The 60592-nt window shown below is 53.2% G+C and overlaps 2 protein-coding genes across 8 annotated transcripts in view; one reads left to right on the top strand and one right to left on the bottom strand.

Moving 5' to 3' along the window:
* Positions 1 to 2793: 2793 nt before the first annotated feature.
* KCNT1 (potassium sodium-activated channel subfamily T member 1) lies at positions 2794 to 58269 on the top strand. 7 transcript variants are annotated; one of them, XM_042830544.1, is made up of 31 exons: positions 2794 to 2821; positions 12800 to 12979; positions 40300 to 40379; positions 40939 to 41038; positions 41920 to 41976; positions 42409 to 42457; positions 42613 to 42672; positions 42979 to 43053; positions 43232 to 43315; positions 43520 to 43614; positions 44053 to 44233; positions 44375 to 44539; positions 44762 to 44898; positions 45041 to 45104; positions 45185 to 45293; positions 45532 to 45640; positions 46225 to 46374; positions 46470 to 46708; positions 47549 to 47765; positions 47878 to 47983; positions 48061 to 48233; positions 48395 to 48466; positions 48761 to 48895; positions 49181 to 49292; positions 49848 to 49949; positions 50021 to 50104; positions 50446 to 50574; positions 50800 to 50820; positions 51398 to 51701; positions 55053 to 55137; positions 55250 to 58269. In XM_042830544.1, the coding sequence occupies exons 2-31, from the start codon at positions 12885 to 12887 to the stop codon at positions 55368 to 55370; spliced, it is 3510 nt and encodes a 1169-aa protein (XP_042686478.1). In that variant the 5' UTR covers positions 2794 to 2821; positions 12800 to 12884; the 3' UTR covers positions 55371 to 58269. The 7 variants fall into 7 exon arrangements, with proteins under 7 accessions (XP_042686478.1, XP_042686479.1, XP_042686481.1 ...); XM_042830545.1 differs by lacking the exon at positions 2794 to 2821 and adding an exon at positions 4750 to 4817 and having other exon boundaries at positions 47555 to 47765; XM_042830547.1 differs by lacking the exon at positions 2794 to 2821 and adding an exon at positions 4750 to 4817 and having other exon boundaries at positions 51422 to 51701.
* Positions 58270 to 60172: 1903 nt separating this feature from the next.
* Positions 60173 to 60592, bottom strand: part of CAMSAP1 (calmodulin regulated spectrin associated protein 1) — a 24210-nt gene continuing 23790 nt past the window's right edge. Inside the window, exon 18 of the mRNA XM_042830542.1 lies at positions 60173 to 60592. This exon is cut by the window's right edge and continues 2464 nt beyond it. The gene's annotated coding sequence lies outside the window, so the exon portion shown is untranslated.

Below are 60592 nucleotides of genomic sequence, written 5' to 3'. Positions count from 1 at the left end.
CAGTGCTGGAGCCCTTCCTTCTGCTCAGCGTTGTGGTGGCAGGGCTTGATTCAAACAGCCACGTGTGCACCCGAAATATATGCAGATCTCTGTTTTCCAACCAAAGCTGCTCCTTATGGCTAAACTGATGAGATTTATCTGTGTTAGGAGAAACCTCACTCCTCACGAGGTTCAATAGCCTCTGGAAAAGGGAATTCCACGTCCTTGAGGGGCTGAGCTCAGGTCTGGGCACCTCCCTATGTGCAGAGAGCACCAGGGACTGCAGAGGGGCTCCTCTGGATCTTAATAACAGCATCGATGGTGATAAATAGAGGAAGACAACAGTTTTGGTCTTAGTCACCTAATAGAGATGTTTTTGCTGACAGTTATGATTCAGCTCCTGCAAGCGGTTCTTCACCCTGAATTCTCCGCAAAGCTGGGGAGGTGATGGGGGAGATGGTTTCACAGAGCTTAATAGCGTTTATTTCATTTGGGTTTTGATATTTAATGTTCCTCAGGATGTTAAATGAAGGTGGAGAACTTACAAACAAGCCAGCAAAGCGGAGTGCTGACAAATAGCTCAGCCCCTCTGCATCCCAGGAAGGGCATCTTTTTCCTCTTTCATGGCTCACTTGACTCATTTGACTACACTGAAAATATGTTCTGTAGCCAAGCTCCCGGCATTCATTCTTTCTTTGCATACATCAGGCTTGGAATTACAGAGCTCTATCTTTCTCTATGTGTGTGTTTGATTATTGCTTCTTGAGTTCAATGACAGCTTTGACAACCATCTCCCGCTGTGTTTCTCGATACAGACAGCTCAAACCCTCTGTGTGTTCTCTCAGCATTATGTTCAGCATCAGAAACGCAGAGCTAAATATCAGCTGAATGGAGAGAGCATTAATGGTTGCAAAACGTTGAGCTCAGGCACAGCCACGGTCCTTGCTTGGCTCCAGAGCATGGAGATGTGCTGGACTTTGCTCTTTTGTTCCTCCCCATATGACTCTCTGCCTCTGACTCATCCACACCATCGCCTCCCACAGATGTATTTATTGCTCCTCCAGACACAAAGATCCGGAGCTGCCCCCCACCCTGGGCTGTGCCCCCTGTGCTCCCACAGTGAGGCTGCACAGGCCCCACGATGACTCAAGGTTGCATTAAACTGCAGCTGCTGGGAAAGATGCACGGGGCATTGCTGGCTGGAGCTGGAATGGCTTTCCGAAGAGAAGTGAACATTCCTAGCAAAGCACTGGAGGAGGGGAAGGGCAGCATCTCTGGGCAGTGCCGGCGCTGATTGAGAGGCACTCTGCTCTCATGGGGAGAAAATGCAGGATGGAAGCCCTGCTGTGGGCTGGGAAGGGGCAGGGAGCATGGGGAGGAGCAGCCGGCACCGCTTTGGCACAGACACTGTGTGGGACGTCGTGCCAGCTGTCATTGAGGTGTACACACGGCGTGGGGCAACCTTCAGGCTGAAGGCAATGAGTGCTCACACGGTCCTATTGGCTCTATTTAACCCTATCTGTGCAGTGCAGCCACACGCTCCCGGCTCAGGTCCCTGTGCACGAGGATTCTTTCCCCTTCTGGCTCTTTCTCTTCCATTTTTCACATCTTTTTCCTACCCATCCCCATCGTAATTTTAAGTAATTCCTCCCCCAGACTGTGCTCACCCCGCGTGTCACCGCGCCGCCGCCCCCTCTCCTCGCAGAGCTGCGCATTAACATTTTGCACCCGCTAATGGGAGGCAATTAGTGAATGAAGAATAACTTCTCCTTCTTAAAAGCACGTTGGGTCAGGAAGCGTCACATGGATGGATGGCACAGGCGGCACGGATCGCTTTTCTCTCAAACGACTCCGAGTGTAGGAGAGCCCATATGGAGAGGGAGGAGGAGGAAGGGATGCTGCGAGAGAAACACAAAGTCTGCTCATGGGAAGCGGCGTAAACCCGGAGAGCGTTTGGGGAGGGAGCGGAGCTGCGGCACCGCGGTGGCACCGCGCGGGGCATCGCGCTCCGGGGCCGCTCCGTCACCCGTTTCCAGGGGGCAGCGGCCGCTCCCAGCCCGGGCGGGGCCGCGTTAAGGCAGCGGTGCCCCCCCGGGAGATCAGTACCGGCCGCGCAGCAAGGCCTGGGCCCGGCGCCCGGCACAAATATTGACGCGACCCTATCCAAAATAAAACAAACAGAAAGCCATCCCTCGCACCGGGGGAGGCGACGGGGCGGCCGGCAGGTGGCAGCGCGGGGCAGCGGCCGTGCCGTGCCGTGCCGGGACCGCAGCGGGCACCGGCAGAGGGAGCAGCGCCGTGGCGGCACCCCCACCGTGCCGTGCCGTGCCATGCCGTGCCGTGCCGTGCCGTGCCGTGCCACAGCATCCCCCGGGCGGCAGCACGGCGGGAGCCGAGCCGAGCCGAGCCGTGTCGGTGTGCGTTGAGGGCACACCGCTCCCGCCCCCGTTCCGCCTCCCAACTTCCCGGCACCTGTTGCTACCGCCGTCTCTCCCAGCATGCGGAGCGCCCGGCCGACCCGCGGGCTGCTGCGGGGCGCGCCGTGATGGGCGGCCGCCACCGGGAGCGGCACCGGTACCGGGAGCGCGCCGCCGCCCGCGCCCGCCGGGGGCAGCGCCCGGCCGGAGGCTCCGGCAGCGCGGGGCGCCGATGCTCTGCTCCGCTTCGCCCCTCCGGGCGCCCGCGCCGCTGCGCTGATGCCGTTCTCGGGCGAGGAGCGGAGCCTGCAGGGGATCTACAAACCCGCGGCGCCGGCCGAGGGCAGGGCGGGCGGCGGGGCCGCCGTCTGCGCCGAGTGTTACACCAACCGCACCTTCGTCTACGACGATGGCAGCGCCCACAGGTACGGCTAAGGGGTCGGGGGGGCACCGGGCACATCCGGAGGGGAAGGGAAGGGAAGAACCGAGGCGGCCGTATCGGGACCCCTGGTGTACCGAGAGACCTCGTCCCTGCCCGCGGCACGAAGTTTCTGCGAGAAATTCGGTCCCCGAGCTCAGAAGCAGTCGTGAATCCCGAGGACCACGCAATGCACACTCGGGAGAAGCTCAAACGCTGCCGAGCGTGGCACGTCCCAGCCTGGGCTATGTGTTGGGTGGGTTCTGTGCCGAAGTTACGATGGTTGGGGCTGCGGGCAGAGCTGCTCCGTGGGGTCACAGCAGACGATGCCATCTTTGCGTGCCCAGTGCCCATCTAACGGAGGATGCGTTGCTGCTGGAGAGCCCCGGCTTTTCCTGGCAGCTCTGTAACGCGATCATTGGCTTTCGTGTTCGTCAGGTATTAACAGAACAAATGAAGTGGGTGCATCAGTTTGCTGTTGGTCGATAAGGACTCGGGTTTGTGCCCAGAGTTGGATGACTGCGGTGTTGTTTTTATGTCGACATCTCACTGTGATTTAGGGACACCATCTCTTGTTCCTAAGAGACTAGACAGGAAGACGAGCAGCAGTGTAGCCGATGAACTCTATCACTTTCAAAGCATTGCTGCTGGCCGGGTAACATGCAGTTGTTGAACATTGGTTCCTGTGGTTGGAACTCCTGTCACCACCTCCTGCTGTCCTCTGCCAGAGGCACAATGTCCCATGCAAAGGAGGGACTGCAGTGCCTCAGGGACTGGGACAGCATCACCCCTGTGTGCATATGCTGTCTGTCTGCCTGTACGCCTGTCTGTCCCCCTGTCTAGGCTTTGTGGGTATTCCAGGGTGGTGGTGAAGCTCTAGAGCACCCCTGGAACCACTTTGCTCATTGCACACCTGTGTGTGGTGTGTTTCAGACCCTGTCCTTGATGAGGTTATGGAGTACAGCTGTGTGTGTGAGCAGGTTTGAGCTGGGGATGCAGCTGGTGGGGGACTGGGGCTGTAACAACACAGGAAAATGACAAGCTGAGACTGCAGCTATTGCTCCTTTTTATTTATTCTACAGTACTGCCCAGTGTAATTTATCCTCATGTAACACGCGACAACACTCGTCCAAAGGTCTTCTCCTCTGTCTTTTCCAATATGTAGAGAAGAGCCTGGGTTTTAATTATGATTACACAGCTCAGTGTGTTTGTAACCCCCTCCAGCTCTGTGGAGGCCGCAGTGCCGTCACATTCTATCTCTGTGTGCCTGCCCAGCACCAGCACAGTGCCTGCAGGGCTGCTCTGGCCCCTGGCTCCGACCTGGTGCAGCTGCAGCTCTGCTGTGTGCAGAAGGCACTGAAGGTTTGTGTTCAGAGGTCTTTGGCAGCAATGCTGGCCCCTCTGAGATAAGTGATGTTTCTGTTGTCCCTTCACTCTTCAAATCTAGGGATGGTTCAAAACAGTTTCCATCTTCTCTGTCACCACCATCTGTATGTGTAGATGTCTTTGTGCTTTCCCCCCATCCTTTATAAGTGGGTGAGTATCCCCAAAGCTCCTCGCAGTCAGGAAGAAAAGGGTTAACAGCAAAAGCACTTAGAAGTATGTTTGGAGAGCAAATACTCAGAGGGTACAAAGAACCTAAATTTTGCTTCCCTACATCATGGGAAATCTGGATAAATGTTTACACAGGGAGCTGTCATTTAGGGAATAGAGGATTTCCTCCGGGCCAGAGCTGCGCTCCCCCTGCCTTGCCCATGTAAGGGCACGGGTGCGGAGCAGTGATGGATGGGGGCCATGTGGAAGGGCTCACACAAACACACCCTGTGCGAGTCGGGAGCCGGAGGGAGAGGAGCGGTGCGCAGGGGATGCGGCTGCGCCACCCGCTGCCTCCCGTGGGTTATTTGAGAAGGAAGAGGTGAAATGGGATGGTGTGCACCGTGACACCTGCAGGAGGAGCTCAGGAACATCGCGTCTTTGTCTTTGACGGATGTGGCTTTTCTCAGGTCGGTTTTTAAAGCCTCTTCCAGGGATGGCAGAGTCTGCCTGTCCCAGCGCGGGGCTGGGAGCGGCTGGGTGAGCATGGGGAGGGCCGGCAGTGGGGCTGGGGGGAACCTCGTGCTCCTGGTTCCGTGCATTGAGTCTGCCTGTGACCCATCCCTGTGCTGTGGGAGTGCAGTCCTGGAGCCGACAGCTGCCTCTTCTTCCACTTCCAGAAATGAATGGGGAGATGCCTCTTGGATGGAAGCTCGCAGTGAGCTGGGCTCTGCAGCTAGTTAGCAACAGTTCTGCTGGGCTGGGTGATGGGCTCAGGCATTTATTGCCTTTCCAGAAGTCACCGGTGTGGGTTGCAACAGCTGTGGGGCACCTCAGCCTTCCTGCTCCACAAGGAATTGCAACAGGGAGCCAAGGGCCACACACCACGTATTCTTGATGTTTATGTAGTAGAGATAAGAAGGATTTCTGCTCTTGTTTTGCTCAGCTGATGAGGAAAGGGCAGCGAGTGGCTCTGAATGAGGCTTGACATTCTGGGCTGGGCACCCAGGGGATGCTGTACAACTGCTGTGGGAGAGCACCTTGTGGCATATGTGGGAATATGGAAGGGTTCTTGGGATGGCCTTCCCCAGTGAGGGACCCCTGAGTGCTGTGTCCTCACTGCAGCACGTTCCTGGTGCTGGCACCCCTCACTGGAGTACGTGAGGAGTTGGGAGCCCCTTCTTCCCCTCCTCTTTGTCTAGTGAAGATGTATCAAGCTGTAGCCCAACATGCAGTATGAACCAGTATGGCACCAAGGCAGAACGCCGCCCTTGCTCAAGGCTTTTTCTGCTTTGCAAAAATATTTGCAGCCTCTCTCTGGACGTTCCCCATCCTCCATTGGTGACCTCGTCCCGACCTTCGCTCACAATTCCCAAGTGCTGCACTCCATTTAGTTTGGAGCCTCTTTGTGTTTCTCTTGCATCCCCGCCAAACTGCGCTGGCGTGTGGAATCTCTCATTCATTCTTCTCTTGAATAAAAGCAGGCAGAGGGCTGCATGAGGCTGAGTGCAGTGCCTGTACCTCCCCCAGGCACCACCCCCATGCAGATGTGGGGCTGGGGGCTCAGCGCTCACAGGTGGGTGGTCACATCTTTCCATCTCATCTCCCTTTCATCTCTTCTCATTCCGGGCTAAAGTCTCCTATTGATCTATCTTGTCTCTGTTGGTACAAAGTGCTTCTCATCCCCACGGCCATCCCTCTGCCCTCTGGGGAGGGGAACCAGAACTGCTGTGTATTTCCCTGTGGTGTCACAGCCGCTCCCAATGTTCTGTTTGTTTTTCTGACCACCACTGGCAGTCAGCTGCTGGCTCTGTGCAGTTATCTGCGGTGTCTTTGTCTCTTTTCTGACTGCTAAATAAGCAGCCCTTCTGCCTGTGCAGGACAGTGATTTTTTTTTTTTTTTCTCTCCCTTCTGTATTAGCCGACATTTACTGATGCTAATTTTCACCTGGCATTTAATCATCAGATCACACGGATCCTCCATCACCTTTTCACAGTCACATTTTGGCCTGACCACGCTGTGTAATTTGGAGTCGTCACCACTGCTCCTGAACTCAGAGCAGCGATGAGCCCTTTGGGGCCCCAGGAACAACGTTTACCTCTGCGTTGCCCTTCTGTTTGCTCCCTGTCTGCTGCCAACAGCCTTCCCCCCACCTCAGCCCACGGCTGTGTCTGGCAGGTGGGCTGACAGCCCGCCTCATGGGGCTCATTTCTGCAGTCTTTGTATCCCGACTGTGAAAAGACTCTTCCTCCTCCCACGCCTCCCTATTATTTTCTGCTCTAATAGAAGAGATCGTGCTGCAGGGGTCTGGAGCTCCGAGAAGTTTCTTCTCCCTTTTTGTTCCTGATGCTTGTAGCAGGTTGGGGCTGTGCAGGGGGGAGAATTTTACCCAGCAGATAGTTATCAAGAATTAGCAGTGCCCTGATTTTACGCACTTTTTAATTTGTGTTGTGAGTCTGCAAAGTGTTGGGCATCATTGAGTTTGGTGGAGCAACACAACGGCTGGGTGGGGGATGCTGTGCTGGGGACCCCAGAGGAACCCTCGGCTGATGGGAATTGTGGTTCTGGTGGTTTCTCAGCTCAGAAATCCCAGCGGGACCAGTGCGGCCTTGTGGCACAGCAGCTCCTTCCTTCCTGCAGTGCCCATCCTTGTTACTGGACCTCTTGAGTTTTGGGGAGGATTCTGCTTTTAGGGGAACTTGCGCGGGCTTCCAGGGCACCTTGCAAAGTGCTGAGGACAAAAGGCCACGTCCTTGCTGGGAAGAGCCAAACTCGGGGATCCCCAGCTCGGAGCTCACATGGGGAAGATGCTGCTTAATGGTATAATTAATCCATAAATAGCTCCAGGGATTGCTGGGTCAGTGGTTTCCCAGCAGGGTCAGTGGCCTCGGCCCTCAAAATGGCTGCATTTCGGATAATTCCCCCCTCAGGAGCCGTTCCCAGCAGGGAGGGTCGGGCTGAATGGCAGCACTGGGTCTGGGCTCCGCCTGTTCTCCCTTCATCTTTAGATAGATTCGGCCCCTGGAGCACAGGAAGGTGTTGGAAGGGGTCCTGGGCTCTGCGGGGGCCGTAGGGAAATGGGGCCATGTGCTGCCCTGGGAGCGAACACCCAGCTCATTTGCATTCTATTTGCATATTTGTACAACGAACCAAACTGGCTGCAAATGAACCGCTGTGCCTCGTTGCCTGGCTGTGCTCTGCCAGGTTTGGCTGCCGTTGGCTTTGCTGTGGGGTGCTGCTCTGGGGGGACTCAGCAGCGTTTTGGCTGTCTGCTCCCAGATCCCTTCTCTGCCCTGGGTGCTGCTCCTCTCCTCATCCCCTCTTTGCAATTCCTCTCTGTTCTCTTGTTTCTGACTTTGCCCAGTAGTGCCCCGTGCCCGGCCCAGCAGGGACCTGTGGGTGCCATGTGTGGTGCTCACAAAAAAACAAAAATCCCCAGAGTTTAGGGGTGCCTTGAAGCTGCAGGGCCAGGGAGCAGGAGCCTTGTTCCCTACACCAGGCACTGCAAACACTGCTTTTGGTTTTGCTATCGGCATTGCTTAATATTGCCAAGCAAAGACGAGGACGTCTCAAAGAGCTCTTTGCCAGAGGCCAGCAGTCAGGAGATGGTTTTGAGTTGTAGCAGGTCTGCAAGGCATCTTAGCTGAAGGATGGGCTCTGAGCCCTTGGCACCTGCCTCCCCCTGTTCTTCACCTGCCCACCTGCTTCCTTCTGCCTCCTCTGGGCAGTTGGGTGTCCCACTCTGTCACGGCTGAAGGATGGGATGTGCAGTGCCAGAAGCAAAACACCAAGACTTGCTGTGCAGGTGTGTCCTGTTCATCCCCTCTCCAGCACAGTGCGTGCTGCCCTGTGGCAGTGAAGGGAACGGGAGCAGAGTGGTCAGGAGGGCTCCTGGGATCCATCACTGCTGGATGCACAACAGGAGATGAGAGATGCATCCATTCCTCGGTCTCGCTTCGGTGGTGTGGCAGCCAGGAAGGAGGGAGCACGGCTCAACTGCCAGCAGCAGAGCTGGGTGGTGCAGGATCAGATCCTCCCCCCCAAAATTGTTTAAGGATTTGCAGCCTCTTGAGGGGGGGGGGCGGATGGGCATCAGCCTGAACTGTTTATGTGCATCTTTGCTGGGAGCTCTTGCTCTCTGGGAAAAAAAAGGAATGAAAAGCCTTCATAGTGGGTTTGGGCTTCAGGGAGCTTTGTCCTGCGCACACTGTGTGCATGCATCAGAGCAGAAGGGAATGGGGTATGTGGCTCTGAATTGCTAATATGGGGTTGTCTAATAGGAAAAATGACTCTGGACCTGGAAGGTACAATTTATACTTTTGTCTTCTAGAAAATAGCATTGCCAGCAGGGAGGATGCTGATGGAGTTGTGCACTGACTCACGCTTCCTGTTAGTTTGCAAAGTGCAGTACACAAAAAGCTAAATTTTCTGCAAGGCCTGTGGAGCTAAATTGCCTCCGCATGCCGAAAGCGAAGCAATAGAGGGATTTGTCAGAGGTCTGAGCAGTTCTACATGGATGTTCTGGGCAATTGACGGGGATTTGTGAGATGCAAATGTGGATGCAAGAGCTTAATCAGGGCGATTGAGCACCTCACGCACAAACTTGTTAGTTCATCACTGCTGGTCTGTGGGACTGCCCCCAATAACTGCTGATTTTGAATGTTTTAGCACAAGGGAGAGGGCAGGCTGTGCTCATGCATCCTGCAGCATTTTTGTTTCTCATTGATTACTTGTAAGGTTGGCACCATTCTCACTGCAGTGACTTACGGCTTGGTTCAGAGCCCCGCACTTAGAGGCGACGTTTGAGATGTTGAATGTAGGGGGGGGGAAGCCCTGCCAAGCTGCTGCCTGTTCCCTTCCCTGGCAAAAGGCTCCTGGCTCAGAGATGTTGCCCACGCACTCCTGGTGCATTCAGGCCATGCAGAGACCCCACAGCGATGTCACTCAGATGGAAGGAAAAAAGAGAGGGGGTATGACAACTGTAACCCAGTAACTGTGAAAGGTGTAGGAGGAGAAGCAAATAAATGATGGTTATATGTATTTTATTAAATATGGAAAGTGAAAGGTCAGAATTTCCTGTGTGGCTGCGTTCATTGGCAGCAGCTGAGCTCACCTTCACAAGAGCTCCAAGCTGGCAGCTTGGTGACCCCCATGGCAGCTGTGGGATCTCACTCTTCTTGAAGGGAGTGGGGGGAGGTGGGGATGGGCCCCTTCTAAAGGGAGAATTGAGGCCCAGTGGGTTCCCATGTGAAAGTCTTTGGCTGCAGGGCCGAGGATGGTTGCTCTGAGGTAGAGGTGTTGCTGGGAGATTGGAGCTCCTGATGGTGGTCCCTGTAGGACATGGGCGCTGTGGGATGGGCAGCATGCGGGGCTGTGGGATCTGCCTACAGCCCTGGGCTGTTTGCTGGTTGTTCATGGTCCAATACAGGAAGCTGCTCTGTAGTTTCTGTCTTGCATAGCATGCATGGGAGCATGAGAGGAACCTGAGTTGTGTTCTCCCTCGTTGTTGACATCTTGCTGAGTCAAAAGCAGCAAGAAAATCCTAAAACGCACTGTGATCAGCTGCCGGCCCTGAGGTGCTCTCTGAGGCTGAGCTTCCCCTGGTGCCTGTGCATCCCAGCAGTTTGTTGGGCAGCTGTGGGGCTCTCGCTGCTCTTCTGCATATGCTTTCAATCCCTGGGGAGCGTGCTGCTGGCAGAAGAGCTTTCCTGGGAACGCAGCAAGGGATGAAGGGGACGGCGAGCAGCCCGTGCATACAGCACTGATGGAGGAAAACCACAGCTGGCAGCGCGGAGACTCCTGGTGGAGCGTGCTGCTGTGGGCGGTTGTGTTTGCTGGAGCAGTGCTGTGATCGTGCTGGGCTACAGGTGAATGATAGGGGGATCAGGGGGGAGGTCTTGTGTAGGTCACACTGTGCGATCCCAGTCTCTGTGTTCCCAGCAGCTGGGTGTCCCCTATGGTGCTGATTGCTGTGGTGAGCGGCCAAAGGGGGGGGGAGAGAGACTGGCAACAGAGATGGAGCACAGCAGTGCTGAGCTTTCTGTGTGTCTGTAGTTGTAGATGGCTCTGGAGGAAGGGAAGGATGGCAAGATAAAAATAAAGCTGCTGTCCTGTATTTAGCTGTAAGCCACGTTGGGATTCTTTTTTTTTTTTTCTGGTAGTATTTGAAGACTATGCAATAAGAAATCTTGTTCATGAATTTTTAATTTTGTACCACTACTGCTTGAAAGAACAGTCTGTGTTGCTGTGGCACTTCTGTAGCTCAGAATCCCTGTGTCTGGGCAGGGGGGATGGATCTCTGTGCCGATGTGAGGAAATGAGTGCAGTGCAGATAGCACTTCTTCTTGAGGTGCGGATGTGCGACGTGTCTTACAGTCACTGTGTGAGAAAGGCATCTTCATCCAACAGGTGCACACAACATTTGTCTTGCTCAGCCTTCATCTGAAGCCAGAAGAAATAGATGTGCCAAATTTTAAAAATTCTGAATGATTTTCATATGTGAGACTAAGAAAGAATGTGTTCAAAATGTAGCTGTGGCTGTGGATGAGAGGAAAACTCGGATGCAAATACGGAGCAGCAACGATGCTTCTGGGATTTGTGATACCACTGGGTCTTATGGAGTTTTCTTAGCACTAATAAAGGATATTGGCAGAGGGAGTTCTTGAGTTGGCAGCAGTTTGTCCCGATTTCTCTGTAAGACCAAATTTTGGATCAATTTTTCTTAGAATAATCTCTCTGAATCCTGAGGCCCTGCACAGATGCGTTACTCAGCACTGGGCCTTGGCTGCAGTGTGCATATGGTAGCTAAAAGGGCTTGGAAAGCTCTGGGGGTACAGAATTAAGTGGCAAAAAAACATCAGTGAAAATGATCTGAAGCGTTGGGAAAGCTGTGCTGCCTTCTGGGGTTGTGTTCAGCAGAAATTTTGCATGCTGGTTGCTCTTCCAGAAACTCACCAACTGCAGCTCATTGGGGCACTGGAACCTGTTCAGCTGGGAATTTATGTACAGGGCTTCCAGTTGTTAAAGGGAGAAGAGAATCCAAGGAGCCTGTGATCACATCTCTGAGCCTGCAGCAGAAAGTTAACTGTCTGCTTTTTGCTCGTTTAGTGTTAAACTACTGGAAGCTTTTCCTTCTTTCTTCCTTCTGTGCATAGCTTGTACACCACATACAAGAGATGTGGAGGTGGGTCTTGGAGAGGCTTTGGGTGAGACCCTGGGAAATGCCCTGGGCAGCAGCTGGACCCTTTCAGCTATTTGTCTGCCTCACACTTCAAGCTTACAAGTGAGGGGCAAACGATCAGCGTGCTGCAGAGGTGCCACATTTCCTCTTTTATGTTCTCCCTCTCTGTCCCACTTTACACAAAGGGCATATGAAGTTGGAGTTATTCTCGTGGCACAGATTAATTTGAAATTGAAGCCAGGACCCAAAGGATCAGGACCAGTGATTTTTGCCTTGTGTGCCTCGTATGCTGGCTTTACAGCACTGCCTTGATTTGTTGCCTTGTGAAATCAGCATAACTCTCATCAGCTGTAATTAGCAGCTCTAGCTGACATGGGGAGCAGTATATTAGCTATGTTCTTGTTGACAAATGTGGTTTGGAGAGCGAAGACAAGCTCTCAGCAATTGATGGCTTGAGAGTCGGCTGAGTTCCATCTCCTTTCTGCGTGGCCAGGCAGACTGAGTGTAGATGACCACACACTGCCCTCTGTGTTTGAACCATCACTTTGGATCTCTCCCAGGCATTGTGATCTCCTGCACCTTCGATCAGAGGCATCAACAACCAAAGGATGGATGATAAATCCGCCCGGCCGTGACGCTTGGTGGCTGGATGGGTAACTGACTCATCAGCATTCACGGTTTCTCATTTAATATGGGACTGTCCAGATGATTTAAGTGCCAGCAGCCTGGTGAGGAGGCAGTGCCTCTGCCTCCAGTAGTGTTGTGGATCCGTCTCCCTGCCTCTCCACCACCCGTACTTTTCTTTGTGGGGGGAGTGGAGGGGGAGGAGGGATGGATCTGGCTTTGCTTGTCAGCTGTAGCTCTTCCCTACGAGCGGTTTTATTTCCTCCTGACGACTAGGGTTTTCCATTGGCTCCCCTTGCTCTCCGTTGTTTCTGTGCCGAGGAGCGAATGTCCTGTGTTCAGCGCTGCCCTGTGCAGCGAGCTGTGCCCTTCGCTGCGCTCCGCCCGCCCGCCTGAGGACGGCAGAGCCCCGGGGCGCCCCGCGCCACCCATGCCCCCGGGAGGACCGCTCTGCCGGGGGGGCCCGGCCGCCTGTCCCGCAATGTAATTGCAGCAGCCGGGCGGCGAGCTGCTCTCGGCGCGGGGCCGCGGTTCGGGGCTGAGCGGGGCCGGCCCCGGAGGAGGTGCCGGGTCGGGGGCGGGCTGAGGGGGTGGGCAGGGCAGGGCACAGCACCCCTCTCATTGCCGCTGCCCCCTCTCTCTCTCAGGCTCTCGTCGCCCGGCGGCTGCGGCGGCGGGGACGGCGAGGGGAGCCGCAAGAGCGGGGTCATTCTGGACATCGCCTCCCTGAAGATGACGGAGCTGGAGTCCGAGGTGCTGCCCTTGCCTCCCCGATACCGCTTCCGTGACTTACTGCTGGGAGATCAGACCTTCCAGAGCGACGACAGGTTGGGGGGCAGCGCGAGGGGCACGGGAGCGGGACGAAAGGGAGAGCACGCACGCAATCACGCACCGGGCGGGGTGGGAAAGCACGTACCTGGGGATAAAGGTAACCCGGGCCGGGGCCAAACGTACCCCAGGGGAGGGGGCGCACAGAGCCCGGCCCTGGGGGTGCGCAGCTGGGCGGGGGGCGCGGAGCGGGCGGCTGGAGCTCTCCGCGGTGCTGAACGCCTCGGGGCGCGGAGCTCTCCGCGGTGCTGACGGCCTGGTCGCACCGGGCCAACCAGGGCTGCCACGTGCGGGCGTGCTGTGTGCGGGGAGCCGGGGGGCTTGCTGGTGCTGCTGGGCATTGGCAGTTGTGGGTACAGCAGGCCGGCAGATGCGGGGTTTTGTGGGAGTACCACTAAGGGGTGGCGATGGGTGAAAAGAGAGTGCTTTCTGCGAGATGAGAGGGGTAGAGATGGTGAGGTGAGGGGCCGGTGTATTTCCCTGGTAAGCCATGGTCAGAATGTGACGTGAGTGCCTACCTTTATTTCAGAAGTAGGGCTCAGCCAGCCTGTTCTCAGAAGATGTCTTTGCAGCATAGAATGCTGATGCTAGCCGAGTGATTAAAGATCTGCTGTGGCTGTGGCACAACTCTCCCTTTCCTTGGCTGGCAAGGATTTGTTATTAAGTTGATTGAGCTAAAGCAAAGGAAGAAATGTCTTGAGTTGCAAGTGAATTCTGTAAGGGGAGCAGTTAAACAAAGACAACAAGAACAATTGTGGCTTCTAGTCCGTTTGTAGCAAAAAGGAGCTACAGTACTTGTGGAGAGCCAGTAATATTGTCATCATTTTGTGCCAATGCATGATGTAAACAAGGAGAGCTGTAGCTCTCATTGAAAAAAAAAAACTTTCTATTGCTGCTGAGTTAGCTTTTGGTATGCACGTTTGGTAAAACTGTCACAATAGTTTCTTGCATCTGTGTTGAAAAGTGGTTTCCTCTTTTTGTGTGTGTACAGGTGTCAGACAAAACATGTGAATTTGGGTTTGAGAATGTGAGATTTATAAATATCTTAAATCAGAATTCTTGTCCTTAATGGCTGCATAAGAATTGATTTTCTTTTTCCCTCAAACATGAGTCTGGGATCCTCAGATTTTAAAAGCCTAGATTTCCTAATCAGGCATTTAAACACTGATGTGGATTTCTGGCTCCAAATTAGAAGTTGAATGGAAATTTCTGCTGTAGAAAATATCTGGATTTCAGAATGGTTACAATATGGCTCATTTGGATAAGTTTTAATTTCAGATATTTGATAGCTTTAGTATTTAGTAATTTAAATGAAACTGAAATGCAGAAGATTACAATGGCAGATTGTGTTTTGTTTTTTTCTGCATTTCATTGGCATAACTCCTAATCTTCATTTTCATCTGGATTTGTGTGTTTCTGATTCACAGTCTCCTGATTTTTTTTATTTTTTGTGTGGTGATACTTTGTGGTGCTTTGTTTTGGCAATTTCATTAGCGTTCCTTCTTAAGATATCTTTCTCTGGCTTTCTGGGCTGTTATTTTAGCTGTTCTGGCTTCTCCTTGTGTTTGGAAAATAGGGACAACTTCCCATCATGTTTGGGAATGCAGATCTGTGAGTGCACCTCTGCTGTTGACACGTAGCCTGCTTGGCCCTGCTGTGAGCGTTGCCACTGGGCTCCTGGCCATGTTACTGTGGGCCCTGTTTCAGACCAAGCCCTTAATGGCTCTGGATACTTACTGACGAGGCAAACTCCACAGTAGTTGTGACTTGTAAATTAGGCTGCTCCAAATGAGCTGAATAAGCAGCTGATTTAGGCTAGCAGAAGAAAAGCAGATGGCTTTTTTCCTGTGCTGTGCTTATAAATACTAAGCAGCTTAGAGCTGTGCTTTGAAGTGCTCTGTTATAGTGCTGAGAAGAATGTGGTGGCTCACTGCTGAGGAAAAATTCCCTGCATGAGCAGTATGGGGAATTGTGACTGGAATAGAACCCTTTGGACTTACAGATGCAACACTGAAGGAGAACACCCACAGCACTATCTCATTTCTTTATAAAGGCAATGCTAAAATCATTGGACTCTCAAATATCTGCCTTTGAAAAATAGCCCCTTGAATAGCAGCATGGTGATGAAAGGGATGAGGTTTCTGGGGTCAGCAGAAGGTTGAAAGGATGGGATGCTTCTGAGGAATTAGAACCACTTCTGTTAGAGATTTATTAATCCATTCTCATCAGAGAGGATGCTGAGAAGACACCAGTCCCAGGCTGAGGTAAAAGAATGAGGTAATGCTGGAGCTTGAGCTGATAAGAGCTTGCTGGAATAAGTGGGTAATTAGAGATCTGTGGTGTGGCAGGAGGAGAGCTCACGTCCAGATAACCCAGAGAACTGGAAAAACTGATCTGTGAATAGGCAGTGGAACACACGGCTCCTATTTTACTTCTGTATTTAGGTTGTGAGAGGTGAAGGTAGTCAATCTAACTAAGTAAGGTTGACTCTTTGGCAGGTAGAATGATGTGAAAATTAAAATAGTACTTAAAATGTTGTGTGTGGGATGTTAATAAATCAGCCAGGAAGCAAATACAGAAAGGCCGGCTGGAAGAAAAATGGGGGAGGAAAATGGATTTGTGCAACAGAGAGTGAAAAGCCTAATGACAAGCAAATCTTGAACTGACAAATGGAAATATTCCTTCCAACGTCGTCTTATTCATCTTTGGAACTCACTGCCTCGAGGCATCTGGAAGAGTTTGGGCTTAGCTGTATTTACATGTAGTGCAGCTGTATTTAAATGCTGTGCTTGGCATTTTTGCTGGGGAGGTCATTTAAATTACAGGAATGGGATCAACTGTCATTCAGTTCTGAATCTCCAGAGGACACAGAATGCTGACTGGAGGCAGATATCTGACTCATGGGGGCTGCAAGGTGACTTCTTTGGGGACGTTTCTCTTTGGGAACCTAGAAGTTGTGTTGCTGTTGTAAGTCCTATCTGGTTTAGGAGTTTCTTTCCCTTGTTTTAGAAGGTTCCATCAGTGTCAAAGACAAAGAGATTGGTTCTGTTATGGCACAATTGCATTTCTTATCTCACTGGTGTTTGACTGTCGCGGATGTATTTATGGTGTTGAGCCTGCATCAAAAAGAAAGTGCAGCACTGGGGGAACAAACACTGCTTTCCCAGGCTGCCCTGTCGCATACTTGGCACATGACTCCTCCAGTTATGGAAATCCTTTGTGCTTTGGTAATTGAGTGTAGGAGCACAGCGAAGGGGTGTTACTGGAAAGGAGAAGCAGCTGAATGGTGCACCCCATTGGTGCCACGAGTTTGGGCTTCTTCTGCAAGGAGGGCTTCTGTTCTTTAAGTGAGACTTTGTGGTCTTTGTGATTAAAGGCAGCTGAAAAAGCACATCTGCCGAACTGATAAATATTGTTTTATACTCCAAACTGTGACATCCCTTTGATCGTCGCAGTCCTGACTGCGGCGTTTTTTGATCTCCTGCTTTCTGTTTTCTTGGCAGTGCTGACAACTGGGTTGGGATGTGCATAAAAAAAGCCCATAAATAAAATTAAACTGCATCTCCAGTTTAATGGAGATGCAGCACCATTAGGAACTTATTTGGTGCCTAATTTAAATGGTCTGAATACTGTCCAGAAATTCACCGTCTCAAGCCACAGTCCTATTTACAGCAGCAAGAATTAATGGACATTACTTTGATTAAGTGCGTTTTCTGAAGCTAATTATCAGCAAAGACTCATTTGTTGTGTGACACTGCTTGGAGAAACTGCTCATGCAGAGGAACTCAGCAACACGCATTGCATGACCAGGAAAAGAGAGGGTTGTAATAACTAGGGTGTTGTTTCTGCTTACCAGTTAGATTGATGTTGGAAGTTTCTTTGTCTGTTAACTGACATCTGTTCTTTGTCTCTTAAATTTGTCACTAGATAGTGGCTGTAAATCACAGGTTAGATTATACTTAGCACAAGAAAACATTAGTGCTGACATATCAGACTTACAGGATTTTCTCCTTGTAGTTTATTGCTGGTGCACCCAAAGTGACATCCTCACCAGATGCATCATTACGTTAATGACAGTGCACACCATTCTCTGTCTTTCTTTCAGATTCCTAGAGTATGTCTACAGCTGAGTCTCCCCTTCTTCCCCATTTGATTTAATGAGTAATTTCTCTCTTTTTATTTGTATGATACAGATGGTAATTGAAAAATCCCTGTTAGTACCCAGAAGTGAAAAACGTTCGTTTCTGCGGTGGTGAAGTAATGGTCAAAAAGTGACTGCAGTGTCAGTTCAGGCTGTGGCATCTCTGTCTGGATCTGGATTTAGGAGATCTGGCTCTGATGCTCCTCTGTGCCAGAAAATTCCACCAGCTAATGCTGCCCATTTCCCAACAGTTTCATCACGGCTTGGGAAAGAAGGCTGAGGGCGCTTGTTGTCTAACGCCCAACTTCATCAATATGTCTGTGTTAAGACCCAATTTTCCACCAGCTCTGTGTGCAGAGTCTCACAAGGGGCGACTCTGTCTCGCTTGTGATACCCGAGCCTTGCTCCAAATTAAGTAATAAATAACACTGGGGAAGATGGTGACATCCAGACCAGAAATATAAGTGACCGCGTGACCACTTGAGTTGAATTGCAGCTTCTCTGCTTTTACCACCTGATGGAGCAAAACCAAAACATCTGTTGATTGCGTTAAGCTATTTTTCTGAGTCAACACATCATGGGGAAGTTTGGGTCTGATGCTACCCAAGCAAATATCTGCTCCTGGAAGCCAAGCCAGCCTCGACCATAATGCCACTCCCAGTCCAGCCCAATGCTCACTGCACTGCACGGCTCTGGCTCCTGAGCAACTTCCAGCACTGCTTGGGAATGTGGGAAATGGCAAAGCTGGCAGCAGGGTGAGGTGGGCAGGGGACAAAGCCTGCTTTAGCTGTGTCAAAGTACACACCTCGGCTTTGCTGTCCCATCAAGACTGTGGACAAGACTGAGTCCAGTCCCCAGGCAGCATCCAAACCATTGGAGATGCTGCCTGTGCTGTTGGCTTCTGGGCCAATTCCAGCAGGAAATAGCATCCAGGTCACTGGTCATCTGCAGGGCAGGACCTTGGGCAGCAAAAAGCCCTTGGGACAAGGCATGGCATGCTTAGATCTGAACCAGTTTTTGTCTTGTGCTGGAAGTGTGGTCAAGGTGCACAGTTTTCCTCCTGTTGTAGGTTTTCTTTTAATGATGCACAGCATTCTTAATTGCATTTTGCTTTTTCAGTTGCTCTGAAAGGCTGTAGTGATGATTACTTACAGGGTGTCTTAATAAATGTGCTGTTGGGCATTTCTTAAAATTGAACTTTCCTCATACTCATTGACATGCTGTGGAGTGTTCATCTGAAGGCAGGGATGACTGGACATGACCAGGAAAATCAGTAGAGTTATGAAAGTAATAGAGTGAGAGAAGAAATACACTTCTCTTATAATTAGATCAATTATTTTATAAGCAAAATATCATTACTCTTTTCAGGGATATTGCTTTTGCTGTCAGCAATGGGCTCTTGCTGGCAATAAACACGAGCGCAGAGAGCAGGCGGGCGGAAGGCGTCCCTGGGGTGATGCAGTACGTACAGCAGTGCCATGGTGGGAAGGAAGAGCAACATTGATTTTCAGTTATTTAGCACAAGTTAACGCTGCAGGCTCAGATTTCCATCCCTCCCTGGTGTATTTTCTTGGTTTATTTACTTTCACTTTGGTTTCTGTTCAATTCATTGGGAGGATGGGCTTGAATAGGAAAGCGTCATGTTTTAAGTTAAGTTACCTGGAAGTATCTTGGATCTGTTTCGCACGAGGGAATCATCAAGAATATGAGGCCACGTCCACAGATATGGGAAATAAATGATGCTGTTTGCCATCACAGCAAAGCCCTGTGTCTGCGGAGGTGAAGGAGAGGGCTGCCTTTGGCATTGCTGGTAGGAGGTCAGGCTGAGCCCAGGGCTGTCACAGCTGCCACAAGGATGGTGTGATAAACAGCTTGGCAGCTGGAGCTGTAATCACAGAGAATGCTTTACATTTTTTTCTGCTGTGCTTTCCCACCACTCCCATCACAGTTGCATCTCTGTTCCCGAGGGAAACAACTCATTGCCATTCTGAAGGTGGTGCTCGCTCCTTTCCCTCTGCACCCTCTGCTCAGTGACAGCATGCAGAGCCCCGGAGCTCAGGCTCTGCCTTGGGTTTGTGATGCTCGACCCGTGGCTCTCCCATAGACCCTTGTGTGGGCATGGTAAAATGGATCAGACGTGGATTTATGGAGAAATTGGCTAGAAAATCCCCGTGTAAGACAGAGCATCTCAGAGACTTCATTTTGGGTTAGGCAGCGCAGCACGTGGGTTTAGAGAGAAATAATTTGGTTTGAAGCATTTGTTTACTATTTTTAGCTCTGCTTATCAAAAGCAAAGTGAGCACATTGCCTGCTGAGACCCCGCAGCTAGCACAGATTTCCTTGCCATGCTGCATTTGCCTCTGCTCCGTTGGCACCAGCTTGGTTCTGTAGCAAGATTACTGGTATTAATTTGCAAAGAAAATGCTTCATGTTCACGAGCTGGGCTGGCAGCTCTGTTAACAGGTCATGCAGGCACTGTGCAAATGTTTGCCCTACATGAAGGCTTGGCCATGCAGGTACAGGGCAGCACCAGCCCAGGAGCTGCCAAGGCTGGAAGTTTCTTCTCTGGTTGCTCTATGACTTTGCTGGATTATTGCAGTAGCAGATCTTTTATTCTGCCTTGCATTATTTGAGACAATAAATAATTGGTAATGAAGGAGCTGGTGGTGATGGAGTTGAAATAAAGGGATTAAGTGCTGCTTTGGCAGGTAGACTGTGGACCTGAGTGCTTTACCAGTAGATCAAATTAAAAAAAAAAAAAAAAAAAAGAGCAAACAATAATAACAAAAATAACAGCACAATTCCCAGATCTCTCAGACTCAGAAAAATTGCCTCTTTGAGCAGGAAGGCTGTGATAGTGGATCAAGGAAGGATTTGCACCAGCTGCGTGCTTTTCAGGCATGCTATAGAGTTCTTTTCTGTTCTAAAGGCTCCCTCAGGATGGTGATGGTGCTCTCTGCCAGGGCACCCACAGCTTCTGGAGGAGCTGCAGGAGCTCCCTGTGCTCATAGCGGAGCCACCACTGCATGCTCAGTGCCCCTGCCTCCTCCAGGAGGTGGACGGCCCGGTTTTCTTTGATCCCTTTCTCCGAGGGGTGATCTGGGACTGTGGGTTTTACTGACTCTCAGATGGGACATAAGAATGATATTTTATGAATGGAAGTTTCAGAATTGTGCCATCTTGCAGAGCAGTTGCTCGGCGTTTTTTTCCAAGCCCAGCATTTGGGGAACGCGAGTTTCTGCAGGCAGGGTTTTTTGCCGCATAGATATCTCCTGATGGTAGACACGCTTTCCCTTGTGTTTTTCTGCGCTGCTCCCGTTGAATTGACTCCCACTGCGGACGGATCGAGCAGCCCCTGGCCCCGCTCCGTTCCCTTCTTGCTGCTCACAGCGGCCGTGTGTGTCAGCGCGCCGGGAGTTGGGCCTGGTGCGCGCTTTGCTGAGAGACCGAAAGATTTCGGGGCAGCGCACAGCGAGCTGCCGGAGCGCGGAGAGCGCGCATGGCTGGGTTCTGCCGCTGCTCTCTCCCGATGTTGTGGCAGAGCCCTCTGGAGGACGGCGCAAACGCGGCTCCCGTTGGACCCACCTCCCCAGGCCCCGCCGGCGCTGGGATTGCATTGATCCCGCAGGACCTGTCGCCGTCGATTCTCCTCGATTCTCCCCACAGCTTTGTGCGCGGCGGGCGGAGCAGCGCTGCATCCGCTGTCGGGAGCTCAGGGTGTTCTGAACGCGGCGGTGTGAGAGCCCGCCGTGCTGTGGGCAGGAGAGGCATCGCTGAGAAACGCGCCTTCCTATCAGGGAGCGGAAAATACCGGGCACGGAATGCTTGCGAGGAAGGCAGGCGTGCCAAAGACGGGCGGCTTTCTGGTCCAGGTGGAGAGCGTTGTGTGACAGCAGCCGGCACTCATGCTATGTGCTGTAAAAAAATCTGACACAGCAGATGCTAAATATACATGCATCTTTTTCAAAGCTGAAGTGCTTTCTGCATTGTCTAGAACTTTTCCCTTTGGAGAAGCTGTGGATGTGACTACAATTGGGAGCAGGGAGAGCTGCGCAGATCTGAAGGAACTCATTCTCCCAGCACCCGTGTGTCGGTGTGAAGTATGTCATCATAGCTGGGCTGATTGCTCCATATGGGAGCATTGCTTGAAAAGAGTCAAGTTCCATAAAATGGCTAGTCATTGCCTGTGAGAAGAGAGTTTAATTGAAATGATTGCAACGCACGCTGGTGCGCTGGTTTAGCTCGATGTTTATAATGCACAGTCACACTGTTTGTTCAAGGCAAGAGAAAAGGGCTTTGGGAGTTGCTCGCATTTCTCAGCGAGAACTTGCAGCTGGTCTCTGGGAAGGCATTCCTTCAGCAAAGCTATTTAGTCACCGCTTTAAGCTTGGGCTGTGAAGACGAGTGTGCTTCACTGCAGTGTGATGCAGTTCCACCCACGCTGCTGACGGCAGAGGACTCCTCTGGCACTTCAGTTCCCAATTCGGGTGACTTTGGATTGGTTTTCCCAGTCTGGCACAGGGACACACGCTGCCTGACGTGCTCACACGGATGTGCACGGCTGTGCTCGCCCACCAGCTGGCATGCAGGGAGAGAAGGGTGAACTTTCCCATCCCTTCTTGTCTCAAACTCACTGCTGCCCATATGCGTGCCTTCAGTTCCAGCTGGGTGCATTGGCACCAGGAGGCATTCCCTTGAGGAGAAAGGATGTACAGTGTCCTCTGGGCTGGGCTGGTCCTCATTCTGCTGCTGTGAGCTGTAGAGCTCTGCTGTGGGAAGCAGTAACCTGCAGGGCACTGGGAGCATGATGTGGTGAGGGATGGGGCACAGAGAACCACGAGGTGCAGGAGCCCCCTGCAGATCTGCACCCGGCAGCTGTTCCTCTTTGCCTGTCTCCAAAGTGCTTTTACAGCTCTGCACTTCCACTTGGCTTGGGCTGTTCTCACAGGGTCTGCCCAGTGCTGGTGGAGAGGCTTATTGCCAGCAGCCATTGTGCTAACACTGAGAAGGAGAACAGCTTCTAGCTAGTGCAATTTGTAAATATTTACTCTTCTTTTTCAGAGTACACCAAACACAGAGATACCCAATGCTGCAAAGACCCCCCCTCCATCTCATTACTTCTGTGTGTAGGGAGCTCTGTGCAATTTGTGCTGATGCTTCTCGCTGCCAACAGCTCACAAGGAACCTGTCTTCTCCTCTGAATGCCTTGGTGCCGATTCCTGCTTTTGGCTGTGTGTGCAAACAGGGAGCCCCTGTGGTCAGAGCACATTGTGGCAGAGCATGGTGTGCACTATTGACTGGCAGCAGGATGTCCTCGGTGCAGATAAAATAAGAAATGCACTTGGAGATCAGTGGTGTGGTGCAACCCTTGTTCCTGTCCTTCCCACGCAGGCTGGTGAGGCGCAGAACTCCATGGAGTTCATGGCTCATTTCTGCAGCATGCTGGGAATCTGTCTGTATGTACGGGGAGTTGCCATTTTCCCTTTCTTATATAATGTATCATAAAATGAATGGTGGGAAGAGGGAAATGTCTGGGAAATGGTACATAGAACAATCCAGAGAGCCCGGGGGCAGAGGGGGCCCTTATTACCATGAGACACAGCTGATGGAGTCCCAGGGCCTGAGTTTCTCCTTTGATGATCCGTCTAAAAAACTTCAAAGATTTCCAGTTGCCAAAATTCTCCACATTTTTTAGCAGAAACTTAAGGCCATTTAGTCAGCAAACACTGTTTTGCAATTTAAAAGATAATTTAATTAGAATTTTAATGGCTTAATTACAAAGTGGCTGGGAAATAAAGGTCACGCAGGAGCAGCTCATAGCTGGTGTTAGAGATGTCCTCTATGTGGGATGTGGCCACGGGGGCAGCTGTGGTGCTGTGGGATGTGTGTGGGGCATTGAATGCACGCAGCACAGAGTTCATTACAACGGGAGGCCACCAAGTGTGGCTAATGGCAGGAGCTGTGCCTGTGCTCCCAGAGCTTTCTGTGCATCCCTGTGGTGCACTGAGGCTTTATCACTGCTCCCATTAAATGCCAGGGCTGGTAGCCACCCTGCTACGTGCTCACCTGGGAAGTGGCCCAGCTGGCTTCGTGCTCTCTGCAGAGTTTTCATGCTTTGCTAGCAGGTATATATTTAGATTTTACCCCGGGGCTTTTAATTTCCTCGCTGACTTGAGCAGCACTGACAGGTACACCAATACGTGCCCTTTTTCCTCTGGAGGTTTTAACCTGGCATCAGCTCTGCTAGGAAAATGTGAGAAGAGACCACAAGTCGCTGTTGGGCTCCGGGGTGTCATTGCTCCACTCCTGGGCATGTAAAGCACACCGTGGAGAGAGGAGCCCGGAGCCGGCAGCTCTGCAGAGACATTTATTCAGCATCCCTCCGTGTCTGCTCTATTTCTTCAGCCGACAGCCTCTGCTGGTTCTGCAGCTTTCATGCTCGGCGCTGACGAGCCACACTTAGGGAGGTAAAAATGGGTTTGCAAAGGCTGTGATGACAGTTCTGGGATTCAGTGCTCACGGCCCCACGTTACATAAATGCGGCTCTGCGGGCACCGTGGCCCCCAGGGGGGACAGGGCTGAGGGATGGGGAAGGGGACAAAGAGCAGGGGCCATCCCTCAGCCCGTCATGGAGCTGCGCAGCCGCGCAGTGCTGGAGGTGCCGTGTTCTACGTGTGAACACCCTGGGATTGGCAGTGCTGGAAATGTTAATGCAGGGATGTGGGGAAGGGAAATCGGGGGCTCTTTTGCCACCAGACTCATTGTCTCCCTCGCTGCTTTTGCAGCCTGCCTGAATGCTCGCTGCATTTTCTTACTTTACATAATTTTTCCATTTGTCTCCAGCAGCCCGGCTCTTCAAAGGCTCCCTTCTATTTCCAGCTCTCTTGCTGCTGCTATAAATGCTCTCCTCCATGTTTTCTGAATGCTCCTTCCTCCCTAAAGCCGCAGTGCTCCAGTTTATTACAGCACTCTCTCATGCTCAGCAGACGCTGCGCTGCCAGGTAGTGGCTATGTGAAGCTCCTCTGGGGACTCTGCAGTTGCCAAAGGACCAAAAGGGGAATGAATTGCAGGCAGCAGCTCTACCCATGCCATACAAACCCTCTGGGTGCCTTTGGGTGCCCACTGCCTGGGATGGGAGCAGGTGTCCGATGGTTTTGGTGGCTGCACAAAGATGTGTAACCCCTGGTGCTCTGCTCCAGGCTGACAACCATTGGGTTTCTCTGCACCCTGAGCCCAGTGAAGCAGAATCTGGCCCCATGGGTCGGGCTGGGGGTGACTTCCTTCTCAAAAGATATGGCCATGGAGCATTCCTGCAGTGAATGTTGTGCTCCAGTGTGGGTTCTTGAACCCACTTGGTTGCTGCTTTTGGCTGTAGCCTCTGAGCTGTGCTGCCATCCTGGCAGCTGCTGTGATGACAGAAATCCCTGCGGTTTGTGAACTTTTCCTGAAATGCTTTTAATGACAGCTTAATAACAACACTTAGCACTTTGTACAGAGCGTCTCAGCCCTGGTGCTTAAATGCTTTGCTGAGAAGGGTAAGGACCATTATCCCCCATACTCTCTGGGAGGAGGGAATAGCTGGATTTTATTTGTGAGAATAATTATAACGAGTGGAATTAATCTACTTTTTGTATGAATGGCATTGCTTTTAAGAATACAAAGGTCAGGAAAGCATCTCAGATAGAAAAGAGAGTGTGTAGTGGTATAGGTCCATCCAGCCACTTCTCAGGGAGCGCCTCAAGGTCCCGTTGTGCACAGAAATCAAACCTGACAAGCAGTGCATGGAGAGGCCAGAAAGCAGAAGAGGTGAATGCAAGGCAGTGCACTCACTGATGGTGTGCTGGGTGTTGGTGAGCAGGCACTGCTTTTGCCCTGATCCCACTGTTGCTTGTCTTTCTGCTCACTCTCAGCCTTGGCACTCACGGCCCGCTGCTGCACTATGCAGGAAGCAGAGGCACTGGGATAAGTGCTGGTTTCTTGGGCTCCAGGAGTCCATGATCTGAGTGAAGCCATAGAAGGGCACTGTAGGTTGGGTTTTCTTCTCTCATCTCTGGCCTGCTGGGCTCTCTTCTGTTCAGAGCACAGCTTCGCAGGGGCTTGGCTTCCTGCTCTATGATTTCTTCAAACCCAGGAAAATGGGGTTTGTTTGGGCTGGGACCTCTTGGTGTGACAGCAATACAAATGCAGAGCTATAATTCCTCAGTGCACTGCGAATGTGGGGGAAGAGCTGCAGAAGTGCTTTGTGCTGTCGCTGCCCTGCTGTGCACAGCCTGGTGCTGCTGGTCTGTTCATGGGGATGCCAGGTCATGGATTCACCTCAAATGAGCCAAAGTCCTGGGGAACCCCGCAGTGCCTCGGCACTCTGCTGTTCTGTGTTGAGGGGACTGCAGCAGAGGGACAGTGGGAGCATGGGGTGCAGAGCTCACTGTGCTGAATGCTGCCTGTGTGCTGCAACCAGCTCCTGCCTCCTCCCAGCCCTGCAGGGAGGTGTAGTAGTTTGTCTCTGAGTCCTGGTGCTCACTGAGCATTCCTCATCCAGAAAGCTCTCCATCCCTGTGTGCTGGGAGGGCTCCCTCACCTCAAAGATGGCAGTGAGATGGAGAGAGGTTCTTCAATTGATCAATACGAGCTCTATTTTCTAAGCCTAATTATTAGTAAGCGTGGACATCCTTGATGTCCAGAGAGGATTCCTGAGAATCTCTTGTACATTCCAATGTCTCTGCAGTTCTGAAGTAATCGATGTATTGATGTTGCATTTCCTCCTATAAGAGCTGAAGCTCTTTGGCTTCATCCTTACCAGTAAGTGCAACTCCACCTACTGCTGGATAGTTGGAAATCTGCACAGGAGGATCTGCCTTTGGGCTGGTGTGGTGCTGGGGAGCTGCTGGGGGCTCTCGGGAAGGTGCTGGGCTCCCTGCCTGCAGGAGGAGGAGCACCGGCACCCTGCAGGATGGAAGGGATGCATCCTACATAGGGAGAGAAAAGGAAGCATCAACACTTGCCTTTTTTTTTTTTGCCATTTTTTTCTTTTTGACAAATTTGTTGCTTTAACCAAACCAAATGTCAAAGGAGAAACTGTCCTAGAGAGGAAGAAAAAGCTCAGTCTTCTGCAGTTTTAATTTCCTTTGGGACATTAGAAAAATTTGGTGAACAGAATAAAACAAAATCTCAGAACCTCCTGGAAAAGGCTGATGTTTGCAGCAGGCTATTGAAGAGAAGGGCTGGTGGCAGAGCAAAGCGGCGCTGCTCCGTGCAGCCCCCAGCTGGTTGGCACTAACTCTGGCAACCTTGGGATATCACAGGATTTGGAAAGCTGTTTGCAGGCTGTGGGAATGCGGGGCATCCCCTGGGGACAAATGAGCAGGTCTGATCCATGTTTGCTTCTTGAGAAACTCTTCAGACAATGGCTTGGCCACGTGAAATTGGTGGTGTCTGTCCCTGTATTGGTAGTGCTCTGAAGTTTTCCTAAGGGATGATGCCATGCTGTTAAATTTGTAGGGTCCTTGAAATGCCGTTGTTGCTGTGTCTGCTGAGGAGTTTGTGGCAGTGGAAGGATGGCATGGAGCATCGCTGTCAGTTGGCTTGGGACGTGGAGGGATGGCAGGGGCAGGTGGCTCTACAGCCCTTGGGAACTGCTGGAGGTACAGTGAGAGCCAGGCAGATCTCTCAGCCCCATGGTTGTCTCTGGAGAGATGTTGGTGCAGCCCTGAGCATGGAGACTTTGGGCAAAACGTGCTCTCCTTTTCTTACCTCATATGGCTGCAAAAAGTACCTGCACACAGTTGATGCTGCTCACGACATGCAAGGCTTTGAGAAGTGTTCAGTCAGCGTTTCTTACAGAAAGCTCTGTGTGCAGCTGCTTCTGGGTCTGATCTCAGCATTGTAGGTTGATTTGCTGGAAGAATTTGAAAAAAAAAAAAACCTTTTTGATTCATCAACTTCTTACAGTGGGTTATAGCGTGCTTTATCATTAATGGGTTGGATCAGCACGTAAAAGGAGTTTTGGCAGTCAGGATTGAAAGCCAGCTAGATGAAAGGAAAGTATTCCATGATGCAGGTACTGTGGATCCAGTTAAGACTAATGAGAAATCTGCTTTGTTCTAAATGATATTTTCAGAAAGATTGTTATGACAGCAATGGCTGCTGAGCAACCCTGAGCCATTTCTCTCCCCTCCCGTACAATGGTCTCTGCATAATGCAGGCACTGAAATGAGAGATCAGCAGTTTGTAATGGGTTCTCAAACTGAAATTAAGCGTCGATTTCCTAGCTCACAGCCAGATGTTTGGCACTCATTTAGCAGACAAATATTTCTGGGCCAGAGCAATTTTTATTTGGACTCTGAAGTCGTGGATGCTGTGTTCTGTTGGCCTTCATTCTCTGCATCCCCAAGGAGGATGCACTGCATGCACGAGGGTTTGCTGCTCTCATTTGCCTTCTTGCACTGTGAGTGAAGCACAGACTGTCAGCACAGCGCTTCAGGTTACACTTTGCAGCCATTGCTCTTTCTAGGAACAGGCAACTTCCCAGCAAGAGCGAGCCTTCTGGACACACTCATTATGTGTGGAGTGATGCATTTTGGCTTTTGCATTGGTTGAGTTCTGGGTAAGCATATGACAGCCATAAACTGACATCATCGGCACTGGAGATCTGCAATTAGTCTGAAATGCATTTTGCTGAGTAACAGCCTTTTGCTATGAGTTGCAGCAGAGCTGCTTTGCCCACCCAGTGCAACCAGCCCCTTGCCCTCTTACTGCCAGCAATCTGCTCTGCCAACAACCAGCATCTGAGAGCTTCATTTCGCTTTTTCTCCTTGCGACAGCCTGGATTTTGGCTTCAGCTTCAGGTGACCTCTTTTCTCCCTTGGAAGGGAAATGCTTTGGTGAAAGCAGCAGCCCTGCACTGGTTTCTTGTGACCTGCCTTGGTTCGGTCCCCTCTTTTCTGTCTTTTTGCCTTTGTTTGTGCTCGAGTGCTCCTGGAAGAGGTGCCTTCACATAGAGGCTCCCGCAGGTGGGAACTGAGTTTCTTGATGGGTTATTTTATGCATTGTTTTTGTCATGTGCTGTACAACAAAAGTACAGTGGGGGAGTCTCCATTTTCTAGTAACACTCCCCAAGTGTTTCCCTAATACTTCTTTTGCTCAGTGCTGCTGCTTGATGGCATTACTGCTGAGATCATGATTTACGCGTAAGCCACTTTGTGCATCAAACATCTCCCCTGAAGTTAACATTCTTCTGGAATTAGCAATATAACATTTAGTTAGAATTTCTGAATCGTTTCCCAAGGGAGAGAGCTGACTACCCCAGCTCCAGTGATTCTTGTCCATCAGGGCTCCTCAGGCATGGGGCTGGTCCATGGGGCTGGTGGCAGCGATTACAGCTGGGCGTGGGAACGATGCCCCAGGGTGTGCAGATCCAGAGCAATAACTGGAGACAAGGCTGAAGCAAACCATGGAGCAGAGAGGAATGGCTCTGTTAGGAAACGAATGTATTGATCTGATGAATCATTTTGAGGCAAAAGGGGAAATTAAATGTGCTCAGAAAGCTGGCACACTCGTAAATGGGCTGCGGGTTTTTATCCATCTAACATTTCATGGGCTGCAGTAAAGTATGTCTTATGGTGAAATCCCATTAAGAAATTATACTCTGAGTAGGGAAACATGGATTTTGTTAACAGGGAACAGAGACTTGGTTTCTTTTCCTAGATCAGCTGTGGGGTGGTTTGAGGGCATTCTGTAGGGTGGTTTTGAGGTGTTCCATCAGGCGGTGTTGGGGTGCGGTGGGGTGGCTTTGAGATGCAGTTGGTGGAGTGGTTTGGGGGTGGTTTTGGGGTGTTTTTGGGGTGGTTTTGGGGTCCATAGGGCCGTGAGGTAATGGCGGCCGCCTCTGTCCGTGGTGCTGAGCCGCCGTTCCTGCGTCTCCACATGCTCTGGCACCACCGCATCCCGCAGCGATGATCCTTGTTGGGTGCTGCCGTCGGGCACGAACAGAGCAGCCAGGGGCTGACAGCATCCCCAGAAAGATGGTAGGGTGTATGGCCCCATCTTTCGGTCCCACCTGCGCACTGGGGGACACATGGAATTATCACCTGCTCGGGGCTTCTTTGGCCATGATGAATTCCCTGCTCTGTTTGACACCTTGACAAATCGATGCCAAGAGTGTTGAGTGGTGAGCAGTTTTGTGCTCACCTGAAGTGACAAGGCTGGGTGGTGTGAGGACGGGCTGTTTTGGCACAGCCAGGTGGGCAGGGATAGAGCACCAGGTGGTGGTGGCAGCTCAGAGTGAGGCAGCGATGAGTTCCCCTCTGCTTTTTTGCAGCGTTTGCATTCGGGAGGAGGCCTTGTTCTGCTGCTTTGTGTCCGTGAGCCAAGAGTGCTGAGTCTGTTCCCTGGCATTCAGTCTGCACGCTGCTCTTTACACAGAGCGATAAGATGAAATAGCTTCCTCCCCCTCATGTCGCTACAGAAAAACAGGGATGGGGAAAAAATAATCCCTCATCCCTTGCCCTGCCTGTGGTGATAAGCATAATGCAAGCATTTGTTTTTTAAAGGAGGCAGCCAAGACAATTACATTATTTATTGAACAAAGCCGTTTTGGAGATTTCTGCACAGCGAAGGTTTTCTTAGTCATTTTGCACCAAATCCGTTGCAGCAGCAAGGCCAGAGAGTTTGCCTTGACTCCCCTCACTACCAAAATAAATGTGCAGGGCAGGATTGTTCCACTGAGCAGCCGCGAGTGGGGAGAAAGGAGAAGAAAGGAGATGGTATGTGCCGGCAGCTCTAAACTGAATGCAGTGAGGATTGCTATGTACGGGAGAGTTCAGGGGAGAAAGAGGAGGAAGTCACAGAGGCAGCCCAGGCTCGCAGGATGGCGAGAGCCAAGCTGAAGAATTCCCCTTCCGAGAGCAACTCACATGTGAAGACGGTCCCACCAGCAACGGCAGAAGATGCCCGTGGGGTGAGCCCCTTGCTGCCAGCGCGGAGGATGGGCTCCCTGGGGAGCGATGTCGGACAGAGGTACTGCGGGGCTGCAGTGGTGCGTGGGCTTGGGAAGCAGAGGGGCACGCTTTGTCTTTTCAATCAGAGGGAGAGGATTCACGCCACCAGGGGCTGGAGGGGTGGCGGGTGAAATCCTTCTGACAGCTGTGTGTGGAAAAGCCATGCCAGCTCTGAAGTTCCATTATGAAACAGATAGCTGGAGCAGAAGAAAACCATATCCTTTGAATTTTTTGTAAGTATTCCTTGGTTTTGTTTTTTCTTTTTAATTTTTTAATTTTAAATTTTATTATTATTATTATTATTATTTGGTTTGCCAAAAGCATCTCTGAATGGCAGCCCTGAGACTGTAGGGCTGCTACATGATGCTGCTAACTTGTGCTGCACCTTCTCTGTGCGGTACGGCACCAAAGCTAATCTACACCACTAGCACCACAGAAAGCACTGTACATAAGCACCATGTTTGCACTGATGCTTGATCCCCCTTCTGAGGGATGATTTATTTAAAACAGCAAAAAAAAAAAAGAAGGCTGCCCTAGGAAATGCTGCATCCTCTTTCCGCAAGCACACAGCTGATGCACAGGAGAAAAATGTGCTGTTTTTCAGGAGGATGGAAACAGTTTCACACTGCACTATGCTTCTGAAGAAGCTAGACCTCCTCATTAAGAAGAGGAAGCATGTGTCAGGAGTTCAGCTCTGGTTCTGTTTATTTTCTTTCTGTCATCTCTTCAGCATTTCAGCCCATCCATGCTCTCTTTCTTCTCAGCAAAATCTGCCTCACCTGTGACTGTGCTGTGTATCTCCTAGGATGCGATTTGGTGCTGTTTCTAGCTCTGGTTTCCAGTGCAAATTAGCACAGTAGGAAAGCTGCTGCTCGTGGTGAATTTTACTTGGCTGACTCCAGGCTGGCAGGAATTCACCACCTTGGCATCGGGACCTTCATGCAGCTCCCTGGTGGGCCAGGGGAGTGCAGGCAGCGGGTGCAGCTGAGCAGTGTTGTGCTCATTGGGGAGGCAGGGAGGGGTGCGGAGGTGCTTTGGTCTCCAGGTCCGGGAGGCAGAGTCCCAGTGTGCCTGCAGAGCTCAGGTCTCCATGTGATGGATGATGGCACCATGGTTGGTCTTCCAGCAGGTGGACTCTTGGATCTTGTGAATCATTGCCTTCTGATTTCATGAGCTGGGGCTTACGGGTATGGAAGGCTGCATACGTATGGGGAGCTGCACATGGGCATTGGGCAGGTACCCTGCAACTCTATTCCTGAGCCTTGTGAGGTATCATAGAATCACAAGGTTGGAAACGACCTATAAGATCATCTAGTCCAAGGAGGTGTCATCACGCTTTACTGAGCAATCTGCATCTCCTCTACTCCCTGGGCAGATTGGTTTGCTCTGGTTTTATGACTTGTTTTCAGAAGGATTGACCCATTCTGGGGACTGTGCTGTTAGCAGAGTCCTGGGTAGAGATTGCTTCCTGCCTTTCATCTCTCAGGCACTGCTGGTGTTCCCACAGCAAGCCCAGAGGTGCTGGCTCTGAGCAGAGTCTCATACCTGTGGCCAGGGGGCTCTTCCAAACCCATCCCAACCTGCTGGAGTGGAGCGTGCAAGAGGGGCTTGGTGGGCTCAGCCCAGGAGCGGGAGCTCTGTGCCTCTTGGCAGGGATTGTGTGGCACAAGGAGCGGTGCTGGAAGGCAGGGATGGATCCAGGGCTGGGGGGGCAATGTCCAAAAGCCACAGAGCTGCAGTTGTTAGTGGACCTGGGCCAGAAGGCTGAGAGCACGAAGCACAGCGGGTGCCTCCGGACTGCAGATAATACACGGTTGAACCCAGTTCCCTGGGCTTCATTGGAATTTCATGGGTTTTGCTGCAGTCTTGCTGTAAGAAGCTGGTGGCTTGGACGCTGCTGGCGGGAGGTGAAGTTCCTGGCAGCACTCTGCACTGCTCACAGAGCCCCACAAGCCGCCTGCAGAGCCTGAATCCTGCAAGTGCTGTGCTCCCCTCGGTGATGGAGTTGGCGATAACAACGGTTGGTGTGCTTGTACTTCATTGCCTATGCAAGAGACGAAGGAAGATTGCTTTGAAATTATGGATGGTGTGTCAGAGATGCTGTCTCCTCCCGAGCCAGACAAGCAGCATTAGCATGTTAGCAGCGATGGTTGTTACTGGGACTTTGGGGTGAGATGCGAGGTGATGCTGGGAGCAGATGCTGTGTTACAGGATGTTCCCAGTGATGCAAATCAGTTCTCCAGGCGGCTGAAGCCAGTGAAGTTTATTCCCACCTACTTTATTTGCCTTTTACTCTGTCTGTTAGTCAACTGCAGCATCTCAGGGCTTTTTAGTGGCTCTTGGTTTCAGCAGGAGAGCAGCTCTGCTGTGGTTTGGAAGTGACCGAGCAGCCTTGCAGCTCTGCACAGCAGGAGGCTGTGTGATGCTCGCAGCTGCACTGCATCCTACTCTGAAGGGAGCACGAGATGGGGAGCTTCACTCCTACAAGAGGGAGAGACGGTGCTGGGGGAAGGCTTTGGGAGGAGAAGGTGTTGAGGTGGAACAAATCACAGAAAAGTCGATTTTTGAGCTGAGCTCTCCGTGGAGCACTGCAGCGATGCAGGCTGAGGGCTGTGTTTGGGAGAAAGCTGCTGGCAGTGTGGTCACGAAAATATCTGTGCTCGGATCTCACTTTGGGGGCTGTTGATCTCTCTGCAGCACCGGACGTGCGGACATTCTGTTGTGTTCTTATTTAAAAAAACAACATTTTTACAAGATAATTGTGTCCTGTTTATGCAGCTTTGCTAGGAAGCAGGGGAACTTCTGGCTGCTCTGCGTCCAGAGACAAGCTGATATTCTTAAGGGATGGCAAACGTCCTGTAATGGATCTGTGTTTGAAGACCTGTTCAAAAACTTTGAGGGGGGGAGGGGAAAGAGGGAGGGAGCAAGGCTGGCAGCACTGCCTGTCCTCCCAGAGCCCAGCATCGCTCCCTACAAACTGGAGGGGCACGGCCAGCCCTGAGCAGTGGGAAGCAGCCGCGTGCTGTGGAGCTGTGGTCTGACTCAGGGTGAGCTGCTCTCCCACTGCTTTGGGAATTGCAGGAACAGGAATTAGGGCTGCAGGTCTGGGAGTGCTGCCACATGAAACCTCGTGGTGCTGAGATGGTTTGATGGAGAACATTGGAGTTGTGGGCTGGTTTAAGGGACACCCGGAGGAGCCTCTTCCTCAGACAGTTGGTGATGTCGGGTTGGATTGACTGGGACTGGTCCTGCTAAGCTTCAGGAATCTCCCAGGATGGAGCTTTTCCAGCCTCTCCACATGCTTATTGTAGTGCTTCATCACTTAGGGTGAATATTTCTTCTTCATATTCAGTCAGGCTTCCCCTTGCTGCATCTCATGACTGCTCCCTCTGTCCTTTTGGGAGGAGTGGGTTCCCTCTTGCCTTGCACTCAGTGGCTGAAGGCAACAATCACTTTGTTCCCTCATTTCTCTGTCCTCAGACTCCATGGTCCCATCCCTCCTTGTCTAGCGGCTGGAGGTGGTTCTGGCACCAATACATGGGACTTTGCTCCATCCATGGCACACTGAGGGCTGAAAGCTGCATGGCAGTGGGTGAGAAATGGCAGCACGCTGGTGGGCCCCGGGCTTGTTGAATGGAGAGCACTTCAGAGAACACCAAAACCACCCAAATGTGTTTGAAAATGTAATTTCTGACTAATCAACGGCTGTTCCCCCAAGGGGCCACCAGGCATTAACAAGCTCATCCTGTTGGATGTGTGCTTACAGCCTGATGCTCAGACCCACGGTCTGCTCTGAGCCCTGATGTTGCTGGGGCTGTCGTGTTTGGGTTTCTCAGTGTTGGTCTCCATAGCAAGTCCTGGGTGCACGTTCTACCTGCAGCTGAACACTGAACTCACCGGGATGGGGGTCAGTGAGCCAAGAGCAATGTTTTTGCACATTTCCTTCATGCAGTGCAGAGCTGCGGTGCTGCAGGCTGTGCTGCTGCAGGTGTTATGAAGATAGCCTGAAAATTTCCCAGCTCACTCCCCAGGGCTTTGCTTAGGAGTTAGGGAGGGATTGGACTTACTGAGGTGCAGTGGGGACTTTTGGCTGTGCTGGGGGTGAGGCACCCCATGTCACCATGTCCTCCAGTTCCCTCTTGCAGTATTTGCTTGGATTTTGGTCTCGTGCTGTGCTCCCCATCCTCCAGGCCCCCCCACACTGAGCAGGGAGCTGCCCCCTCCCACGCCATGTCCTACGTCGGTGCTGAGCTGTAGGTGCCAAGCATCAGGAGCCCACGCTCCAAACGTGCGCTTGTGTCTTAGCCCTGCTTATTTTTGGTCTTTCATCCTCATCAGAGCCCGGTGGTGTGCAGGGCTTCATCATCGCTCCCTTGGAAGGGGCTGATATGTGAGCTGAGCATTCCTCAAGGTAAGGGCAGGCAGCACACGTGGCTCAGCGGGCTGCATTTGGGCCACCACAAGGTTTCCAAACTGCAGCCCCTCCCTTGGGTCCCCATCCCTAGGCTCTGAGTGCACTGTGAGCTGTGGGGCTGCCCCATCCCATCCTGCACACGTTGTTGGCCAGACGCTGCCTGTGCTGCTTCCTTCTCTCTTCCTCTTTGTTGCTCTTTCCCCCCCTCTTTGCTTTCCTTTTTCGTCTCCTCCCATCTGTCCTTCTCACATCAGGCTATTTTTGTGGATGAGTTTCTCACTGTCAATATGGTAAGAACCGTGGTGTAGCTCTTGTCTTCGTGGATGTGTGCCTCTTTGGGGGCCCTTCCCCAGCAGCTGCCCCTCCTGGTTGGCTCTGTCCCTCTACTGTGCCCCGTGCCCTCCCCATGAGCACAGACCCATTGGGTCTGGAGGCTCCTTCAGCCCCAGATGCCCCAACATAGCAGGCAGTGGCTGAGCACCCTGAAGTGCAGTGCTGGTGGGAGAGCATTTGTTCCCTAGTGGCTCCAGGGCCCCCCACTCGAGGCAGGGATCCTTTGCTTCAACTGACTGGGAACTGCATGGCCAGAAGTGAATTTGAATCCTCTTCATTGTTCAAAATACTTCCCAGAAGATGATAGAACAGCAGAGAGTGGCAGTGGGCTGCCCTGGTCAGGGCAGGGTTGGAGTGTGCAGCCCAAGCTGGGTGCTGCAGAGGGGGCTGTGCAGTGCAGCGTGGGTGGGCAGGCATGTACTCTTGTACATAAGCAAGCCTCATTAGTTGCCTTTTGTTCTAATAATAAACCTGCCATTGTGTCTTCTCCTTAGAAGAAAGTCCTACCCTTTGTCAGGGGCTGCATCTTGCAGATGTCAGAGCTGTCTGAAGCTGTGAAGTTTCTTTTCTTTGCTGTGCCTCTCCTTGCTCTGTGCCTTTGCTGCTTGCACTGCAGGATGCAACCAGCCTGGCTGCTCCCTTTGTCACATTCTGGGGTGGCTGCAGCCCCTCACAGCCCTCACCCACAGGGCACATCCCTTCCTCCTGCCCAGCTCTGTGCCTGTGGAAGCGATGCTGTGGCTGTAAGTCTGTCTGCCCATCTTTCCCCCTGGAGGACATGTGCCCTTCTGTAGTGAACAGAACCCCCCAACTCTTAAAAACTTGTTGATGTCTGGAAAACAATCCTTTCCCAGTTGGGAATTGGAGTGGATTTTGTTTTTCTTCACAAATTGCACTGCTTCAACCGTGGCACCAGGCAGGCAGAGCTGGGAGCGCTGGGGCTGCCCATCACCCAGGGCTCTCATTGCAGGGCCTTTCTGGGGCTGCAGCCCCACACCCCATGCTGAGACCACAGCTGCAGGGTGAGCAGAGTGCGAGGGACCGTGTGGTGCAGTGCCCCACGGCAGCTGGTGTGCGGGGCTGTGTCTGCAGGAACTCTGCTCACTCTGTCCTCTCACCATCAGCAACCAGCTGTTGTGCATTAGGAGAAAACCAAATCACTTGCTGTTTCTTGCCCATAATGTGTCCGTGAGGCACGGATGGATGCTGTGGAAAGCCAAGTGTGAGCAAGAGCCTCGGGCAGTGCCTGCTGCTGGGGTTAATCCCATTTTCTGCAGGGATTGGGGCTGGCTGGCACAGAGCTTGTTGGGCTGGGACTGCCCACCCCAGAGTGTCCTGTACAGGTTTTGCAGATTAAGAATCAGAAAGTTTGCAAGTTTTCATTTGGTTTGTGACCCAGCACCTCTCTTGGCTTTGCTCAGCTGCATTTTGGGGGATTTTGGAGAGACATGAGTGCATTGGGCATCACCACATGCCAAACAGTTGGACGAGACCCTGGGGAACATGGTCTGGTGCCTGATGTGGTGGTTGGCAACCCTGCCTGCAGCAGCAGGTTGGAACTGGATGATCTTTGAGGTCCTCTCCAACCCAACCAGCTGTGATGCTAAGAAAGCTCCCTGCTGCTGGCATGGCAACACAGCACATCACTGTGCTGGCATTGCTCCATGTGCAATGGGGACATTGGGTGTCCCCACAGGCATTTCAGCACAGGAGATGTGTGTCACATAGGTAGTGACAGAGGAGCAGCAAACAGAATGGTATCACAGGGAGGCTGCTCTGATCTCTGGGTAGATGGGGGATGAGCTGGCTTTCTGTTGGACATGCATTTCAATTGAAATGGGAATTTATTGCTGTTACATAGTTTGAAATACAACAGAGTGCTTCACTGCATATTTCAGACTCCTCTGTGCTGGTGCTGGGACCAGGGAGCACCAGGAGATGCCAGCATGAAGCCAGGCAGTGCTGGGGTGGCCTGGGGCTGCCTCAGGGACTTCTTTCTGCATTCCACTGCCTTCATTTGTGTGCCACCCCCCATAACATTAACGCCCCTCATACCCTCATTCTTCCTTCTGTTTATTTCATTTGCCTTTTTATGGTGGCTGGTTGTGAATGCAGGAGCTCTCCAAAGTGCACATGGTTCCTAGAAGTACCCCAAGCAGCACCTCGCAGAATGTAATTTCTCTGCAGAAAGTGTGAAACTGAGTTCGAGACGGAGCAGTTTGTGAGAGCCATCAAAGAAAACCCCCAAAAAGCATAGAGAAAAAATTCACCCCCCAGGCAGCATAAAGAAATGTGTTGGTGTGGAGCTGAGCCCTTAGGGCATCACTGGGTGCCCGAGGAGGGGACGTCACCGTGGCAGTGTGCATTCCTAGGGCTCAGTGCCAGCCCTGCTGGTCCCCCCACAGCTGCCCGCTCTGTGCCGCACCGCCCTCACCTCCTGTGATGCTCTCACCCATAGGCCCCACGCCGAGGATTTCAGCATGGATTCCTCCTTCTCTCAGTAAGTGCCATGCATGCGTGCATGCAGTGCTGGGAGCGCGAGCAGCCCTGGGTGCCAAGAGCAGAGCCAGGGCAGCACAAGGGCTCAGTGCTGCTCTTGGCACCAGGGCTGGCGGGCTGTGCCTGCAAACCAGAGTGGTTCCCAGCATGGGGAGCCATGTTCAGTTCCATGGGGATGGAGCCAGGTCCTTGCAGCAAATTGGTGATTGCCCATCAGTGCTGAGCTCCGTGTGCAGGCTCTAATTAAACAATCCAGATTCATCAGCAGAAGCAATTATTGGAGCCGATTCCTGAGCGTCAATCTCCAATGTTGCAAAACAAAGAAGGCAAACTGAATGCAGCATGTTGTTCTGTTGCTTCTCCTTGTTCTGGTTTCTCACCTTTTTTTAATTATTGACAGCAGTGGTGTGGCTGTGGGGTGGTGCAGACTGGTTGCAGCCGAAGGATGGGCGCCCCATGTGCTGTTGATGGGGCACAGGGGCAGCCCACACCATTCTTCTCACTCTGGCAGGTGCTCAGTTCTATGGGGGTGCCACAGTGTGTGCACAGACCCACACCCCCCTTCCTCTCCCAGCATCATGTGGTGGTGTCTGTCTGTCCCCAGCCCTGTCTGGCAGCACCGTGGCCCATCCCCAGAACCCATCCTGGGGCAGTGCTGGCAGTGGGCTGCAGAGCTGTCTCCATTTGTTCCAAACCTCTCTGACTGTCTCACTTGCATCCCGCTTCCCACTGGGGGAGATGTAATGAGACATTTCCCAGGATGAGAATGCTGTTTCCTGGCCAACTGCAGCGGGAGCGCAGGAACTGGAGGTGCAGGGAGCTGCCGATGGTTTTTCCTCTCTTTCCAAAGCTGCGCTTATTTGAAGATAACATTCCTCATGGTAAAATATTTCGGTCGGTTTGAAATAGAACAAAAGCATCCATGGCACGTGAGCTCCTGTGGGAGCAGCGGGCAGCAGCCAGCCTTGGGCAGGTGGTGCTGGGGCCGTGCCCGGGTGCTGCTTTGGGGCCATCTCAGCTTCCCGACAGCTGCCAGCCCAGGGCCAGAGCTGTGCCTGCCTGCGCCATGGGGACGAGGAGCTCGGGGTACGTCCCAGTCTGCTGAGGGTCAGTGGGGGGCATGGGCTGCTGGGGTGGGGGAATGGGTTGGGGCAGCTGCCGTGCTCTGCTTTGTGTTGGAGGGGCTGCAGGGCAGGGCTGAGCTCAGGTAGGTCTCTACACTTTTTGGAACAAATTTTGTCTTTTCTGGGGGCAGAGCTCATCATCTTAGAACAAATTGCCTCTAATCTTAGGTTAATAGGGCACAATAAATAGCCAAGTAAAGCAAATGGAATTTCTCAGGCATTATGGCAGGAATTACACTTCCAAGAAAAGGTTTGGAACTAAACCCATACCTCGATGTGTATCAGGGCAGCTGGGCTGCCACTGCCCCCCCAGGGCACAGTCCTGGTGCTGAAGGCACAAACTGCCCAAGGGAGCCCTGTCTGGGGCTGAGGGCAGTGGGGCTCTGGGGCAGCAGGAATGCAGCCAGGGCTCACTGTGGGTACGCTGACTTGCAGTTTCAGTGAAATGCTTGACAAGGGTGTGCTGGAGATGCACTGAACACCCATCTCAGCTGGGAAGGGTCTGTTGTGTGTTCTGATGGCTGCTGGTGATAAATGAGCATTCCCATGCCGTGGGATGTGGCTGACGCTCTGCACAGAAGTGCTGCTTCTGCTCCTGCCCTGTCCCTCCACAGGGACAAGCAGCTGCTTCCCCCACAAGCCCTATTCTGCTTGATTTCCACGTGTTTCTTCTCTCTGTTGCCATTCTAACTGCTAACTGGTCTACTTGTCCCCAGAGGGGAGCTCTGTCACCAGCATTCCCTTTTATCCATCAGTGTTTTTTCTATTGCCCTGAGATGGTGCCATGCTGATGAACTCTTGCTGCTGCTGTCCCCGGCACCAGGGGGATGAGGAGGGGCTCTTGGGTTCCCAGCCCAGGCTTGGCTCTGCCTGCAGCCACCCTGGGGCGGGAGGGATGCACTTGCTAACTGAAACCTTTATATCCCATATAAAATGTTATCCCAGCTATCATGCCTGAGGCGGTCGTTTCCTCTCTGTGCATTTTCCTTTGGTAGAGGAGAGTACTTTGCAAAGTGAAAACCCAGCTTTGCAACCTGACAAGCAGCTCCCAAAGGGTTCCACACTGGCTGCCAAACAGCAGGACTGCGGGGTTGGGGGTTGGGGGGTCCCCTGAGCTCCCCCTGAGCTTTGTTTATGGCTCCTCTGTGCGAGCGCAGCAGCTGCTGCCCCATCAATCACAGCTCAGTGTGTCTGGGTGCAGGCAGCGCCACGTGGCTGCGGGGGGAAAAAGCCTGTGGGGGGGATGTGGTGTGTGATGGGTCACTGTGCACCTGGTGCTGGCTGAGGAGGAGGTCTTGATGATTGTCAGCAGTAAGAGAGCAGCATTGAAAGGACGTACCGACCACAGCAGAACAGGGGAAAGGGCCGAATCCTTGCACTTGACTCCGCTATTAGCTGCAGCAGCCAGAGCAGATGAGATATCTTGATGGGAGCATAAATCAGTGAGCGATCCCTGCTGGGCTGCAGGCAGCAGTGTGGGTTTGTAGCCCTGCTCCCGTGAACAGGGGGGGGTGATTCCAGCTTTGGATGTGTGAGATGATGGGGGACACATCCAGCTTGGGTCTGGGGTGAGCGGGATGGTGGTGCTTGGCTCAGGGGTGAGGCTCAGGTCTGGCAGCTCCCAGCTGTTTCTGGAATGGCCAACGAGGTATCTTAGCAACGTGGGGAATTTTCCTCTTTTTAGATCCCATCTGGTTTTTAGCAGCTTGGCTGCTCAGCATCGCTGTGGTGTGGGCCGGGCTGGGCCAGGGGGCACTGCTGGCTCCTGCCAACATCCTGCACTCACCGTCCCCACGGTTGCTTTCCCCGCAGGGTGCAGGTGGAGTTCTACGTCAATGAGAACACCTTCAAGGAGCGCCTGAAGCTCTTCTTCATCAAAAACCAGCGATCCAGTGAGTGCTCTCTGCCCGCGCAGTGCTGGGGGTATGGAGCCATTGCCATCTGCTGGCAGTTGTCCCCAGCTGTCCCCAGGATGTGCCATCCCTGGGCCCTGTCCCCGTGCAGAGCTCTCAGCCCACTTTGCCTTTGGCTCTGCAGATCAGCCGCCCGTTGCCCAGCTGGGAGCTATTTTCTCATTAGCTGCCTGGGGGGAGCCCACTCGTTAATTCAGAAGTGTGTGTTCCCTTCCCTCCCTGCATCCCGTTGCCTTGTTCAGCGGAGCGGGGCACAGCGGGGTGCCCTCAGGGAAGTTTTTAATGGAAATGCGATTAATTCCTCGCTTGTAATCTGAGTAATAATGCAGTGCTGGGGAGGAGGCAGCCCCCCTGGTCAGCCTCCACTGCTGGCTGCCAAGATAGAGCTTTACTGGTGCTGCTCAGGATGAGGGGCGTGGAGCCCATGGGTGCTCTGGGGATGGCTGTGCAGGCAGTGCCCCATGCGGCACCCCATGCAGATGTCCCTTCTCCTCTGTACCCGTGGGGCCATGTCCATGCTGTGCCACCTCCACTGCAGGTCTGAGGATCCGACTCTTCAACTTCTCCCTGAAGCTGCTCACCTGCCTGCTTTACATCGTGCGTGTGCTGCTTGACAACCCGGAGGAGGGCATAGGATGGTGAGTGCCACCCTGCCACCGCAGCCCTGAGAGCCCGGGCAGTGTGGGGCAATCACAGTGGGTACTCAAACACCTTCACAGCACAGTGGGTGGTTTTTGTCACTCCAGCTTCTCCTGCCCTACACCAACAGGTGGTTTAGCAATAACCGTCACTGCTTGTGGACCTTGTGTAATGGGCAATGGCAGTGGAAAAACTCGGGGCTGTGGTCATCTATAAATGTGACCTCTAATTTGTGAGAGAGGCGACAGGGACGTCTGAAGGAGTGCCATCCTAAGGGCTGTGGGTGAGCTCCTAAGGGCTGCAGGGCCACATCCCACCTGGGCTGCATGGCCAGGTGTGAACCCTGACTTCAGCACAACGCCCACTAAATGCTGTCCCAGTGTCCTTGAAGACACTTCTGCTAAATCCTATTGAAGTGTTTGGGAGGCAAATGCATTTTTCCATTTAGATCCCTGGGGTGACAGATAATCACACGCAGCAGCTTCGCTCTGGGTTTTGGTATAAACCTATTTTTATTGTGTCCTTGCTTTGTTTATGTCACACACAGATATTTATTTTTTTCAGAGTTAGGACACTCTGTGAGAATTAGCAGCTGAATTTTCTCTTTGTAAAGGTTCCAGACATGTTGCCCCCAAAGTGTTTCCCAACCAGCCGAGTGTGAGCTGCTGGTAGGAAGTTAAGGTCCTCTAGAAAGCTGAGGATGAGGGGACCAGCGAGTCCAAACCCATGGGACATTGTGGTAGGGCCTCTCCTAGAGCCAGGACAGATGAGAGATAGTGTCCCATGAGCTGGAGAGCCAAACCCACACCCCCCATCCATCCCTCTGTCCCTCTGCTGTCCCACTGACTGCTCTCCCCTGGTTTCTGTGTCTTCTGCCCAGCTGGGAATGCGAGAAGCAGAACTACACCCTCTTCAATCAGTCCACCAAGATCAACTGGTGAGCGGTGGGAGGCTCTTAGTGTGGGGCCCGGCTCTGCCCTGGGTGGGGTGATGGGCACAGAGCACTCAGTGGTGAACTGGAGCTGCTGGGTGGGATGGGAGCTGGGCTGGTATCCTGCAGGTGTTTATGGGGATGTGCATCCACTTGCCCCACTTGTGCATGGTTTGAGAACTACAGTTGTCCCATCACTGCCCCTTGAGGTGTGGGATGAGCCAAAAAGAGACCTTCCCAGCCCCAGCCTTTGTTTTGTGAGGCTCCCATCCACCTCTGTGAGCACTGGGGATGGTTGGAGCCTGTTTCAGGCTTTGCATGGGGCAATTCCAGAAGCAACTCTGGCATGGAGGAGACATCAGAGGTGGACTCAGGCTGATGGTCAGCAGAAAGAGAGGAAGTGCTGTTGTTTGGATCCTCATGGGATGTTCTTTGCAGGTCACACATCTTCTGGGTGGACAGAAAGCTGCCGCTATGGGCTGTCCAGGTGAGCAGTGGGCTGTGTGAGGCTGGGCAGCAGCTCCTGGGGCAGCCACACGCCTGCCTTAAGCAGGTGCAGGGAATCTAATTGAGGTTTTAGTGCACAAAAGCCACAGGTGCTGGTGCAGAGTCCTGAGCAGCTCTCCTCATCTGTGCCCACAGGTCAGCATTGCCCTGATCAGCTTTCTGGAGACCATGCTGCTCATCTATCTCAGCTACAAGGTGCGCTCCCCTGCCCCGTGCCCCAGGGGCAAACAGAGGTCTGTGCCCATTGCTACCCTCAGTCCTTGCGCCGGGTATTGCTGTCCCCAATTTCACCACCCCCCACTGATTGAGGTGCTTGGGAAGGAATAACTTGGGAAGTTTTGTTGCCAGCACCACATCTCAACCCATCAGAAAAGCATAGCATCTCTCTGGCTGCGCTGCATCTTTCCCTGTGTAGTAGGGCTGGGGCACTGGGAGCATGTAATTGGCTTTTGGCACACTTTCAAGCGTTTTAATTAATTATTCTTACTTTTAATTTTTCAGGGGAACATCTGGGAGCAGATTTTCCGCATTTCTTTCATCCTTGAGATGATCAACACAGTGCCCTTCATTATCACAGTACGTGTTCCTCAACCTCATGTTAAAGCAGCTTTAAGTTTAATACTGTGCTGCAGTTTTGGTGGGGAAATAAGGAAAGCCACCCGATATCTGGCTAAGTGGTACTTAAAGCTGATTTTGTTTTTGGTAAAGAACCCTGATTTTTCTGAGTCCTTTACCAGTCAACTTCCTTTTGTAGATATTTTGGCCTCCCCTGCGGAATTTGTTCATTCCTGTCTTTCTGAACTGCTGGCTTGCCAAGTATGCCTTGGAGAACATGATAGTAAGTGATGCATCCCTATGGGCATCCCATCTCCTCTGCTCGAGCAACAAATTGTGCCTGAGCCCTGGCAGAGAGCGCCGTCCCACCCCCAGGGAGTGGATTGCCAGCAGCATGTCAGGCACTGGAATGGAGCCTGAAGGGCTGAAGCTCGACTGCACTGTGGTTGGACACAGCCTTCCTCACCACACCTTTGTCCTCCCCCAGAATGACCTGCACCGTGCCATCCAGAGGACACAGTCTGCCATGTTCAACCAGGTGCTCATCCTCATCTGCACCCTCCTGTGTCTCGTCTTCACTGGGTGAGTGCCACACCTTGTGCCACCCAACTGCCTCTCTGCCACTGTGCATCCTAACAGCTGGTTTTAGAGGTCGTGGGGCCCTATTAATTAACCAGGCCCTTCGCCCTGTGCTTTGAAACCAGCACCTTCCGTACTGAAGCCCTGCTCCTGGCTTTGCCCTGAGCTCTGAATCAGTTTTCCTCATTGGTCTGAATTTGGAGCAAATAATACCAATTAAATTGCCGAGAGGACAGGAAACTAAGCTTTTGGGCTCACGAGCCTTTGATAATAAAGGCAGTCTTCTCAGATGAGTGGTGAATGCAATTTCTGGGCTCTGAAGGGCTCCTCACCCCAATGCCTCCTGCCCGCTGCAGCTATAGATGCATTTCTTTGATGCTCGTGCTTGGCACAGTGGCTTTGGAGCCTTGACAGCTCATGGCCCCCTGCTTCTCCCTGCAGTACCTGCGGCATCCAGCATTTGGAGAGAGCGGGAGAGAAGCTCTCCCTCTTCAAATCCTTCTACTTTTGCATCGTCACCTTTTCCACTGTGGGCTATGGGGATGTGACACCCAAGATCTGGCCTTCCCAGCTCCTTGTTGTCATCATGATCTGTGTTGCGCTGGTTGTGCTGCCGCTGCAGGTGAGAGCGTGGCCATGGAAGAGTGCAGAGCCTGCACTGGGCACGGTGTTGTCCCCATGTCCCTGGCACTGTCAGCCACCCAGTGAGGGCACTGAGGGCATTCCCTGGTGCTGGGACACCAGCTCTGCCCTCTGCTTTCAGTTTGAGGAACTCGTCTACTTGTGGATGGAGAGGCAGAAGTCAGGGGGCAACTACAGCCGGCACCGCGCCCAGACAGAGAAGCACGTCGTGCTGTGTGTCAGTTCACTCAAGATTGACCTCCTCATGGACTTCCTCAATGAGTTCTATGCCCACCCAAGGCTGCAGGTGAGGGCTGGGTGCACGCCCATATGTGCTCCTTCTACACTTGACCCTCAACACTTGTCCTTCAATGCTTGTCTTTGCTGGGCATGGCGGGGTCACACCACCTGTTTGATCCACCCCGTTTTTATGTCCAGGACGTGGCAAGAACCTCGATGGATTTCTCTAGCCGTAAGGATGCCCACGGGGCTGCCTGCCTGCCGAGTGACACGAGCCTCTCTCTTCCAGGACTACTACGTGGTGATCCTCTGCCCCACGGAGATGGACATCCAGGTGCGGCGGGTGCTGCAGATCCCTCTGTGGTCACAGCGGGTGATCTACCTGCAGGGCTCTGCGCTGAAGGACCAGGACCTCATGAGAGCCAAGTGAGCATTGGGGTGGGGGCGGCAGGTGGCCATGGGCAGGGTCTTCCTGCAGCCACCCCACTGTGCTGCTGAATGGGTGACGATGGCCGTCCTGTCCCCTCTATGGGCTGAGTGCTGCATGGACTCTGCTCTCTGCTTCCAGGATGGACAACGGGGAAGCCTGCTTCATTCTCAGCAGCAGGAATGAGGTGGACCGCACGGCGGCGGTGAGCAGCTCATCCCAGGCATGGAAGCGTTGGAGGAAATGAGCTCTCAGAAGATAGCGCATGCTTTCCTCTTTCATTAGGACCACCAAACCATCCTGAGAGCCTGGGCCGTGAAAGATTTTGCCCCAAACTGCCCTCTCTATGTGCAGATCCTAAAGCCGGAGAACAAGTTTCATGTCAAGTTTGCTGGTGAGTCCCCAGGGCTGGCCCCCTCCACAAGGCCTGGTGCTCCCTGCAAAACTCCTGCATCCTCAGGCCCAGCGAGAGGTGCTTTTGGCTCTGTGATGATTGAATGAGTGTCTCATCTCTAGGGCCATTACTGCTGGTGATCTGTGTTGAGTGCTGCTTGGGTTGGCCACCCTCAAAAACCCCTGGCAACGTGAGCAGAGCCGTGAGGCATCCCAGCAGCAGCTTTGTTTCCTTGCAGATCACGTCGTCTGTGAGGAGGAGTGCAAGTACGCCATGCTGGCGCTCAACTGCGTCTGCCCCGCCACCTCCACGCTCATCACGCTGCTGGTGCACACCTCCCGTGGGCAGTGAGTGCTGGGGGGCACAGCCATTCCCCTGGGGATCCTTCCCATGGAACGCCCATCCCCAATTACAGCCCTGGGTTCTCTGGGTTGAGTGGTGCTGGGGCACTGCAGCATCCCTGGGTTGGTTTGCTGGAGGGCAGCAGTACAGCTCCTCATTTGTATCAGACAGATCCTGCTGGCAGGAAGCAGAATGCACAGACTGTGCAGAGCCAGAGCCTGCGGGGTGTTCTGTGAGTTTACATAGAGCTCAGCTGGAAGCAGCTCAGTGTGGTGCTGACATGGGCCCTTTGCACCTTGGTGGAGCCAGAAATCATTGAATTTTGGGTGACATGACATCAGAGGGTTACAAAGCTCCATCCCAGAGCGTGTCTCACCGCACGCTTTCAGCTGTTTGCCAACACTGGCTCTCAATGCTGTCTCTGCAGCTCCACCGGGAGCCCTCATTAAATACAAACGCAATTAGAACCAGAAATCAGAAGGAGCTCAGCCCACACCTGCTGAACCGACAGCTCTTCTCGCAGCACCCTGAGGGTTCCTTGAGGCCCTGCTGGCTGCAGGCCCATCCCTCCACACTGCTGTCATTTCAGAGAGGGCCAGGAGTCCCCGGAGCAGTGGCAGAGGATGTACGGGCGCTGCTCGGGCAATGAAGTCTACCACATCCGCATGGGAGACAGCAAGTTCTTCATGGAGTACGAGGGGAAAAGCTTCACCTACGCCGCCTTCCACGCGCACAAGAAGTGAGGGCAGGGGTGCGGGGCTGGGGCCAGCGCTTGGAGTGCCTCATGCGGGGAGGAGGCTTTGCTCCAATGCCTGCATGGTGGTCCCATCACAGGTACGGTGTCTGCCTGATCGGCATCCGCAGGGAGGAGAACAAGAGCATCCTGCTGAACCCTGGCCCACGGCACATCATGGCCGCGTCTGACACCTGCTTCTACATCAACATCACCAAGGAGGAGAACTCTGCCTTTATCTTCAAGCAGGAGGAGAAGCAGAAGAAGAAAGGCTTTGCAGGCAGGGGCACCTATGATGGCCCTTCCCGCCTGCCCGTGCACAGCATCATCGCCAGCATGGGTGAGTCTGGGGGGCTCCTGCGCATATGGCTCCCACATCCCTGCTCCTGGCATCCTAGCTGCTCTCAGCAAGCCCTGAAACCATCATTAGAGCTTGTGATGTCCGTTATCATTTATGATATTTGTCTACAGAAATCCCTCAAGCCCTGCCTGGAAGGATAAATGCTGTTGGCCGCATCTTAAATCATTTTTATGATTCCCAACCTGACGGGTGGCGTGATTTGCTCTGCAGCGAGCGGTGCATTTTCTCAAATGAAAAATGCCATGAGTCATTACTTCCAGCTTGCATCTGGGAAGACCAAGTTCTGGGGTTGTCTGGAGAGGCTGCGCTGCGATGGCAGATTGTATTTTAGGCAAATAATTTATGCATATATACTCATGCACAGCCGTTTGCATGATTATCCCACAGCAAGCCACAGAGCACTTTGCTGAGTAGAGCTCATCAAGGTTCTTGTTACGTGGCTTGCTCACAGAAGGACTTTTTGCAAGAAGTGGAACAAGAAGTGAAATGGTGATTCACAAAAGGTGAAATGGAGAAGGTTCAGCAGGTGCAGATCCATGGCTGCAGGAATGTGCCCAGCTCCTGTGCTGTGCTCACTGGGAAAATGATAGCTTTCATAGCCAAAGATAATGGGTGAAGATTCAGATGAAAGCTTCAGGTTGGGTTTCCAACTGAGAGCAAAGACTCGATGGCCTCAGTCAACACTCTGTAAATACGTTTGGATTTTAGAAGGCGCTGGTGGTGGATGGGGTCCCAGCGGGGCTCAGTGGTGCCATGCTCTGCCGGCTCTGCTCCCTTCCCCTCCTTATAGAGCGCTGTGCTTCCCCCCACTGCGTCCAGGTACAGTGGCCATGGACCTGCAGAACACTGAGTGCCGCCCCACCAACAGCAGCAAGCTGGCGCTGCCAGCAGAGAATGGCTCAGGCAACCGCCGGCCCAGCATCGCACCCGTGCTCGAGCTGGCTGACACCTCATCCCTGCTGCCCTGCGACCTGCTCAGCGACCAGTCGGAGGATGAGATGACACAGTCAGACGAGGAGGGCTCAGCGGTGGTGGAGTGAGTCGCACACGTTCGGTCACTGCAGAGGCACAGCTCCTTGCAGGTGATGGGGCCGTTGCAGATGGTTTTCTCCACGTCATTACAGCGCTGGGATTTCCCTCTGCTGCAGGTACGTGAAGGGCTACCCACCCAATTCCCCATACATCGGCAGCTCACCAACCCTATGCCACCTCCTGCCTGAGAAAGCCCCGTTCTGCTGCCTGCGGCTGGACAAGGTGAGCAGTGTGCTGCCCAGGGCTGTGCCGGGAGGGGCCGGGCACTGCCACGGGTCCCAGCTGCCTCCCTCCCACAGGGCTGCAAGCACAACAGCTTTGAAGACGCCAAGGCCTATGGCTTTAAGAACAAGTTGATCATCGTGTCGGCAGAGACCGCTGGCAATGGGCTGTATAACTTCATCGTCCCGCTGCGTGCCTACTATCGGTCTCGCAAAGAGTTGAACCCCATTGTGTTGCTTCTGGACAACAAGCAAGTACTTCTCTGCTGTGCTTTCTCTTGCACCGAGCCCTTCCCTGTGTTACCATGGGCACTGCACATGGCATGGGGCAGGAGCACGACAGTCTTGGGCTGTGCATCACCTTGTTTGTTGGGTTTCTGAACTCTGTTCCTTTCTGTTGCTCTTCTTGCAGACCAGAGCACCACTTTCTGGAAGCCATCTGTTGTTTCCCCATGGTTTACTACATGGAAGGCACCATTGACAAGTAGGTGTTCTGGTCTGTGGCTGTTGTTAATTATAGGATGGTCTTAGGCATGTTGCATTCACCCCAATCTGCAACCCCATACCTTCTCATTCCATGGGGAGACAAGGGCTGGCCATGGCAGCCCCCACTGTCGGCTTCTCACCTTGTTGAGTCCATCTGGGAGATGGGTGTTGGTGCTGGGCTGGTGGCCAGGAGCAGCTGGGCTGGCTGCAGCGCTGTGCATCGCAGCGTGCTGCTTCCCCATGTCGTTTCCAAGGGCTGACCCCTGCGCTCTTCTCTTTGGGAACTGCCCAGCCTGGACAGCCTGCTGCAGTGCGGCATCATCTACGCTGACAACCTGGTGGTTGTGGACAAGGAGAGCACCATGAGTGCTGAGGAGGATTACATGGCGGATGCAAAGACGATTGTCAACGTCCAGACCATGTTCAGGTGAAGAGGGCCGGCAGTCCTATCCCATCATCTTCTCACTCATCCTGCCCCATCTATCCCATTCCCTCCCATCCTATTCCATCCCATCCCTCCTCTGGGTGCTGCCTCAGCAGGAAGTGAGCCCAAGAGCCCATAGGTGCTGTGAGCTGCCAGGATGACACCCAGGTTCCACTAATTCTGATCTTGGATGGGCGCAGGGGAATCTTTTGTGTTTCTCAAGCTTTAAATGCAGGGATTCCTCCCTTCCAAGCTGGCTGATGAACAACATGTCTCTTCCCACTACAGGCTCTTTCCCAGCCTCAGCATCATCACAGAGCTGACCCATCCCTCCAACATGAGGTTCATGCAGTTTAGAGCAAAGGACAGCTACTCCTTAGCCCTTTCCAAGCTAGAGAAGGTAAGTGAAAGCTTTGCTTTCTGGGAATTTGGTGCTGGGAGTCACTAATCCTGAGTTTGTTGCGTTCCTGTGCTCCTCCACCCACTGCACTGTGCATCCATCCAACATAACCTGCAGCAAACAAATGTGTGGGTGGGTGATTTTGGGGCCGTCTGCCTCTTCCTACGTGTTTATATGTTTCTTGGCGGCTGGAGGTTGTGCTGCTTTGCCTGCTGCTGTGTTGGGAGCGGGGCAGTGAGTGAACGAGTGCAGGGATGCTCCAAGGAGGAGGCCGCTGGGCGCAGCGCTGTGTCTGCAGCAGTGTCACTGCACTGAGATCTCCTGAAAAGAGCAAACATCCCCAAGGCAGCGAGGCACATGGAAGCACCACGTCCAGCCCGTAGCAAAATAAAGCCATGATGCCTCGCACGTTTCCATGGAGAAAAAAAATACTTCTTTCACCACAAAACCCTCTTTCCCTGCCTCCCTCCTGGCATGCCCACCAGAGATGCTCGGCTGCTGTCCTCCCGCTCAGGTGAGCTTTCAAGGCCGTGTGGATTGTCTTTCCTCTTCCAGAAAGAGCGTGAGAATGGCTCCAACCTGGCCTTCATGTTCCGCCTGCCCTTCGCTGCGGGGAGGGTCTTCAGCATCAGCATGCTGGACACGCTGCTCTACCAGGTGGGGGGGGCTCTGGGGGCACGGCTGCCTGCTGGCACGTACTGGGGTTGACATTTCCTCCCCTCCTGCAGTCGTTTGTCAAGGACTACATGATCACCATCACCCGGCTGCTGCTGGGCCTTGACACTACACCAGGTTCTGGCTACCTCTGTGCGGTAGGTGCTGCTGCAGGGCATGTGCATGGGGGCTGCGGGATGTGAGGCTCTCTGAGAGAGGCAAAATGGAGCAGAACGGGGCAGAACATTGCTCTCTGTATCATACATGGGCAACCTCAGCACTGCCAAGAGCACTAATGTTATAAAACCACTGAGTCTTTTTGGTTGGAAAAGACCCTTAAGGTCATCAAGTCCAACTCTTGGCCAATGCTGCCACGTCCACCACTCAGCCGTATCCCTCAGCGCTACACCCACAAGTCCTGCTCCTGGTCTGTTTGTGGTTGGCATCGGTGCATTTGGGCACTGTTCTGGTTCTGAAGGCAGTTGCTGTTCATCCCCAGATGAAGATCACAGAGGACGACCTGTGGATCCGGACCTACGGGCGCCTCTTCCAGAAGCTCTGCTCCTCCAGTGCTGAGATCCCCATCGGCATTTACCGGACGGAGTCGCACATGTTCGCCACCTCCGAGGCAAGGGGCAGCACATGTGGGAAGGGCAGCAGCATTCCTGTCCCAACCCACACCCGGGGGGCTCCTGTCTGTGTGTGAGCACAGTGCAAATGCTCAGCCCTCAATGAGCAGTGCTGGCAGGCGATGCAGCACTGAGCAGTTGTTGAATTACCAGGGGATGCTGCACAGCAAGGATGCTCATTTCCTGGCTGACACTTTTTCCCCTTTTTCTTCCCCCAAATGCAGCCCCATGACATCAGAGCACAGGTGAGTAATGCTTGCACCCAGACCTGGGATTATCGGTTCTGCCGCCGGCCCCTGCAGTGCACGTGTGGGCGGTGTCAGGGATGGTTTTCCTCAGGCGAGATGTCCCCCACAGCACCAGCAAACAGCCAGAAGGTGTAATTACTGGGAGAGGGAGCAGGATCCGGGCTCCGCTGTGAATATCTTTGGTTTTCAGCTTTGTGGAGGCAGCTGCAGGGTGCTGAAAGCTGACATTTAGCTCAGTGCAATCCCCATTCATCCTTAGAGGTGCTTTATCCCCTTTATTAATAAATCAGTGCTTACCAGCGGAGCTCTCTGTAGCAGAGGTGCGGCAGCAGGTCTGCTGCGATGTGCCAGTGAGGAAGGTGAGGGCAGGAAGGAACGGCGCTGATGGAGATGAGGTGCCTGCTGCACCCTATGGCTGCTGGCATTCCGGAGCCCCCATCCCAGAGCTGCTGCCCAGGTGCTTTAGCAGCACGGGGATGCTGTGCTGGCAGTGCACGGCTAAGAGATGGGACCCCGTCCCAGAGCAACTCCCGTTAGGTGGCCCCGCGGTCCCCGTCACCGGCCGGGCTTCCAGTCACAGATCTCCATCAACGTGGAGGACTGCGAGGATACGAAGGATGTGAAGGAGCACTGGGGCATCAAGACGGGCCACCACAGGAACTCGTGCTCCAGTGACCAGTCCGAGCACCCGCTGCTGCGGCGCAAGAGCATGCAGTGGGCACGCCGGCTGAGCAGGAAGGGCAACAAGCACTCCGGCAAGACAGCCGAGTGGATCAGCCAGCAGCGGCTCAGCCTGTACCGCCGCTCCGAGCGGCAGGAGCTGTCCGAGCTCGTCAAGAACCGCATGAAGCACCTGGGCTTGCCGACCACCGGCTATGGTAAGTGATGTGCGGTCGTGCTTCCCTGCGGCGAGGCGGCCCCGTGGGCTCCGCAGGTAAATCCCCATTCGTTGTGCCCAAGCCCTGCAGGTGCTGCTGGACCCGTCTGTGGATGCTGCACAGCAATGCGGTGCACATTGCTCCCGGGGTGGCTGCAGTGGGGTCCGTGCCTCCAGGAGCTGTGCCTGTGATGCGTGGGCTGCCTTGAGCACACAGGGCCAGCTAATCATAGAGCAATAGAATGGTTGGGTTGGAAGGGACCTCTGAAATCATCCAGTTCCAACCTCCTGCTGTGGGCCCCGGGTTGGCTCTGTTGTGGGTCAGCTCATCCAAATCCTGACGCTGTGCCCCGCAGTTCTGCAGGGCTGGTGCTGCAGCTCCGCGCTGTCACCGCGCTGTATCTCAGGAGCATCTGGCAGGGCTGGGCAGGCTTGGTGGTGTGCGATGGCCGCGTGTGTCACTGTGCTTCCTGCTGACCCACATCTTTCTGGTGGGGACCGCAGCCCCGTGCTGGTGCTGGAGTCTGTGTGCCCGCACCTGCCCCGTGGTTGCGGTGAAGTCCTTCGCACATGGCTTTCTTGGTTCGTTTTGTCTTTCTGCCCTGTGAGCCATCCCGTGCTGCCTCCTGTCTACTCCATGCCAGACCCCTTCCATCACCGCAGCCAGGCCCTGAGCACCGAGCACCGAGCCCAGCTGGGGTTTTGCTGCCCACAGCTGGGAGAGTGGGGGAAATACGGATCGATGCGGGGAAACAGAGGGCACACAGGAGTGCTGGGGGCACGTGGCAGCCGCTCCATGGAGGGGAAGGTGGGGACAGCATTGCTGGTTCAGCTGCACACTTGGCACTGCGGCCTGCAGGTGATGCAGCACTGAGATCTGGTTTAGGGAACCTGCTTTGGCAGCGGGGTTGGTCTCGATGATCTCTAGAGGTCCCTTCCAACCCCTACAATTCTGTGATTCTGTGAGACTGAGCTCTTTGTCCCTTCTCCCAAAAGTTTCCTTGGCTCATTCTGGGGGACGCAGCTCTCTTAGCTCTGTATCACTCTGCTGATGACAGTCGGTGCCGCCATGCTGGTACAGCTGGTCTGCTCAGTGCAGCTCTGGGGCTCCGGCTGGGACGTGCGTGGGCACCGGGGCACGGCTGGCATCGGTGTGCTTGGTGGTTGGAAGGACACTGACTGCCTGCTCTCCTTGCCTTTATCTTTTGCTCCTTTATTGCCAAAGTGCAGCAGCTCGTCTCTAATATTTGCCAAATCATGGCTTGCTGACCTCTCTCTCTCTTTCTGTTTATGTCTGTGCCTTTCCCTGTATGTTCTGTAGAGGATGTAGCAAATTTAACAGCCAGTGATGTGATGAATCGGGTAAACCTGGGATATTTGCAAGGTAATGCTCACTCCCTGGGAGTCACGCGTGCCTCACGGCGTGCAGCGTACAACAAGATCATGCCAGCTGAGCCCAATCCACACCCTTGCCAGTTTTCACCTCAGATACTCAATCCTTTCACACTCCTTCGTTGGGTGGAGCTGGAAAACAAAAGGCACTGCACTGCAGCTGCAGGGCTCCCTGATGGCAGGAGAGAAAATGCAGGGACCCTTTGGAACCGGTGCGAGGAAATCACATCCCTCAGCTGTTACTGATAGTGACCTCCTTGCATTGCTCTGTAGGTTGACTTTGGCCTGCAAAGCCTGGAGCAGTTCAAGGAGGGGGTTTCTGTCTGCTGCTGCTGAGCAAAGCAGTGCGGGAAGGCATCGTTTGCAGCTTTGTCCCCGGTTGGTTTGGGGTGCAGAACCCGCCTGTCCCTGCAGTCACCCCCAGACCCTGGGGAGAGGCTCAGGGTGAAGGGACTCAGCACCCAGTGCTCAGCGCGCAGCTTCATGCAGAGGGGCTCTGGAGAGCCCAGGGGCAGCTGTGGCCTTGCTGGGCTGTGGTTCAGGCTTTGCCAGCCCATGCTTAAGGCGAAAAGTTGGCATTTTCCTACAAACCGTTTCCAGCCTCAGAGCCCCAGCCCAGCTGTGGCTCATGGAAGCCCTACACAATATATTGCCAGCAACTGCCAGGGCTGCGCAGAGCTCAGGGATGGTGTTCCCCCCCCCCTTGGTTGTGTTCTGGCACAGCTGTGAGCCACCCCACCAGTGCCCTTCTGCAGTGTGAGCACCACGGTGTAGGTGCAGGAACTCTGGCTCCCCTCCCCCCAAAATTACATGGGGGTGCCAGTGGGGACAAGATGATGGCAATACACGTGGTGGGTTCAGCAGTGCTGCATGGGGGTCAGGAAAAGGTGCTTCCATGGTGAAGGAGAACCTGTGTGCCCCAGGAACCCCCCCTCCATTACGGCACATCCCATGCATCCCTGGCTCTGTGTGCACCCCAGCACTGCCACCCCCATCCCCGCTGCACTGTAGGGCTGAGCACTGGGACGGCTGAGAGCTGTCAGCCCTGTGGTCTGGGGAGCAAGCAGGGGGTGAGCAGCAAAAAGCCGATGGGCAGGAAAGAGGAGGGGTCTGCGTGCAGACCCACCCTGTGTTCCCCATCTTCTCACTGCATGGGGGGGGCCATGCACTGTTGGCGTCCCAGTGCACAACCCTGCAGCAAGCCCATGTCTGTCTGTCCCCTGCTGTCTGTCCCCTGTCCTGTCCATCACATGCCCTCGCTGTGCTCCTGCTGCTGCTTGTTCCCAGCACCTGCTTCCCCCCATGATCTTGTTTGGCAGCGAAGGGCCCCGAGTGTCCCGGTGCTCCGTTGGGCATCACCGCAGCTCCACGATTCAGAGCCGTTCCTGAGTGGTGCTGGGGGCTCTGGGATGCCGCAGTGATGTCCTGCAGGCAGAAGGGCCTGGTGCCTCGGCCACGTGCTGCTTGGTGCTCATAGGTGCAACAAGGGAAGAAGGTGGCAAAGCGTGGTCACAGCCCTGGGGGGGTTTGTCTGCCCTGACCCGGTGCTCGTTGTGCTATACTTAATGCAGCAAGACTAACATGTTTCGTTTTTTGTGCTCAAACAAGGTAAGACTTTTTTTTTCCTCATTTCTTTTTGGGGGTTGATTTTTGAAGTGAAAAGTCTGTGAAGCTCCAGCCTGTGCTGTGGCTGGGAGCGGCTGCGGGGCTGCGGGAGGAGGCGGTGGTGCTCTCAGTGGCACGGCCATGCTAAAGAACCCGGTGCTGTCCTCAGGGGCCAGCTGTGACCCTACCCAGCCTGATGCTTGGAGCTCTGCAGTGGGGCTGCCAGGGCATCCGCTGGGCTGCCCGTTGGGGTGTCCATGGGAGCCCCCACTGGGGCATCCATCAGGGTGTCCATCGGGTGTCCGGCAGGGCGCTCCGCCAGCCCTGCCCACCATCCCCTTCTCTCCTCCGGCAGATGAGATGAACGACCACCAGAACACTTTGTCCTATGTCCTGATCAACCCACCCCCAGACACCCGGCTGGAGCTGAACGACATCGTGTACGTGTCGCCCCCTCCTCCCCGCACAACTCCCAATCCCACCCCAAACCCAGGATTCCCAGCCTTGGTGCAGGCACACAGCACACTCCACGCCCCGCTCTGTGCCCCGCAGGTACCTGATCCGCTCCGACCCGCTGGCACACGTGGCCAACGATGGGCACAGCCGCAAGAGCAGCTGCAGCAACAAGCTGGGCCCCTGCAACCCCGAGACGCGGGACGAGACCCAGCTCTGAGCACAACCCGTGTGCTGCGGGGACAAAAGCGATGGGACAGGCGGGCAGGCGGCCGGCCAGAGGCACCACGTGGGAGTTTTTAACCTTTTATACCAATACCGCAACTAGTGAGAAAGTCTTTGCTGGTGCTGGTGGTGAGACTGGAGCTACAGCTCGGCCCGTTTGGGGGGCCCGTGTTTAGAATTGTCCCCAAATGATGCAGGCCGTTCGCATTGGATGGGGACACTGCTGAGCCAAGGGCGGCCGCTCATCCTGCTCCTCTTTGCTGGGTCCGGGATGGATAGCCCAAATTTGGCTCTTTTACCCCAATGCTCTCCTTGCTTGTTGGCTTGTCCTGGGGGCTGCGCGGAGACAGTGGGGAAGGAAAGGACAGTGCAGCCCTTCCAGCACCCAAGCGACATCTGCAAATCCCCAAACACACCAAAAAGACAACAGTGGGACCCAAAGCCGTGCAGCACTGCTCTTGTTGCACACATCCTGGCTATGGGGACGCTGGCACCCAGTGGGGCTCAGCAGCAAAGGCACCGCTGGCTCCATGTGGTGTTGGCCTGGCCAAGGCCCCGTGCTGCCATGGATGTGCACTGGCAGCCCAACCCGACCCCCGGCTGCTTGCAGCACAAGGCCGTGGAGACCTTTCTATAGCAGGAACACAAGACGTATTTTCCATCTATTTTTGCACACTTTGCAATGGCGACGTCTAAAGTTTTTTGTTGTTGTTGTTTTTTTTCTTTGACTGCCAAGTGAATAACCAAGTTGTTAACTTTATATACTTTTACATTCATCTACTAAAACATCAATGTGATTTTTTTTTTTATTTTTATTTTTTTTAAACAAGAAGCCTGTAAAGCACAACACAGCCCTGCCCTCTCAGCGCCGCTGCCAGGAAGGGGTTCTGCCATTCCCATCCGCCTCCCCTTCCCCCACGACACACAATAAATGTTGTTTACAAAAACCTGCTTAAAATCACGGCACCCCACGAAGGCGCTGAGCTCCGTGCTGCCTGAGAAGGGAGGAAAACCCACAAACCCACCCAGCCAAAGCTCTGTGGGCTGAGAATTGGACGGTGCCTGGGCTGGCCTTGCTTCTAACGCCTATGGTTTTGCTGCTCTGCAGCCTAGCATTGCCATCTGGCACTCAGTGGGCAGTGCAGGTGGAAATACCCAGCCCCCACCTGAGCCCTCGGCTGCCCTGAGATGTGGGCCCAACCGAACCATCACCCAATGCTCTGTTTGATATCATTTGTTTCACTTTTAACAATGCGTTGTTTTTTTTTACATCTCGCTGGCTGCGGCAGCTCTGCGTTTTATTTATTCCTGCTCTTCAGTTGTTGTGCCAAAAAAATTGAGTAGTTCCCACAGGATAAACAGTGAGAGCAGCTGCAGCACAAAGCCAAGGGGGTTGAGCCATGTCTGACCCCACAGCGCTCCGTCCCTCCGCTGTCGGTGCACACAACCAAGCCCAGAGCTGAAGCTTTTGCATCCCATTCACCTCTAAGGGAGGGGGAAACAAAGCAGCACTGCATCCCAACCCAGTGAGGGGGCTGAGGTCATGGCTTCGGACTCGGTGATCCTTACAGACCCCTTTGAGCTCGGGATATTCCACAGTTACCCCATGCTGACCATTCAGAAGGGAACATTTTCATCTCTTTCCCTACAGTTGGCTGCTCTGCGTGCCTGGGGGCAGCCTACGGCCCCACAGCACCCCAGGCACTGCAAGAGCATCCCTCGCCCTCACTGCATTCCACTGCCACTTCTGTTTGGTTACTGTACAAAGCTGTGTATTTCAGAAGAAAAAAGCTACACGTGTATAAATCAGACACCTTTTTTTTTTTTGCAGACATTATTTCTACGGTGTAAATTTATAGCTGACATTCTAATGGGATGTTGAAAGAAAAGAAATATACTGTAGATATTTACCTGTGGTCAATGCAAGCCTAAGAACAAGTGTTCAGTTTTTCTAAATCCTCAGACTCGGTTACAACACAGATGTAAAAATGAGAACATTTTATTTTTGTAACGGTTGTGGCATCAACAGAAGCTGCTGCTGCTCGCCCAGGGTCATCTAGGAAAGGTGGGCGCTGCGTTGAGGCCATGCAGGAGCAGAGGAGGAGGGATGTGCTGCACTGACTGCTTCACCCCAGCAGCTCCAGCACAGCCCCGATGCACAGCAGTATTTATTTCAGGTTGCTCTCATTTGGTTTTATTTCCCCCACCCCCTTTCCCAATGAAATCCAATGGTTTCACCACCAGCACTGAGTGGCACAGCTCCAGCTCTCAGCTGGCTCAAAGCTCAGCACTTTGCCCAGTGGGGAAGCAGCACCCCCCAGTCCCAGAGGGGATGCACACAGATGGCACTGCTGGCCCAGGGACGCCTCCTCTTCCCCCTTAGCTGCCCCCCTATGGGGCAGAACACAGCGCTGGGGCTCCCAGAGCAACAAAACACCCTTAGAAAAAACAGGATTCTATAAAGGATGCAGAGCTGAAAGGCCCTGAGGAATGCAGACACACGAGAGGGGGCTGCAGCAGTTCCAGGTTTACTGGCATTGGGTTCTGTGGCACTAACAGCTCCATCCTCTGAACAGGGACCACATCCCCACGCCACATCACACACTGCAGCCCCACTGAGTATTCACACAGCCATCCCAGTTTTACCCCTCCCTCCGAACTCAGCCTTTTTACTTCCCAAGGGGGAACTGCTCTCCAGGTCAGCTCTGCCTGGGCTCCATCAGCCGCAGCCAACAGAAAACGCATCCTTCCCTCTCCGAGGCCTCATTTTGGGACATGTGTTCTTGGGGTGCACTACAGACAGCCAACCAGAGATGCTTTTGTACGATTCCAGTGAAGTTGTTTCACATTTCTGTAAAGAGAAATCGAAATAAAAGAGCTGCATGCAGCAACAACAGAGACTGCTGTCTGCCTGGTGGCTGCAGCGTCCTGGGGGGGCTCTGAGTGGGAGCACAGAGCTTCTGCCAGCTGCCAGTAAGGCTGGTGCAATTACTTTGTTTTCCACGACAGCTTCATGCTGTGTTACACAGCCCATGCCAATGCTGGTGCTCAGCAGGGGCTCAGTAGTGTGCTCCCCACCCTGCATTGCTCCTGGGGCTGTGCTGCAAATTCAGTATTTAAACTATTTAACGTTAAATAAATAGTTAGTATTGAATAATAGTTAATAGTTGAATAGTTAATAAATCCCTCCTGCGCTCTGGCAAAGCGCTGGCTTTGCTCACAGGCACTGCACGAGGCAGGCAGCCCCCAGGAAGGCAGGCACAGCCCCTGGGTTCACCATGGGTCTGTTATTGGCAGCCCTCATTTGAGCCACTGATCCTATTCCAACTTTGAGTCACTTCTGTCTGCACTCTGAAGAACTGACAGCAACATTCGGAACGATGCGCGGACTGAAAGAAGAGCAGCATTTAAGTAAGAAATCCTTTCAGTTCAGTTGACCTTCATCCAGAAGGGAAGCTCCATTTCCTTTGTGTGGAGAGCACAGCTCCAACAGCATCACCTCTTTGGATGCCTTCACGCTACGGCCTGCAGCAGTCAGACTGTGTACAACAGAACAGAAGACACATCCATGCATCTGTTACTCCTTCACACCATCACTTCAGTCCTCTTTAAACTCCAATGCACCGCCTGGAACAGAAGGGTGAAAGCACTCCTCGTGTGCCCAAACACACCTGCCAACTCAGAACCACAGCTGAGAGATTCCACTTGCAGTTATCTGGTATCAGTGATGCACTCAAGCCATTACCATTATTTCCTACTTTCTTCCATACTTTATGAGCCACAGCCCAGTGTCTGCATGGTGGCCTGGATTTCATCACAAACACTGAGCTATGGCACATGTGAGGTACTCACATTTTGTTCAGCTATTCTTGCACTTCACCAAAGCAGAATCCCATCCCACCCCAAGGTTCTGAGACCTGAGAGCCTGCAGGATCTCCTGGGCTTTGTCACATCTGTGCTCCTCGGCGCCGTGAGCGCAGCTCAACTGGAGCTGTGATCAGAACTGCCAGCCACAGAGAATTTGGGCACGCTGCAATAAACGTGTAACAAGAACTGCAGAGGTCAACTGGACAGCCACACACCTCTAACTACTTCAAGCTGTCCTGCAGAGCCCTTATACAGCAGTTTTCACTGTAGCACTTCACAGCTGGGAAGATGGTAAGCCAGGGGAGGTGCTGCTGGATGGATGGGAACCAGGGCCCAGCGGCACCAACTTCAGAGTGAAGACGTAACTGAGTGTTCTGACACTGCTGTGTCAGCTCTGAAGACCTGTGGGGAAAACAACCAAAACCAAAGGAAAATTCAGGGTCTTGAGAAATCACTCACGTCTCTCTGCCTTTCCTCTGTCCCCAAACCATCTGCCACAGCCACAGCTCCCAGAAGATGCCTGTTTGCACACTGCTGCCTTTCTCATGTAGCAACGTCGCGTGGTTTTGTGCCCTCAGCTCTCCCACAAGTGCAGCACACAGCCCTGAGCTGCACTCAGGTTTTCAGAACGCCTCAGTTGTTCAAACTTGGCTACTTCTTGCCTGAACCACAGCATGGTGAAAATGAGACAAAGACACATTAACTACAAAAGCAAAACAGTATGGGCAAACACACAACGCAGTGATGTATGAAAGCTTCAGAAACTGCGCTTAAAAGCACTTTAAAGATGTACATTCTTGTATTTTATCAAGAAACGAGTAAGAAGTCGACCCAAAAAGGGGACCCACACCAGTGCTGCCCTGTGTGCTCATTGCTTAGGGCACGAGTGCAGCACAGCCTGCAGCCCACTGCCATCAGGCACCACCAGAGCCAATGCCTTCACGTGGCACAACAGGAGCAGCTGCAGGCAGCCCTGGGGAAGGCTGAGCTCAACAGCCAGGCCAGGCAGCAGATTGGTGGCACTGAACCTTTCAGTCCACTCCTTCCTCTGAGCAGCAAGATTTCAGGCTGTAGGAAATAATAGAGGAAACTAAAAATAATGTTGAAAAAAGACACATTAAAACAACCGGCCTCTATGAACAAGAACTGTTCTGCACGACAACCTCTGGGTCAGAAGTATTTCTGAGTTGGAAAAGGCTGCAGCTTTGAGATTTAGATGCTTTTGCAGAGCCAATAGAGGTGCATTATGAGGCTCAACAGTCAATTCATATTTAAATTCCAGAGGTTGGTCCTTACAGGTCACAAGCAAGCTAACAGCCAGCAGCTCAGCAGAAGACATTCTATCGATGC

The sequence above is a fragment of the Centrocercus urophasianus genome, unplaced genomic scaffold (genome assembly GCF_019232065.1).
Source record: "Centrocercus urophasianus isolate 14NV4802_14NV808 unplaced genomic scaffold, USGS_Curo_1.0 seq_34, whole genome shotgun sequence".
NCBI lineage: Eukaryota > Metazoa > Chordata > Aves > Galliformes > Phasianidae > Centrocercus > Centrocercus urophasianus.
This window is presented reverse-complemented; position numbering and strand designations above follow the sequence as displayed.

What these genes read in the sequence shown, in the direction of transcription:
- KCNT1 (XM_042830549.1), top strand. Translation starts at nt 29,988, where the DNA reads ATGGCGAGAGCCAAGCTGAAGAATTCCCCTTCCGAGAGCAACTCACAT. An exon ending in TGCCGCTATGGGCTGTCCAG is followed by an intron (nt 42,458 to 42,612) that starts GTGAGCAGTGGG and finishes CTGTGCCCACAG; the next exon opens with GTCAGCATTGCCCTGATCAG. An exon ending in GTTCTGGCTACCTCTGTGCG is followed by an intron (nt 50,105 to 50,445) that starts GTAGGTGCTGCT and finishes GTTCATCCCCAG; the next exon opens with ATGAAGATCACAGAGGACGA.